This window comes from Cynocephalus volans, chromosome 3 (assembly GCF_027409185.1).
Source record: "Cynocephalus volans isolate mCynVol1 chromosome 3, mCynVol1.pri, whole genome shotgun sequence".
NCBI lineage: Eukaryota > Metazoa > Chordata > Mammalia > Dermoptera > Cynocephalidae > Cynocephalus > Cynocephalus volans.
Genome location: NC_084462.1, coordinates 100,575,422 through 100,647,510, shown reverse-complemented (window position 1 = coordinate 100,647,510; position 72,089 = coordinate 100,575,422).

The window sequence follows — 72,089 nt, the reverse complement described above, 5'->3', positions numbered from 1 at the left end:
ACATTATGGCTTTACATTAGATAAAATAGACACCTCTGTCTGGAGTCAATTTTCATGTCAGGTAAATCAGATAGTCATAGCTCCACAGTAAAGAACTAAATTTCATCTGTAAGTCAAATTTCTAGACAGTTCCTGAGGCTTTTAAACCTTCAAATACTCCAAAAAGGAGGTGGTCATGAAGGTGCTTATGAAAAGTCATATTTTTCTACAGAATTTTTATCTAGTATTGGCCAGGTGTTTCCACCTTCATGTTTGACCTTCCCTTAAACAAAGCAAGACTGCCACATTAATCTTCACAAGAATTCCTGTTCTTAAAGGGCGTGATCCTAAAACTCTGTCACTTCTTTGCTTCCACATCCAAACTTGGTTTGGGAAACAATACACAAGCTCATCCCTTCTCATTCCCCCACCCCCTCACCCAGCTACCCCCAACTCCACCTTCCCGCTCACTGGGACTCTGGCATCGGCTTTTCTTCATTTCTTGGTCCACACCAAATAGCTCTTATACAGTGGTCCCCCCCAATCCTTGGGAGATACCTTCTAAGACCCCCCCGTGGATGCTGGAAATCATGGATAGTATTGAACTATCTATACTATGTTTTTGTCCTATATGTTCATACTTATGAGAATGTTTAATTTATAAATTTGGCACAGTAAGAGATTAACAAAAATAATTAATAATAAAGTCGAACAATTATAACAATATACTGTAATAAAAGTTATGTAAATGTGGTCTCTCTCTCCCTCTCTCTCTCTCTTTCTCAAAATACTGTAATATTTTCAGACCACCATTGAATGTGGGTAGCTGAAACAACAGAAATTAAAACTGCAGATGAGTGAGGACTACTGTACTTTCTGTCATTCCTTCTTTCTGAAGTTTTGTCCCCATACATGCTAAGAGGGGTTTGCCATATTGTTCAGGTCTCAGGCCACACATCCCCCTCTCAGAGAGGCCTTCTCTGAAACACCCAAACAAAAGTGGCTTCGCCAGTGACTTCCTGTCTCATCCCTTTGTTTCATTGACTTCTAATTTGCCTATTTATTTCTTTCATTAATATCTGTCCTTCCCACTCCCCACTGGAATAGAAATTCTATGAGAATAGCCTTTTTTTACCTAGCCTCTGTTGTATTCTAGGACACTGTCAGTGCACAGTGTGTATTTAATAGACCGGAGACAGACACAGATTCCATTGTGAGTGGAGAGAAAAATATCATATCCTTAGGCTTGTAAGTCCCCATTCTCCCCAGACTCCTGGCTTCCTCCCCTGATCAGGAATTTTTGTCTCTAACTAGCTGAATTACTCAGACGTTGTCAAACCACCTGACTTTCATTTGGTTTCCACAAAATGAATGCTAGGTCCCAACTAAGCATTCTGTCGCTTTCCTACCAAAATGATATTCCCTGATTCTCGGAGGTATTTTCCTTCCTTTCAAGAAGCACATGGTGCCTGCAAGGTTACTAAACATCAATGCACCATTGCTGATGACTTCCAAATACAGCATCCAAACAGCCACGGTGACTCATCTAAATGATATCATATCTCCCAGCGGCTGGATTTTGGTTTGTTAACGTTAAAATGCGAGGCAGGTTTAAAGATTAACAATTTGCTTGGATAAAGGAAAAGGCAAAAATATAATTAATCATTTGCCTGTCCCCCAACACTAGTTTACAAAACCGTGGTGCAACTGTATTGAGCTCAAAATTGAAGGGTGGCAAGGTTAATATGTAGCTTTAGACCTCACGGTTTCATTAACAAACACATTACAGGCTGTAAAGCTGAACTGACATTAATGCTAGGCCCAAACAAAGTAAATAATTACTGGCTTGGCAAATGAGGAAGTACTTGCAGAGTTTGTTTACATTGGGTTTTTGGAAAATTCATGTTGGCAACAAGTCAAATACAGTTTGACTAGTAATTGTGACAATTGCTCACAGATGCTGTTGGAAGAACAACAAAAGAATGGATTTATGGCTTTTCTCTCTCCCTGCATTTTCCCCCTTTGTTGCCTTTTTTTTCTTTTCTTTTCTTTACCATTTTGGATCAATAAAGAACTTGCAGCCACAAAGATAAGTGGGTTACATGGCAGATGGGCCCTGGAATGTTTAAAAATCTCATGTTGCATTTTGTCTCTTGGCCTTAGATTGGAAAAGACACAGCTGCATTCAAGCTGCAGTCGTAAAATCCACGCTCCTTGAAAATGCCTAGGGTCCCTCCAATAGAGCAGAGTGAAGATGAAGCCTGCTAAGAAATTTTCCAGCAGAAACACTGGTTTGCTTTGTGCTAGTATGCTGTTAACACGCCACTGTGTTCACACGATTTAAGGAGAGAATTCTGGCTGAATAGGATCCATTTCATTTTCCCTAGCTGGATTGGAAAATATAAACAGGAATCAAGGAATAAGACAACTCACCAAACTGGAAAAGAGTTCTGCAGGGCAATTAGGGTCTGTGACATATAATTTGAAACAATTTTGATTTTCCTCATCAAACACCAGTATTTCGCCAACTAAAAGCTAATACTTCACACACCCATATCCTAGTCCTTGTACACACTTGAATCTAAATCTCATTATTATTGAAAGATAGCATTTCAATGATTTTGAGTATAAATGCAAGCCTGGATCTTTCTAATTCCATTTCTACTAAGTTTGGGTGGTAAGAATCAGAATATCCTGGGACTTTACAATGCTTTGCAGAATCATTCAACATGAGAAGCTAAAGTCTTCATTATTGTTTAAGTGCCTTACCTAGGATCTATAATCTTTGTGATATCAAATCCATATCCACTGTCAGGTCCAACACATTGTTCTACTATTCTCTAAATCATGTTTCTCTTAATACTCCTTTGGATGATCATTGCATAAAAATGAGATTTATGATTATCTGCTAAATAACTAAAGTAGAAAGGAATCTATGCCAAAAATAGGCCTTCTTTTAACCACTTGAATACTGTGTTCATCTGTCAAAAACATACCTGATTCACATCATCCAAGTTTTCAGATTTTTCTTACTCTTAACCTTGAAACCCTCTATATTTCTTAGAAGGAGAAACTCTTGCTGTGTAATTTATCAGCTTTTAGGTAAAATGACAATAGTTATAATATTTTAAACTCTAAAATTCCCTAACTCCTAACTTTCTCATTACCTGGACTTCTCTGACCATAAAATTTGGGAACCAGGCCTATGACACCAGGAGAGTTTGGATGGAAGCAAAATTTTTCAGAATTAGTATTGGAATCCTTGACTCATGTCTGAATTATCATTGGCCATTAGCACTGGCCATTAGCACCAGACAAAACGTGGCCAGTGATAAATCTCAATGTCCCTAAGTTCACTTGACCTAACAATTACCAGTGAAACTTTATGACATATTTTAATTCTAGGCTAATTATGAATTGTTAGAATTTGGGGTAATATTCTACTAGATAATGTGTCGTACGTGTCTGAGACCATTACGACAGCCTCCTCGTGGCTTGTTCGTCCCCATCTGTGCACTTTTTAGATCTTTCTCCCACACTGCAGTCAGCCACAGATGTGGTCATGCCCTACCACTGCTCAGAATTCTGTGAAGTTGTCTCACCTCCTACAGGATAAGGACCAAACACCTACACATTTCTTTAAATGCAGACACAATCTAAGCCCAACCCTACCCCCTGGCCCTCTCACTTCAAGTCTAGTTGCCATTTTCTCAAGAATCCCTGCACTTGACCTAAGTGAAGGTTCTGAGACAGGAGAGGGACTGATTTTCTAGATTTACTTTGAGCCTCTTTTATCACTGACCATCTTCTGCTACCACAAAAAGAATATGTTCTATTACGCAAGAACTAGCAGGCCTCGTTAAAAAATTTGAATATTATTCTGATAAAACTTCTGGATTTTAAGTTTGTACTTACATCAAAAAGCTGGATCTTAAATTTAAAACAAAAACCAAAACAAACAAAAAAAACCTTTTAAAAAATCTTTATTTTTTTTGAAAAAATATCATTTTATATGAATTTGGAAATTCTCTGACTTAATCTTATCTGCTGTCTGAGCAATACTTTAAGCAGTAATGGAATTAGAAAATAGAATTCAATATTTAGCTACAAGAGAACTTGAAAAAGCTCTTGGGAAAAATCAAATTAAAAGATAATGTGAATCTCTCTATGAACTTTTTGAAGACCCCTCCTATATAACTAACATAAAATCATAGAATGTTATCTGTCTTTCAGGGTAACATTTGTTGATTTACAGAACTGACTCATTGATTGCACTAAAGGTATACTGTTGAATAACTTACATGGAGGGAAACCAGAATTACAACCACAGGTAAAAATGGATACATTAGAGATGGATTTTGGAAAAAGGAAAAAAAGCAAAACGTAGAAAGCAGTTATAAGGCAAGCACTTAAATTAGGTATTTATGGTTTACACTATTGATTAAAGCTTTTAAAAGTCAGTAAAAGAACACTTTGCTCCAAGTAGCTTTCAGGAACCTTTAGGAAAGACCATTTGATTCAGTTCAAAGGTTGGAAGCCGTTGCTCCATCTCCTTTTTAAAAAGAAACCAAATAACTACAAATTCAGAGTGTAAAATCATGTCAATGATCTGCTCTAGTCAATTTTTTTTTAAAAGATGCACTGTGTGTTTAAAAAACATAATATCTAACTTCATGTGAAAATGTTATATCCTTTCATTATATGTATATTTTATGTATATGATATGTATATATTTTACTACATATCTCATATCTTCTATCAAATTATAAAATCCTTAGGAGAAGGATTTTTGCATTATATGAATTATAAAATGTAATATCATATCTTTTACACAAAGTAGGCTAAAAATGCATATTTTGAATCAGACTATATTTATTCAAGTACTCTTTTAGATCTTCTGAGACTTTCTTACTCTGTTATTCTACATTTCCCCCGTTCAACTAAAGAATGTGTTTTATAGGTGAGCTACAGGTGGCTGTACGTTTGTCTCCGTCAATCATGTTACTGGGGACCCATTTATTATAGCTTTGCAATGTCCATTTGACAATAACCAATTCGAGGTCAAGAGCTCTAACTGCTTTATTTTCATTTTCTCACAGAGCATGTTTAAAATACACTCTTCTGACTCATAAATTTAGCTTATAAAGGTCACAGCCAGGACTGGCCTTGAAATAAGAAGATGCTGATGGCTTAATGATAAAGAAGTATTATGGAAAGTGGTGGCCAAAGTCCTCTGCTCAAAATCTATTCTAGAACCTCAGGTAGACATATTGTGAAGAATAGTAAAATGAGAACTTGCCTGTTATCTAATTTTGGCTGAAACCTCAGAGTCAAGAAATCCGCATACCCCCAACACTTTAAAATGAGGTGCAGGGTACTTGCAGGCATTCACAGAAGGAGACCCCACACTACTTTCATGATTCTTAGGCATCACCCACCCCAGGAAAAACCTGTACCTCCAGAGTTTGGTGGAGCAGGACAATGGGTGCCACCTCGGAGAAGATGTGTGTTGTCCTGAACTCTGACTGAAAAAAATATCATCAGGACAATGTGAACCCAACGAATAAAATCTGTGGAAGTGGACTTCTAGAACCCAGGTACCAAGTTAAAAGTGGCCAGCCAAAGGAGGCATCACCTACACTGGGAAAAACCAGTGAGAAGTTTCAGGAAATGTGTGGAAGTGTGTGCACGTGCATATGAATCTTCAAAAAGATCCACCAAAGATTCATGGAAGAAGACAAGTATCTGACATTCAATGAAACCAAAAGGCACCGATGTCAGATTCCCAAGTGTACCAGTCAAGCAAGACACTTTCCATCTCTTTCCTCTCTGTCCCCATTTTCAAGCCTTGGAAAAGCCAGCAGCATAGGGTAATGGGAACAAGGTGTGGAAAAGTGAGTAGAGACATACGTAAAAGATAAACTATGTCTATCACAAGCTGAGGAGGCAGAGAGGTAGAAATCTTAATTTAAGTGAGAGTGTGGGTGTTTAATAATAGACTGGAATATACCACCCATTAGCTAAACTATGTGACTCTTTATTCATACCTAAGAGTGACTGGAAAAGCTAGAGAACCTACAAGAGATAACTCAGGGGTAGGAAAGAACGCATAAATATAACCAGGAATGATGTAGAAAGAGGAAATAATGTACTTTCATAATTTCATCTCTAATAAACAAGCTTGTACCATAAATTTGTTGTATTTATTTCTTAGCTTTGTCTAATGCTTGAAAGGCACTTTTTAAAAAAATCACATCTGTTATCTATGATGCATTATCGTACCCGAATATCACAGGACACCTTTAGTTGTAAAAGAAATACAACTCAAACTAGATTTAGAAGTAAGAGAATGGAGTGGTCCACATAAAGCTAAACTGGCTTTATGCTCAACTGAATTCATGGGCTCCAATAAATCATCGAGACTTTCTTGCTGTGTTTCTCATCTCTTGCCTCCTCTTCTCGTCTTCTACAGATGCTTTTCTTCTTGTGATATTGCTCCTGCTACTCTCTCAGCAACGAATATCAAGTATTATGGAACTCTCTTGGGCCACGTGCCTATCACTAATGCAATCACTAGGAACAGGGGAATGGAGGTCTCTGGTTGGCCACTTGATCCTGTGTGCACCTCTATAATGATGGTGGTGCTGGTAGCAGTATGGCTGATATTCCCAACAAGCCCACATGGAGTTGTGGAAAAGTGGTTACCCAGAAGAAAAGTAGATTGCTGTAACCAGGGAGGATGGCTGGCAAAAGCTACAGGTGCCCTTATGATAACCTAAGCTCACTGTTATGTATTAGAGTGGATAGCTAGTCAGCTGTGGGTCTAGTTTTAAACTTGGATTTCTGTAGAGTGGGAGAAAATATTTGCAAAATATATATCTGACAAAGGATTAATATCCAGAATATATAAGGAACTCAAACAACTTTACAAGAAGAAAACAAGCAACCCAATTAAAAAATGGGCAAAAGAGCTAAATAGGCATTTCTCTAAGGAAGATATCCAAATGGCCAACAGACATATGAAAAAATGCTCAACATCACTCAGCATCCGGGAAATGCAAATCAAAACCACATTGAGACACCATCTAACCCCAGTTAGGATGGCTAAAATCCAAAAGACTATGAACGATAAATGCTGGCGAGGCTGCGGAGAAAAAGGAACTCTCATACATTGTTGGTGGGACTGCAAAATGGTGCAGCCTCTATGGAAAATGGTATGGAGGTTCCTCAAACAATTGCAGATAGATCTACCATACGACCCAGCTATCCCACTGTTGGGAATATACCCAGAGGAATGGAAATCATCAAGTCGAAGGTATACCTATTTCCCAATGTTTATCGCAGCACTCTTTACAATAGCCAAGAGTTGGAACCAGCCCAAATGTCCATCATCAGATGAGTGGATACGGAAAATGTGGTACATCTACACAATGGAATACTACTCAGCTATAAAAACGAATGAAATACTGCCATTTGCAACAACATGGATGGACCTTGAGAGAATTATATTAAGTGAAACAAGTCAGGCACAGAAAGAGAAATACCACATGTTCTCACTTATTGGTGGGAGCTAAAAATTAATATATAAATTCACACACACACACACACAAACCGGGGGGGGGGGGAGAAGATATAACAACCACAACTACTTGAAGTTGATACGACAAGCAAACAGAAAGGACATTGTTGGGGGGGAGGGGGGGAGGGAGAAGGGATGGAGATTTTGGTGATGGGGAGCAATAATCAGCCATAATGTATATCGACAAAATAAAATTTAAAAAAAATAAAAAGTAAAAAATAAACTTGGATTTCTGTCCTCAATGAGTAAAACTATCTTGGTAGAAAACAGAGAAGAAAATATTGCAACAAAATTTCTCAGAGTATGTTTTGTGATGATTTTAAAAAATGATTCACCATTTCCTTAACACTCTTCATTTCAAAAAGTGGAGCATACCCCTTTGAGTGTGGGCTGGACCTCATGACTTGTTTTTAATGAACAGAATGTTAAGTAGATGATATTTGACTTCTGATGCTAAGCCATTTAAAAAGAAAAGATAGCTTATGCGTGGCTCTTTCCCTGGGATCCCTTGCTCTGAGAGAAGTCAGTTATCAGGTCACGAGGATTCAAGCATCCTGTGGAAAGATCCACATAAATCTTTCTGAACTGAAGCTTTCTACAAAAAGTCAGCATTGACTTGCCAACCACTTTGGAAGTCACCCTGGAAGCTGATCCTTTCTCCCCACACAAGCTTTTAAATGACAACAATCCTGGTGGACATTGTGACAGAACCTCGTGGGAGACCCTGTGCTGGACTCATCCAGCTAAACTTCTCCTAAGATCCTGACCCACAAAACTGTAAGAATAATACATATTTATTGTCATTTTAAACCCCGAGGTTTTAGGTCATTTGTTATGCAGCAATAGTTAAATATTGCATGTGTATTCCAAGATAATAATAGGTGCTCTGTGAAACAAAAATCAAAAAAAATGTGGTTAAGCATGTTTAACAGCCATCTTTACTATGGGACTTCTCAGAACTTTAATATGCTAATACAACTGTGAGTTTCCCAAGTGAGAGAGGGACAAACAGACAGATATAATATGTAATTTCTCAAACTTCTTTGACAGTAAAATGCCTTTATTTTTGTAGAATGCCTATGAATATCTCCAAAATTTTAACGTTTCTAGGACACTTGAAAAACACTAACTACATGTAATGGAGAAGACTACCAAGAATTTTTTTGCTTCTTAAAGAGCAATGTAACATATTGAGCAAAATCTGAAAAACAGATGAACAGGGCCAGGATTAGGGAGAAACAAGAGAAGTACTCACCTCAGGAGCAACATTTAAAAAAGAGACGAAAAGTCAGTAATCAAAGTAAATAATATTTTTATGTAATATTTTTTAAAATAAAAATTAATGCATAAAAATTCACTATAAACAAAATAATCAAAATTTTAAATAAAGACAAGTAGTTGCTATTTTGATTGTCTTATGATCCTGTGTTATTAAGCAACTTCCAATCAGTCCCAGGTTCCTGGTCCACATGGTGATCATGTTGCCCTCCAGGCAGGTTTATGAGGGTTAATAATGGTGTGCAAAGAGATTGGGCAATGCGTGGCTCTACACAGAGTCATTTCTTAATGTAGTTTTTATTAACTGTTCGACTGGTTTAGATCATGAGAAGATATCTTGATGTGTGTGTAGGAACATGTATTTTTCCTTTTGCATCAGGCTCCGACAGGGCATTGCAAATCAATAACCTCTAGTCAAGGGATGTCATATGATGTAGGTATATTGTACTCTGCAGGAGTAGGAGTTTTCAGGTTTTCTGCTAAAGTTGGGCATTAACTTCTGACGTCTCTTAGACAGAATCCATGACATCATCCTGAGGCCCTGAGAGAATGGAATACAGGACAGTGAGTGCTGATGAAAGGGAAATATCTAGAACCACTAAGGAGATCAGGCCTGAATCAGCAGAGCTGTAGACACTTGAAAATGTCCTGGGGAGCACAAGTGTCGTAAATCCCCAGGGAAGGGCAGAAGGGTGACACCAAGAATAGAGAGAGAAAGACGAGTACGGAAAACAATTTTGCCTATGTTGTGTGGTTTTTCTTTATGATCTTCCATGATAATTCCTTCCATTGCAAAAATGGTTTCTCATCTGTCTGTTTTTTGATTCACAAATTAAAAATTACTACAGACATGTTCAACACCAATTAACATTTTTGTCTTTTTTTTTTTTTTTTCCTTTCCCTTCTTTTTTATGTTTCCTTTGTGGAGGCTGGATGTGTTTCACAGAAAGGAATTAAGATTTGTTTGGTTTCTTATTTGTTTTCCAGACTGGGGTGGGGGGGGGGACTCATAATACAAAAGGATCTTCTTAAACCACCAGGCAGATATGAATTACATCTGCTGGATCAGCCTCCTGTTACTATGTAGCTGATAAAAGAGAAACTGATTCCGCTACAAGTGGTGGTACCTCTTCACCGTGCTATTTCTTGACCCCCAAAGCAGTATAGTATGTTAATTTGGTTTTTTTTTTTTTTTTTTTGGATCTCTTTAGTCAGCTTTTAAAAATATCCTCTTTGGTGAACACTGCATAGTGAAGCATAGGATTCTTTGACTTGCCTTCTTTTCAAATTGAAGGGGGCTCTGAACATTGCGACAAAAAGAACTTTAATGAAATTCATGTCGTAAATGACACATACTACTGCAAGACAGCCTGGCCTTCTCTGCAGCGATTCAGTGCTGTAGCATCTACTTTTTCAGCATTATCATATGGAACTAATTTTCTCGAGCAAATGTCAAATCTGTAATAATCAGGTCAGTGCTGTTCATTTTTTCTCACAACCAGAGCTGAACTCTTGCTGGGAAGATTGAGGACTAGCTCTTTGCTCTGATTTTAGGTGTTCGTGGAAGTTTCTACCACCTTTTTTAATTCTTCTCTTCAACTCCCTCTGATATGTTTCTTATCCCCAAACTCCATAGTAGGAATAATCCTGTAGCACAGGGATCAACAAAGTTTTTCTAAAAGGAGCGAGATAGTAAACATTTTAGCCTCTCTGGGTCGTATAGCCTCTTTAGCAAATACTCCACTTTACCACTGTTGTGCAAAAGCAAACAGACACAATGCAAAATGAATGGGTGTGGCTGTGTTTATTTACTAAAACAGGTGAGCAAGGTGGATTTGTCCTCTGGGCTATAGTGTGCTGACCCCTGCTTTAGTTTATGTCTCTAATTGGCTAAAATGAAGAGGTCTGTGGAAGAATTAACTCTTTAGCTACCAACCAATATTATTTTCTTTACTGACAAATGATTTTAACAAAGAGATGACCATCCAGGAGGTACTGGACACTGAGGTAAGGAACGCTCTATAATTTGCCTGAAGTGAATTGCCTACAAGTGAATTACTACCTGCCATTTCTTAGTATGCTACCTTCTAGTCTTCTGGGTAAGAACAGTAAGCCAAAGGCAGAAAAAATTTAAAATTCATTTGATCAAAAATTCAAAATTAATTGCAATCAACAAAATGGCTAATGAAATAGTAAAATGTACTAACAATGACATAGGACCTTGCGACTAGGAGTTGATAGTTCTTCTCTACTAGCTATTGTATCTGTTTATTCTCTAATTCAGTCCTGGGTGTCAAGAATTTGAATATTAATGACAAACTAAAACAGGTTTAGAAGAGAGTAAAAGAAGTTGAGTAACTTGCAATCATGTGCGAGGAAGTCAAAGAAAACAGGGATGTTTTGTCAAGAGAAGAGACACAAGTGGAAAATTGTACTTTTCTTTATAAATTAAAAGGGCTACAATGAGAATAGGAATTATACTTCCTTAGTATGATTTCAGAGGTAAAAACCAAAAAGAGAAATTTTCAGGAAAATCTCAGCTAACTTTTAAAAACGAGTTTTCTAGAAAACTATCTGAAGATGTAAGGGCTATGTTAAATAATGTTAGATTTTTTTTTTTTTTTTTTTTTACCACAGTGTGGTGGGCATACTGTGGAGGGAATTCAAGTGTCAGATGGATCATTAGATTAGGTCAGTAGTTCTCAGTCATAAATTTCATAGACCATGAATTTTTTTTAATAGAAAACAAAAAATTACTAACTTTTTACAATGCCAAGTAAGAGCTTTCAAACTAAAACATCCAGTATCAGTGCATAAAATAAACTATATTTTAAATAAAAACATAGAAAGATATAATATTGAAATTAAAGGCAGTCTTTGCAAAAGTTTTAAAAAAGTTTTGGATAGTTTCTAACTTTGCCAAATAAAAATCTACCTAACCAAATCAAGAGATGACACAGGTTATATTTTTCTCACTTTGCAAAATCTTGGCTGTGTATTAGCATGAATCCCTTGATCATCATTTGGAACTTACTGAAACTTTAAAATTCCTTCCAATTCTATATAACTGAACCTTTGAGTGAACATGACAAGACCAAAGTGTGAATTGGCTCCTTCTTCCAGATACATAGCAATGATTGAACAAAGGTAAAGGTTATCTTCAAAATGCTCTATCTTGTGAATTCTTTATTTTAAATGACTTCATTTACATCTAGGTGACAACATGCTCTATACCATGAACATAGTGTAGCTTTTACAATGTGTTTTGCTATACACGTGGTAATAAAACTAAAATTAAAAAACCCATAACTTGATAAATACTAGTTACATAGTAACTAGTTGTTATGGATTAAATTGTGTCCTACCTCACCCCCAAAATGCTTAGCAAACTAATACAGCAGTCTTGATAACTTCAGAGGCAAAAAGAAAAATCCAGTGGCAATATTAACAGAACAGTGGGCTTATCCAGGAAATTTTCTAATAATACATAGCATTTCAAAATAACTTGACCAAATTATGTTTTCAACTAAAATTTCAACTGAAGAGAAGTTAAAAAAAAATAATGTCCAGAAGGTCTGGCCCATTGTAAAACTCTGCCTCAAGGGACTTTTGCCCCTTTCCTCCAATCTTTCTTCGGATATACATTGTAAGACTATTTGTATAAATAATTTTGAGAAAGGTTTCTGTGAACTCAATGCATAGCTGAATTTTATTTCCCTAATGATCAAATGTGCACCCCCTCACCTGCTCCCCCTCCCCCGACACACACAACTACTAGTCCTGGTAAGAGTGAGGCATAGTGAATAGTGAGGGGGGCAAGCAATACACCAGCTTCTACCCACTGCTATGTCAATGCACATAAATTCTAATTTGTAATACCCCTGCAGTTCCATTGTATGACTCCATTAGTCTATGCATGAATTATTCACACATGATACATCAGAATGGCATCAACACCATTTACAATATCAATTCATCCTATTATAGAACAGGTGATCTTCAGCTGTCCAACACAACATGCGTTAATTAGATCTCCAAGAAACTTTGCTAGTCAATCACCTTCACAAAGCCCAGCTCCTGCCCCCCCACCCTGCTCTAACAAGCCTTCCAATCACTCTGTTCTGTATGTACATCTTTCATTTTTAGACTACCCTTGGAATACCTGACATAATTTAATAGTTTAAACTACATCTTTTGTGTGTGGCATTCTTTTATCGCTTCGCAGATTTAACTCTTGTATCCCTGAGTAAATCAATTCTTAAAGGATGCCAAGGTATATGGTTCTTTTGTATCTTCCACAGTTCTTAGCAATTTTAGGCACCTAGTAAATTTTCAATACATTCTAACCGACTTGTGTAATGACCCCCAAAACAGACGCAATTCACAAATTTTTAGGTGTTGGGCTACTTGATTAAGCGGATATTTCAACTTTTTGAATAATCACACAAGTTTCGGAATGTGTGGTTTATTATTTTATTATGAAATGTTTGTTTTATCTTGTCTTATTTTATTTCCATTAATTACCTGAAGAAACAAACTGCTTTTTGTGTAACATTATTAAAAGCAGGAGAGTTGCGAGATTAGGAGAAATATATTTAAAATCTCATAGTATGGTGACTGACATAATAAACAATCAGCATGTCATCACCATTATTATTTTGCAACTCAACAATTTTTCAGGGCAAGTAACAATGGGCAATTACTAGTAGAGTGCTTATGAGAAAAGCAATAGCTCAGCCTCATGTACTAGTAGGCACTTAATAATTTATAAACAAATTCTTTACTGAAAGATAACTTGCATACAGAAACATGTGGGTAACTGCAATGCACAGCCCAATGAAGGTCACTAAGTGACCACACCTGTGACCAGCAACCGGATGAGGTCACAGAACATTATCAGCGCTCCAAAGCTCCTCCTGTACACCCTTCAAGTCACTACACCTCACCCCTATCAAGTATAACCAGTTTTATAGCATTGGTTATTTTTACCAGTTTTTGAACTTCCTATAAATGGAGTCATACTATATGTCCTCTTTCATGGATGGCTTCTTTCAATCAAGTATTTGTGATATTAATGCAGTGTTGCATGTAGTTGTGGGTCTGTTTTGTTTTGCTTTGTTTTATTCATTGATAGTGTTTTGCTTTGTTTTGTTGATTTATAGTTCATTTATATAATGCATTGTTTTACTCTATGAATATACTGTGATTTATTTATCCGTCCTATAGATGTTTGGGTTGTCATGAATAAAGCTCTTTTGAATATTATTAAGCACGTCTTTGGGTGAACATATGTATACATTTCTACTAAGTATAAACATAGGAGAGGAATTGCTTAATTATTATATTTATATTTTTTAGAAAATGTATTTCAGTATGTTTAGTTTTATGAGAAATTGCAAACAGGTTTTCAAATTGCATTCACCAATTTACGCTCCCACCAGCAGTGAGTGAGAATTGCAGTATCTTCACACTGTCACCCATCCTTAATATTACCTGTCTTTTTCTAACATTAGTCATTTACATAGTATGAGTAATGTAGTTGTAATTTGTTTCCTTGATGACTAATGAAAATGAGAACTTCTCATGTTTCTTGATCATTCAATAATCCTCTTTTATGAATTACCTAGGGAAATATTTTGCCCATTTTTCTATAGGGTATCTTCTCTTTTCTTAGAAACTTATATATATTTTTTGTGTATAATATGATCATTGTTATATTTAGACTTACATCTACCATCCTGCTATTTGATTTCTACTTGATCTTCCTGTTCCATGTTTATTTTTTTTTTCCTCTTCTCTTTGGCTTAATCAAAATTTTTATTATTCATCCTGTCCTATTAATTTGTAGATTATGCATTCTTTTATTACCTTTTAGTTATGATGTTAGAGATTTGCAATACACATCCTTGACCTAGTACAAATGATTGCAAATTATTACTTTTACCCCTTCCCTAAGAATGCCAGAACTTTGTAGTATATTAACTTCATTTATCTCATTCCTTATTTTTGTGTTTTTATGTTTACTTCAGGAACATTTTTCTTCTTGTTGAGGAAATTTCTTTAGTACTTGTTTTCGTGAAAGTTTGTTGGAGACAAAAATCTCTCAACTTTCATTTTCCTGAGAAAACATAGTCATAAATAATCAGAAGTCTTTTAAAATTTATTTCCACTATTTTACCTTCACAATTGATAATGTATTTTATTTTACTTTATTTTATTTTCACTACTGATGAATAATTTGGCACTTTCTTCCTTCAATTCTATCCATTTTCCATCAGTATCTATAGTTCATTTGGAGAGTCAACTATAAGCTTGTTATTTACATGTAATGTCTTTTTTCTCTGGATTTTTTAGGATTTTTATCTTGGTTTTTGGCCTCAAATATTTTAATTACTATATTCCTGAATCTGGTTTTCTTTGTATTCATTTGCTTGTTTACTGGGTTTCTTGAATTTATGGGTCATCATCATTCATAAATTTTGTAATATTCTCAACTATTAGCTCTTCAAATATAGCTTCTACCTTGTTTTTCTCTCATTTCCTTAAGGGACTCTAATTACATGTATGCTGGAGCTTTGGAAATTGTCCTACATGTCTCTTATGTTCTCCTCCATGTTCTCAATTATTTTTCTCTTTATGCTTCAATTTAGATATTTTCTATTAAACTATCTTTCAGTTTACAAATCCTGTCTTCTGCTAAGTTAAATATGCAGCTAAATATAGCTATTCAGTTAATTTCAGATACTATGAATTCATATTTAGAATGTCCATTTATTTTACGTATTATAAATTCTCTTGTAAAATTCTCCTTCTTTTATGTATATTTATTCCTCTTTTCATCTATGTCCTTGAAACTATTAATCTTTAGTGACTTTAAAGTTCATGTTTGCTAACTCCAATATATGGATTACTCTTGGTTATGTTTCTTATATTCTGATTATTCTCTTGATTTCCAGTCTCTTGATTCTGTCTTTTGGCAGTAACTTTAAATTTAATGCCACTTATTTTGCATAAAGGCATTGTAGAGGCTCATTGGCTCACCTTCCAGAGTTGCTTAACCCTCTCCTAAGCTAGGCAGTATGGAGATTTCTCACATGGGAGTGAGCTGAATTCCATCTAGTTTTTGTTTACTATTTCTTTACATGGCATAGGTCTCCAGTGCTTTCAAATGACAGCCTGGTTACCAGAGTCCCCTTCCCTGGCAAAACATGAAGTCTCTGTCTCCTTACCACAAGATTGAAGAAAACTGGTCTGTGCTTCTATTTGTTGCTTATCTATTTATCCTCTCTCACCCAAAATTTTAGAATTCAGCAAATGTCATAAGGAGAATACTGACCATGAATTTGAGGTCTCTCAAGTTTCCAATTTTGTTAATATAGTCCTACAAGACTGACAAATGCTTTGTTGACTTTTCAGTCTGGCAGCAGCTGCTTTCTGCATAGGCAAAGCCCAGGAACTCTATTTCTTGCTCATACACAAAGTTTACAAATATAACCAGAGTAAAAGAAATAGCAAAATGCCAGCCCACTTCCCTATGGCACTCCCCTCACCATATTCTTAGCTCTCCTGTCCCTCACTGCTTCAGCAGTTCTCTGATGCTGTTAAATGTATGATCTTTTAATTAATCAATCTGTCCTAGTTGTGCCCAGTGGGAGCTTTGGTATGGCAATAACTATTCCATCTTAACTAAGGAAGTTCATACGATAATGTTTTTGAATAGATTAAAACACCTATTTATTAAAAATAAAATTTTATTTGAAAATTTGGCAGAAAATGCCTGCCCATATGACAATAAAACGATGTTGTGGAATGTATAACAAAAGTTTTTTTTTTTTTTAATTCAACAATTATGAGTTTCTTAAAAATTGAAGGAATATTAAACATGAATTTAATGAAGTCAATATCTTATTCTTTTTAATCCTATTTTTGTCACACAGTTATACAATGGCAGCAAAAGCATTTGCAGAGGTAAATGATTATTTCATGGGAAGATCATCTTATATTCTGAATATATGTTAGCAATTCAACTTTTCTAGGTGCTAAGCTGTGGACTCAGCATTCTTAAGTTATTATTGGGTGGCTGCACAGGCATTTTTCAGAATGGGACGTGTAATCAGAAGTCCACGTGGAACAAGACTAAATTAATTGATTATTATTTTAAAAATACATTAGCCATGGCTCAATGTAGTATAAGTGTATGTAGAGCTCTGGTTAAATTAAGTTTAAACAGATTACATACAACCTCAGTGGCAAAAATTTTGAGGCAAGAAACATCACGTGGCAAGAAACCTGGTGGCTTATATGATAGTGGTGACTGGCAATTGGTTAGACTTTGATAGAATACTATGTTAGGCCTTCTAAATAAGTAAATCTTATATATTTATTTTTCTAAAAATCTTAGCCAGACTGTGAAGGTTACAAGTTGAACATTCAAAATATAGTGAATCACTTAAATGTTAGTGTTGAATCCAATGGATTCTCAACTAGATCCCAAGTTTACTTGTTGATCAACTTTTCCTTGCATTCCATAAACTCAGTAAACTTCTCTTTCCACATAATTAAATTTGCTTTAATTTTCTGTTGTTTATAAAACAAACAGAACTAGAGGTTATACATAGAAAATCAAGATGAAATGATCAAGGGAGAAAGAAAACACATATCGAAACCCAAGGACCAGTGATTAATAATCAGGAAAAAGCGTCTGGTACCTTCCAGAAATAAGAAGAACTTGGTCAACAGGTAGATAAATTATGGTTGTCTGTGATTAAAGACGGGTTGTGGCCTTTTGAGGTATGGATTCTGGCACTGCTGGATCTATCACTTCTTTCCTCTACCAGAACTAAGAATTCCTCTGACCGTGATAAGAACTTATTCAGAGGGCATTTTGCCTAGCTATTAATTCAGTTTTCTTGGTAGCATTTGCTGCATCTGATAATTTTCCTAAGTTTAGCCAGCTTGATCACTAGCAGAGAATCCTAGATGGGCGGGAAATAGGAAGAGGGACAGACACAGTGAGAAACATTGTTTTGTTGAAAATCTTTTGGCACGCTCGGAGACTACCAAATCATTTGTTCTACTGTTTTCATTTTCTCTCTCAAAATATTAAAGTAGTTTGTGACTATTACATAGATGTAAGATACAAAGCAAGAAAGACAACGATATTAAAAGAGAGAAACGCCTTCACTGAATCATTAAGATTATTTTAACCCACTCTTAAAAAAACTAAAACAGTAAGATTTTTAAAAATAGTTACTTTCATTACAATGTCCTCAACTGAGCTTTTTCTGGAATTGGCAATGAAAATCTAGTCTTGGAAGACTCACTTCAAATGAGCCTTTAAAAACTATTTTGCATTAAGATATTTATTACCTCTCATTGCTTAATCACTTTTTGGGGGAGAAATGGTAAACATTTATTTTTGCTACAGATTGTCTAAGAACACACAGAATAAATAGAGGAGGAAATATACTATGGGGTACATATCACTGTTCTACTTTTGACCTGCCAGGTATTGGACCTGTGACCTGGAAAAAGTTATTTAATCTCTCTAAGTCAATATCCTCTTCTGAATAATACAGAATTTGCTCCAGTGTTATTGTTAAGATTACTTGAGTGAACAAGTCATAATACATGTTCAATTAAACTTGTCCTTTTTCCCTTTTCCCAAAACACACACTGATATCATTGTAGCATGATAATATCTACTAGAAAGTCCCTGCAAAAATGTGTTTTACTGCTCTTTAAACACCAGATTCATAAGTTTTAAATTTTTTCCTATATTATCTATTAAAAGTACAATTATATTGAAGATGAAAAGAGACATGGGAAATTTAAAAAAGCAGTTTAAAAAACTAATCTAGCTATCAGGAGACCTATAGGTGCCATATGAATGACATATGCCATTTATATCTATGACTTTTTAAATAACAACACTAATAGTTGATGCTTATAGTATGCCAAGCACTGTGCTATGTGTTTCAGTTACATTAGCTCATCTAATATTTAAATCAACGATGTGGAGAAGGTACTTTTGAGATAGGAGGCGATCATTTTCCCCAGGGTCAGTTTTCAGACCATGCCCCTGGGTCTCAAACCACTCCCCTAGGACTCAAGTCCCTCCTCTTAGTCCTGAGCTACTTTTGCTTATTGCATCTATTTTGGCACCAACACATAGAGACTGAGGCTGCAGGAGGCAGAATTATGTAATTTTAGTGGCTGAGCATGCTCAGTAGAAAGGTGATCCTATGAATGACCACCTACTGGAGGCACTAGAGAGCACATAACATATTTTAAAGTGTATTCAGCAGAACTTGACCAATGAGCATGCTCCAAAGAGACCAATGGAGCATGTGCAAGCCTATATTACATAACCTGTTACATAACTGAGTGTCACCCACATAGCTGAATATTCATTAGGTAACATGCATATGTATAGATAACCAAACTATAAAAGTAGAATCCAGGAAGAAGGCAGGGCTATTGCTCATTCTCTCTGGAGTGAACCCACACTTCACCTATGTGGTGTGTATACCATACCTTTTTGTTTTAAACCTGCCTTTAGCAAGCTGCTGCTTACTGTCTGCAGCCAGCCCACACTTTCTCTGTGTAGTGTATGTATTTCTTACTTTTGTATTAAACTTGCTGTGGCTGCCACTCACTCTCTAAAGCTAGTTCACACTTTCCCTGTGAAGTGTGTATTTCTTATTCTTTATATTGAGTATGTTTTCACTTTCTCCTCTGATTCTGCTCTTGAATTCTTTCCTGTGGCAGTGTCAAGAACCTGGTAGAGGATGGGATGGGCTGAGGTCAGCTATCCTACCTCCCCAGACCCTTTCCTCCAGTAACACTTTTACTATCCACGATTACAAAGTAAGAAACTGAGGCTTAGAATGCCCAAGATTACATAGTCATTAAGTGACAGAGTCTGCACTCAAATCTTGGCACTCTGCGTTCAGGGTCTAGTGCTCCTTGCATTACACTGCATATTGTAACACAGGTTTCTCTCATGATATCCTCAAAGTACTGGCTGGCGCCCACACATTTGCACCTCTTGTTAGCCACATGAACCATGTAGGAGCCTACACAGTCTCTCCTAAGAAAAGGTGTTAGGAGATATCAGCAGACAAAATTAGAGCTTTGGGTGACTCAAAGGATAAAAAGACAGTAAAAGCAAGAGTGAAAAGGGTAGAAAATGCAATCAGCTCCACAAAACACCATGGCAGTTTAAAGTAAAAGGGCTATCTTTCCATTTATTGGTATCTTCTTCAACTTCTTTCATTAATGTTTTGTCATTTTCAGTGTACAAAATTTTCTCCTCCTTGGTTAAATATATTCCTATTTGTTTTTGATGCTTGTAAATAATACTGTTTTCTTAATTTCTTTTTTAGATAGTTTGTTGATAGCGTATAGAAACACAACTGATTTTTTTATGTTTATTTTTTATTCTGCAACTTTACTGAACTAATTCTAACAGCTTTTTGTGGAGTCTATAGAGTTTTCTGTGTGTATAAAATCATGTCATCAGCAAACAGGAACAATTTAACTTCTTCCTTTTCAATTTGGATGCTTTTTATTTCTTTTTCTTGCCTAATTTTTCTGGCTAGGACTTCTAGTACTATACTGAATAGTAGTGGTGAGAGTGGGCCTTCTTGTCTTGTTCCTAATCTTAGAAGAAAAGCTTTTAGCTTTTCACCATTGAGTATGATGTTAGCTGTGGGCTTATATACAGCCTTTATTATGTTGAGGCACATTCCCTCTATACCTAATTTGTTGAGAGTTTTTACCATAAATGGGTGTTAATTTTGTCAAATGCTTTTTCTACATCTATTGAGATAATTACATTATTTTTATCCTTCATTCTATCAATGTGGTGTATCACATCTCTTAATTTGTGTATGTTGAACGATCCTTGCATCCCAAGGATAAATCCCAGTTAATCACAGTGTATGATCCTTTTAATGCATTGTTGAATTGGATTTGCTAGTATTTTATTGAGGGGTTTTGCATTTATGTTCATTAGATAATATTGGCCTGTAATTATCTTTTCTTGTAATGTCCTTGTCTGTCTTTGGTATCAGGGTAATCTGGCCTCATAAAATAAGTTTGAAAGTGTCCCTACTCTTCAATTTTTGGAAGAGTTTGAGAAAGATTGGCATTAATTCTTAAATGTTTGGTAGAATTAACCAGTGAAACCATCAGATCCTGGGATTTTCTTTGTTTGGAGTTTGTGATTACTAATTCAATCTTCTTACTTGCTAGTGGTCTGCTCAGATTTTTCTATTTTTTCATGACTCAGTCTTGGTAAGTTGTATGATTCTAAAAATGTATCCATTTAATATTGTGAAAAAGTTGATATTACCCATAGTGATCTACAGATTCAATGCGATCCCTATAAATATTACAATGCCATTTTTCAAAAAAATTGAAAAAACAATCTTAAAACTCACAGGAACCACAAAAGATCCAGAACAGCCAACAAAATCTTTAAGCAAGAAGAACAAAGCTGAAGGCATCACACTACTTGACTTCAAAATATACTACAAAGCTGTAGCAGTCAAAACAGCATGGCACTGGCATAAAAGCATACATATAGACTCATGGAGTAGAATAGAGAGCCTAGAAATAAATATATACATTTACAATCAATGGATCTTCAGCAAAAGTGCCAAGAACACACAATGGGGAAAGGACAGTCTCTTAAATAAATTGTACTGGGAAAATCAGATATCTGCATCTAGAAGAATGAAATTGGACACTTATCTCACACCATATAAAAAATTCAATTCAAAATGAATTATAGACTTAAATGTGAGACTTAAAAATGTAAAACTGCTGTAAAAAACATAGGAAAAAGGCTTTCTAACATTGTTCTGGGCAATGATTTCTTGGAAATCAAAAACAAAACAAAAAAAAAGAAACCAAAGCACCAGCAACAAAAGCAAAAATAGACAAATGAAAGTGCAATGCATCTAACAGAGTGAAGAGATAATGCACAGAATGAGAGAAAATATTTGCAAACCATATGTTTAGTAAGGGGCTAATATCCAAAATATATAAAGAATTCACACAACACAATAGCAAGAAAACAACTCAATTAAAAAATGCATGAGGGATCTGAATAGACTTTTCTCAAAAGAAGACACAAAATAGTCAACAGGTGTATGAAAAAATCATCATCATCACCAATCATTAGGCAAATGCAAATCAAAACCAGAATGACATATGACCTAATACCTGGTGGAATGGTTATTATAAAAAATTCAAAGAATAACATCATTGTCAAGAATATGGAGAAAAGCTCTTGTACACTATTAGCGGGAATGTTAAATTAGTACAGTTGTTATAGAAAAGAGAACTACCATATGATCTATCAGCCCCACTTCTGGATATACATCCAAAGGAAATAAAATCACTTTGTCAAGGAGATATCATCACTCCCACATTCATTGCAGCATTATTCACAATGGCCAAGATATGAAATCAATCCAAGTGTCCATCGACAGATGAATGAATAAGGAAAATTGTGTACACACACACACACACACACACACACGTACACATACACACACACAATGGAAATATTCAGCCTTAAAAAACATAGAAGGAAATACTGTCATTTTTGACAACACAGATGAACCTGGAGGACATTATGCTAGGTGAAATAAGACAGACACAGAAAGATAAACACTAAATGATTACACTTACATGTAGGATATAAAAACTTTGAACTCATAGAAGCAGAGAATAGAATGATGCTTGCCAGGGTCTGGGGGTGGTGAAATGGGTAGGTGTTGGTCAAAGGGTACAAAGTTTCTGTTATGAGGGATGAGTAAGTTTTGGAGATCTAATGTACAGCATGGTGACTATAGTTAATAATACTATATTGTATAGTTAAAATTTGCTAAAAGAGTATATCTTAGATATTCTTACCACAAAAAAACAAAAGGTAACATTGTGATGTGGTGAATGTGTTAATTATCTTGATAGTGGTAACAATTTCACAATGTATACATATGTGAAAGCATCACATTGTCCACCTTAAATATATATAACTTTATGTCAATTATACCTCAATAAAGCTGGAAAAAAATTAAGTGGAAAGGGCAACAGTATTTAGGCCCAGAGAGGTGAAAAACATCCCTCAAAGTTACACTGCTCAATTTGAATCAGAAATAACATCTCTGTATCTGGTACTTCATATTTGAAAATATTTAAGCAGACAGATCCATGCAGGAAAGAAGAATATGGGTCTTGAGACCAACAGAATACATAGCTTCCTAAGAAAGACCGTTTCAGTACATTAATGGACTGTGTTCAGTTGAATGAGAGAAGAAAAATACCTAACAAGTTCCCTAAAACTTTCAAGATAGATATGAGAGTACTGCAAAAAGTTCATGAGAAGATTCATATTATCTTTTAATTCTATTTTTCCATGAACTTTTTATGGACCCTTGTATGAGCCAGCTGAAAGAAAACAGAAGCAGATTTTAACTACAAGAAGTAAGATTTAAACACGGTTTTGGAACAACTGGGACCTAATGCAGGAAGGGCTGGTTGATAGTGCATTTGACAAGGTTCTTAGGCTCTCCTTGTGGTGAGCTGCGGAACTGGTGAAGATTTATGATAGAAAGTGATTAACTGAACATAGTAACAATGTACAAGGTCTATAGAATAAATAAGAATTTTTTTAAAAAACCCCAAACCCATAGTGTACAAGTAAACCTGGAGAAATCTGAATAAGATCATTGGAATGTATCAACGTCAATTTCCTAGTTGTGCTATTGTACTATCCACTGGGAGAAACTGGGAAAAGGGTACACAGGATTTCTCTGCATTGTTTCTTAAAGTCATATGAATTTACATTTCAAAATAAAATGTTTAATTTTAAAAAATGGGCTCCTTATTGAAGCACAAGATACCAATACTTTGCACGGTGATAAATATTAATGGAATGAAGGAATGAATTAATAGATAAATAAATAAATTATTGACATTGTCAGGTTTTGTGCTATGTTTTAAGATGCTGTAGACTGAATGTTTGTGTCCCCCTCAAATTTATATGTTAAATCCTAATGCCCAGTGTGGTGGCATTTGGAGGTAAATCCTTTGGGAGATGATTAATCCTAAAGGCAGAATGGGATTAGTGCCCTACTGAAGAAGCTCCAGAGAACTCCTTTGTTCCTTCCACTACATAAGGTTACAGCAAGAAGACAGATGACTATGAACTGGGAAGCCAGCCCTCACCAGACACCAAGTATGCTCGCATCTTGATCTTGGACTTTCCAGCCTCCAGAACTATGAGCAATAAATTTCCATTGTTTATAGGCCACCCAGTCTATGCTGTTTTGTTACAGCACCCTAAACAGACTAAGACATATGTAACACTCATAGATTATTTCTTCTCATCTTCCCACTAGTACTATTCCTGGGCTATCATAACAGCTCTCCACTTGGTCTTGTGGCTTACCATGTGTATTTTGCACATGACTCCAAGACTGCTTTTCCTAAAACACAACTTTGATGACCCTTCCTATCTCAAAAAGCACCAATGATTCCTCATTGTCTACAGAATAAAATTAAATAAATTTAACCTAACATTCAGAGCTCCTATCTTTCTAGGCCTCAACAATCCTTATGTATTCTCCAGTCTAGACAAGTACATCAACTTCTTGTTGCCAGTGTATGCCTTAAGCTCCCTTGCTTCTAAGAACTTTCTATTCGGACACATCTGGACTCATTTTTCATGTTGGCCCTTATCTGCTAAGTGACCTCAGGGTAGTCCCTTGTTCTCCTAGTCTTAGTTTATTCTCCTGAAAAGTGGGTATGAAAAATGAGATAACATGTTCAAAATTCCTACCACAATGCCTGGTACATAATAAAACTTTGATAAATAGTCACTTTCTTACTACCTTTCACCTTATAACCAAACTAATTAGTGCCCTTTTCTGCCCACTGCAGTCTTTCTTTCACATGTATTTTATGCCTTCCAGCCTCAATAAATTTTGTAAATCACTTTTACCTTTGATAACCATTTATTTATTTTAAAAAAAATTAAGTTATTGAAAAATGGAATAATTTTTCTTAACGCACTTCAGAACCATCATCTTCTGTAGTAAAACTTTGTATAATTCAACCTCACACTCACACAGTGTCAATCCATAGAGTAAAAAGTGGCAACACCTGATTGGATTGGAATCTGATGAGAACAGGAACCACATATTGGTGTGTTTTCTAAAGCAGGCTGTAATTGCTGAATGAATAGCATTGAACAAACACTGGTGAGCTACACATCCTTCTAATATTACCACCCTGCCTGCTTTAGGGCTATTTCAACAGATAATAAGGAGATATGACCTGCATAAATCTAAAGAACAGTTCAGACATAAATGGTGCCTGAATGAATGAAGGAATAGAAGTATCCAAATGTAGTACCTATAAATCTAGATAAGTAAAATAACATTCATCTGTCCTCTTACTAAAACAGGACTAAAAGACAGAAGTCCTCCTCTCTGTCCTCCTTTCCAGGCCATCAACTCACATACCTTCTCCTCTCCTGAGTGAAATGGAAGAAGGATACGAATCTTGCCAGCGTTTCTAAAATCTAGGCATCCTGCTTTTTCAGGAAGTGGGAGCAGTGATGAGAGGCAGAGGAACAAAGACAGCTTCAGAGAGGTTTATGCTAAAAAAAAAAAAAAAAAGAATCCCTTAAGATATTCTATATCCTATAGCCCAGGAGCAGAGAGATGGACTGTGCTTCTGGGAGGTGCACTTTGCAGGAAAAAGTCTTTGCTAGGGGTTCAAAGACTTGGGTTTTGCTCATGGCTTTGCCCTTTACTAACTCCATGACTCTACGTGTTTTACTTCTCTCTGGGTCTCAGTTTCTTCACCTGTAGAGTCAGGAAATTGAGCCAGGTCACTTCAAGACCTTCTAGCAATGACATTATCCGCCTCAAATTTTCGCCCCTTGATGTTACCTAAATTACATGAAGGGTCAATTCTATTTCAGGTGAGAGAAAATAAAGAATGTCTCATAATCTTAGTTACAAATTTATTACTTGAAAGTTGAACTGAGGATAAAAAGGTTAGGCTAAAAAGAGATAGATACTAAAGGTGGGGTAGGTGTCGAGCAGAAAAAAAAAGGAATAAAATCAGTGAGAAGTGTTAGACATCAGGAATCTATTCTCCTTTCTCAAAGAGGTGGAGACTTCTTTGACAGGAATGTAAGGAAAACAGAGATACCCTATTTTCTGGCTTGGAAGAGAAGACTGGCTTTCTTCCTGAATATTAGAATGTGACTAGGAAGAGAAATGGCCCTGAACCTGGGGAGCTGAATGAAGCAAGTTTCAGTAGTAATCAAAGAAGAGCGAGGTGATTTTTCTCTTCCTGTGACATTCAAGAAGAAGTTGACTCTCTAGACTGCTCATCTCCTTGATTACATTTGGAATGTGTTTGGAAAAAGAACATAAGTCATGATGTTTGATTCCTTTATGACTTTTGGTGTAGCACTTGCCCACAATTCACAAACTCCCCATCCTTTCAAAGGACTTAATTTTGTGGTCTGGTTTTTCTTCAAAACATCCTGGTAAGAACTGTGGGGAAAAGATTATTCAAAGGAACAGTGGATGGCAGTATTGGTTTGCAGCTCTAAAGCAGTAAGCAATAGAAAGTGCACTTTTTAAAAAAAATAAAAGTAGTGTGTACTTGATCTGAAAGAGCATCACATGGACGTGGGCCTAAACCCATGAAGAGTTCATGTCTTAAGTTTCAAAACCTGATACGGGAACTGTGTCAGATGATTCAAGAACATGGCATTAAGGCATATGGTAAGGGAGAATGATGACCCAGAAAAAACAATGGCCTCTTAAGTCAAAGTTTTTCATGTCCCCTTTACATAACTAAATGGAGGTTAACATACAGAACTAGCCAGTCAGTACACTATGACCAAGAAATGCAAGAGGCATTCCAAAGCACTACATCAATGCAAAAATCTTTTGTAGGTGTGGAAGATTTTAGATTAAAAGAAAGAGAGGCTTGGGTGGAAAAGGGAGTAAAATGGAGAACATATAAGCAGCTGGTTATGAATTTCATTTTTAGATACACATACACATGTTTCAGAACTTAAATAGCACCTGTTATGTTGTGAATGCAGATTATTATTTTTGCCTAATTCTTCCTATTTTGGTGTTCCTCTTGTCTCCTTCTGTGCACTGATTTCCACAGTGATTTGTTCATGCATGTATTCCTTCATTCATTCAACAGATATCTTTGAGCATGTGTGAAATGCAAGGTACAAGGGAGTCAGATGCCCTGGGAGGGGAAATAGACATGTAAGTGGAAAAATATCTTGCAATATGGTAAGTGATAGCTAAGTGGTTTATACAATTGTCTGAGATTGGTGGGGTGAAAACATGATATAATTTTTTTCTCAAATCATGCCCCTTGTGCTATGTCAAATCTTCCTTATTCTGTGGACATATACTAAATCACATCTTGGGAAGATTTCAAAATCTCTCAAGCATTTCCTATTATTAAAGTTCTAATTCTTCATTTTCAGTTATTATCCAGTTTAAAACTTCTTTTTTCTACCACATTTAAAGATATTCATTTGCCCTTTGCATTCCAGTTTTGTGGTTGTGGGCACCTAAAGAAAGAAAGGGCAAATTTCTCTCTCTTATTTTTCTCCCCCCTCTTTAACCTTGTCGTGGAGGCTGGGAGTGTTCATGATATGCTCTGGGACACACACTCCACCCCAAGACACATCCTCTATCCTCTACTCTAAAGGCCTAATTCTATAGGCATCTCTTGGGGTTGCCTATCTGCATTCTGGCTGTTGTGAATCTCTCTGAGTAAGCACCAACTAGCTCCACCACAATGTCTTACAAATCTTCTAGCTCCTACCCACATCACAATACCACACAGCCTCTTTCTGAGTCCTTTAACCCAGCCTCCATGTCTCTGTGATACTCATTTACCTACAGGGAACTCACGCACTTTTGTGATAGCAAATGGAGAGCCACGGGCTGCTACCATGCTCTGTGCTGTCATCTCTTCCTTTCTAATTGTTTTTGCCCTGCCCAGGTAGATACAGGGCAAACGAACAAGTCAGCTGCCTAGCCAAACAGCCAACTGAAAAAAAGAGATGCCAATTTCCCTTCTTGCAAGCATCCTCAATCTTTTGAAACTCCCTCTCATAGCTTGACATTATAAAAATTGTATCTCCAGAAGTGATGGTAGGATATAAATGGGAATGGGAATGTACAAGCCAAGGCTGTGGCAGTGAGGATGGGACCCACTGGGTGAGAGACAAGAAAGAAGCAGAGGCTGAGGGTGCTGCCAAAGTTGCTAGCAGTAGAGACTTTGTGGATAATGACATCATTTTGCAAGAAAGGAAAGAGGGCACAGGAACATGCTGGGGTGGGAAGGGAATGTATATAGTTTTAAATATAAGGTGATAGATATCCAGACAGAAGTGGACTAAATAGAATGTTAACTTGACCTAAAACAAAAAATAATAATTACAGTATAATTTGGATGAAATTCAAATCCGAATGTGGAATCTAAGCTGTGATGAATACGTAATAAAGAAAATGCAAAAAAAATAAAAGAATAAAAAATGGGGTGGGCAGAATGCTGATTTCTGACAAATCTCAGGATGTCCATTATGAGAACAGGCAAACAAGATCAAATTCTAAAGAAAGGCATTCCACACAGGGAGAGACCGAGAAACAGGAGAATTTTTTGAAATGTATTTTCAATTTTTCAGTTTAAAAATAATAGAAGAAAAAGGTGGGCCAAACACTAAAAGAAATGAGAAGAAACTAATCATTCCAAAATAACTCATATTCAGACTTTTAAAAAATCCGCTTAAAAAAGGCAACAAACACAAGAACTGGTGATCAAAAAACAGTAAAGACCTCATAAAAATAGCTTTAAATAATCATGAGCAAGAGAGGGCTTTGGAAAATACACAATTCACAGATCACTGGCAGTTAAGAAAACTTGAGATTTGAAGATATTTTTACAATCTAATTCAATCTCTTTATTGAGCAGACGAGGAACTCAAACTCTGGGCAGTGTGAATGAATTGCATAACTAGTGAGGAGCAGAGACACAGGAGAATCCAAGTGTCTCGAGTCCAGGACCACCACTCTTCCAATAGCCATCAATATCACTTTTAATAACCAATTGAAAACAGCCCTAAAGGCCACTGTTAGAAAGCCGTGAGGCATCACTGAGAATGGGCACAACAGCTTCCCTTTTTAAAGAAAGTGTAGAACAATCTAGGTAGTCTTCCCAACTATACCTGCCCTGGATTCCACATGTCATCAGTAATCCCTAAACAATGTCACCAGTCTGCTGATTTTATTGTATGGAAACCCTCTTTCAAGACTACAGTCCTTTGACGATACATACAATCACTTTTTGGGAGATGGGAGTTTTAATAATACATAAATAACCAATAGAAGGAGTAATGATTCTCCTTGTCTGTATCAGTATTATTTAATAAAGAGCTCTCTGTTATTCTTAGTGAGATTGTGCCATAAAAGGGAAAGTAGCGGCCATGACCTGAGACCTTAAGTTTACCACATATTCTGTCCACAATTTGATATATCTAAATATCAAACAAAAGAGCAAAATATTTAAGAATGCCTCAAGTGGCTGCCTCTATGATTTTTATTATTTTTTTTATGTCTGTTTGGTAATTCAATAGTACAATGTAAATAGCTGGCAGCAGCAGTTGTGTGCTAAATATCTCATTACAAAATGCTAGAAAACTAGAGAATTACTGACAATTAAGGGTTGGTACACACAAGTGGCCAAAATTGCAGTTTACAAAAGAATGATAATTGCCCAAGAAGATAGAATTGATGCATATAATTGGATTTGGTCATTTTATTTTTATCATGCATTTGCATTACCTCAAATGGATGAATGCAGTTTCTATATGAATTAACATGCATCACTTTGTATCCCAGACTCCTTTTCTGCACCATTGCCCCCTAACCCTCAGCCTCAACTACACTCAGAGTTTTATTTTCTATTTTGACTCTTAGTGCTTTTCTTTTTTGGACTCTGGGATAGCTTTGGCAATATTGTTAGACAGCAAATCTCAAAATGCAATACAGTAGAAATATTTGAATTAATACACATACAGTGAAATAATGATTGATTGTATAATTACTGACCAGTTGCAAAAACAAATTAAGTGTGATGTGAGAACCACAGGTTATATAAACATTTGTAGTATTTGCAATGTTTTCTCCTTCATGATAGTCATCAATTAATCATTGCTTTATTCATTTGAATCAAATGCACCACTGTTTTTAACATTCATTCTGGTTAGCAGACCCATGATTTTTGAGAAGGAATATAAATAAATGACTGCCCGTGTGGCAAATTTAAGGGGTGTCGTAGTGTACCATAGAGATGCAACAAAACAAAAGTTATTGGAGAACGCACAGGATATCAGGACAAAGTAATGATTGATTTTTTTAAAAAGTTGATTCTCAAAGTTTTTTCTTGCTACTATTTCCTACCAAGATAAAAAAGTTTCAATGCTAACACTACTGGGAAAATAAAGAATACTTATTTATACCTGCCAGTTTGTATAACTGGTTTCATGTACTTAGGTCAGTTCTATCACATTTCTGACAATTACAAAATATTTTTCCCTTTATGGCTAGATGATTTTGGACATTTGGAAGGCAACTGAAACTTTGGTAGATTAGGTGGATTAACCACAAGTGACAGTTAAATTTATGTGTCAACTTGACTGGGCTAATGAATGCCCAGAGAACTGGTAAAACATTATTTTGGGATGTGGCCATGAGGGTGTTTTTCAGAAAAGATTCTCTTTTGAATTGATGGACTGAATAAAATAGATTGCCTCACCAATGCAAATGGGCATCACCCAATCTATTGAGGCCCTGAACAAAAAGGTGGAGTAGGGGCAAATTTGCTCTCTGCTTGAGCTGGGGCATTTATATTCTCCTGCCCTTGGACACCTGCATTTCTGGTTCTTGTATCGTTAGGTTTAGACTGGAACTACACCACCAGCTTTCCTGGGTCTCCAACTTGCAGATGGCGGATCATGGGACTTCTCAGCCTCCATAATCACATGAACCAATCCCTCAATCGTATTATATATGTCTGTGTGTGTACGTGTTTGTATGTTTGTGAACAGTCACATGCTGCATCACAACATTTCAGTCATTGTATGATGGTGGTCTTATTACATTACAATGGAGCCGAAAATTTTCTATTACCTAGTCACATCATAGTCATCATAACGTCATAGTGCAATGCATTACTCACATAGGAGCAATAGGCTGTACCATATAGCCTGAGTATGTAGTAGGCTATTACCACTGAGGTTTGTGTAAGTATATTTTATGATGTTGGCAAAACAACAAAATCACCTAACAACAGATTTCTCAGAATGTATCCCTATTTTTAAAAAGTATATCCCCATAGTTAAGCAACATATTACTGAATATATATGTATAGACAGTCTCCAACTTGCAATGGTTCAACTTAATGATTTTTTGACTTTATAATGGTGTGAATGTGATACACATTCAGTGGAAACCATACTTCTCTACAGTATCCAATAAATTATACAAGGTATAAATAGGCTTTATGTTAGATGATCATGCCCCACTGTAGGCTAATGTAAGATTTCTGAGCATGTTTAAGATAGTCTAAGCTGTAATGTTTGGTAGGTTAGGTATGTTAAATAAATTTTGACTTAACAATATTTTCAACTTACAATGATTTTATTGGGACATAACCCCACCATAAGTCAAGAAACATCTGTGTGTATATCTATATATTGGTTCTGTTTCTCTGGAGAACTCTGACTGATACAATCTACCCCCAAGAATCCTAGAATTATCTATACAATTATCTATGCAAATAACATCATGTTTAAAGGTATTTTCTGTACACTTGAAATCTTGAAGTCTTTTTATCTGCAAAATCTTTTATAACTTTAACTTTCCTAGAAAGGATAAAATCTTTTAAAAGCCAAATCCAAGGACAGGTATGGGGAAGGACCTGCTGAGAAGGAGGAAAGAGTGCTGAAAGATATCAAGAGGGTTGCAGATTGCTGATTTGAGATTTGGGATATTGTAAGTGGACCACAGGGTCCCTTGACATCTGCAAACACTGGTTTCAGCATACTAATCCCTAGCTCTTAGGTGAAGGGCATACTCTCCTCCAAATTGCTATTTAAAAACTTCATCCTCACTGCCTCCTCACAAACTTTATCTGTCTCCAATCACTCCCTTTATTCCAGCAGCACCACCATTCTTCTTACCTAGAAATAAAAGAAAATGACCTTTGAAGTCAAATACTACCTTTGCAATTTCATTCCAAGATTCTATTAACACAAAATAATGACAATTTAAGTCACTGGTTATTTTCATTGTAAGAATGTGCACCAAAAGATGGTGTTAGTGCTTCCATTTTCTATTTTATTTTTGTTGTGCAACTTTGGAAATTTAATGATAGTTGAAATAGTTACAAAGGTTGTGAAAAATAGCAGCCCAGGGAAACAAGACAAGTATTATATAATTCTCATTCTATTTGGCAAACCTAGCATCATCATCAAAATTGTCATATTTAGAGTTAACAAACATCACTTGAAATTTACCCTGAAAATTCAAAGTACATGGATACTGAAAAAGAAGAGATACAACGAATTGTTAATACTGAAGAGCTCTCAGTATATGATTTTCATGGATATCTTGAATTGTGCTATATTATTAGAGATTTTGTGTTCGCAGGCTAGAAAAACCTTTCTTTATACCACTTACAAGAGCATAATTAAAACACTATCACTTCACAGCTTTAACAACAACAACAAAATCAGATCAAAATGAGAAGAATAAATACCTTTGATTAGAGGAATGGAATCCTAATGAAATCATAAAGAACGAAATGTAGTTTGAATGGGTGGAAACTGAGGGAGGGTATGACTAGTCAATTAATTGTTGAAAGAAATAAACACAGAAGAAATGGAACAGAGGGTGAGTAACTAAGAATAATTAGAATAATTGGATGAAATCTAAGCAAAAGAATATTTAAGCTGTATATTAAGAAGTATTATCTAACACTGATGGTTGTTGGACTCTAAAAATAATCTCCTTTTCCAAGGAAATGCTAAAAAAATTATATCTTACCTCCACTTAAAATGGGTTGGATTAAGCTTGCCTTCTGAGGCCATAGGTCTATTTGGACACACTGTCAGTGGATGATTCTACTAAATTGTTTTTACTTCTGATTTCTGTGAAACAAAAATTTTATGTCATCTGGCCATTATTTCTGAAAATAAATTCTTTCCCTTCCAATACTTTATCTCCTTTTTCTCCTACCATTCTTGTGATCTACTTTTGAAAGAAACATCAAGAAAATGTAGTACTATTTCATTGTTTTGCCAGAGGAAAATGAATCAAATAAATAAGAGTATTTGAAAGCAGTCCATTTTTGGTTTGGAATATTCTTAGAATGGAAATCTATATACTTTAAATGAGAACTAACCATTTGATACGTGTTAGAAAAATGTTTACCATGAATATTCATCCTCTAAACTCAGAATTCAGAATTCAGTTCCTATTACAAAATTTATCTGTTTGAACAACCAGTGAGAATGCCCTCAATTCAAATGCTGCTTGTTATTCCATAAAAGTTGGGGTGAAATCTCAAATTTTATTTTGTGTACTTAGTAAAACAGTGTATTTATATATAATTATACTTATAAATAATATAGACAAATACATAAAATGCATTTATATTTTATATAAGTACTGTATATTATTTTATAATAATAAAAATTTCCACATTTAATAAGCTAAAATGCTGTCAATATGTTAATTACAACAAAGTATGTTATTTCCTTGGACTTGAAAAAATTACACAGCTTTTCTACATAAACAAGAAGTTTCCAGAGTTACAAAATGAATTTTTTTTTTTTTTTTTTTGCTTTGGAATAGATTACAAAATTTGTATGTTGAAATAAAAATAGCAAGTTAGAATTTTCGCATTTGTCCTTCAAACTAAATGCCTGTGCTATGGTGTACGAGAAAAGCAGATTTCTCAAATATGGGTGAGAAGGGGTTACCTTATCTCTTTGCATGTAAGACTAGTGTTTTTGATGGGGTCAGCATTACCAAAAATGATTTAGGAGCCGGGATGGAGGATCGTGTCTTGTAACCAAACACTTAACTGATGTTTACCATCTATTCATGTTGCTGTTGGGGAAATTGTCTGAGAGACCACGTTCTATACCTTCTTGCCCAGTCTGAACCAAGAACATTTGATCGTTCTAGGCTAAGAGCATGCTTGCCGGCATAAATGTTTTTTATAGAGCTGAGCATGATGACGCTATTTGTCTCCTCCTTAAAATGAAATGCTCAGTAATCTTGGGGGCTTCTAATCTGTTTACCAACTGTACTGATGAGCTGGATTTATTTAACTGTTATCATCTATGTTATAATGACAGATAATGTTCCAATGAACAAAAGTATCATCTTTCTCAGGCTTTTCTTTTCTACGAAATGAGAAATTTATGCTCAAAGATTCCACTTTTACCTACTTTTTAAATGTAAATGTCAGAGATATATTAAAATGGCATTCAATATAGACTACTATTTTTAAAACAAAGTTGTCATTTGACTCTTGGTGAATTGCTCATAAATTCAGGACTGAATAAAGAGATCAGATTACATTAAATGCATTTTGGTATCTATAACTTTCTGCAATGAATTAAAACTGGCTGATCGTGTCTCCAGTGCATTTCATTTTCCGTTGATTCATGTACTGTAATATAACCTTCAAAATTCCCTTATGCCAACAAACTCACTCAGATATGCTGAGTGCAGGAGGAGATTAAAGTGGATATAAGATTGAAAACTGTATGAAGGCATCAGATAATGAAGTAGAGGTATAATGAAAGTATAAACAAAGCTGGTAAATGTTGAAATCACTGTTCATATAACCTACGGTTGAATTCAATGGAGAGTACAGCTCCCTGTCAAATATATATTAATACTGAACAAATTGGCAAGATCAATACACCAATCCTGTTTCATTCTTATTAAAGTATTTTTATCTTTGAGGCTAAGCATAAGTAAGGCATGCCGTTTTCCTTTGGAAAAAGTAATATTTCCCCAATAGGAATTTAGCATTCAGGTATGCTCAGACTCCCAGCTCAGAGATACTCACATCAGATGATTTTCCTCTACTCTTTAAAACTAAAGTTATTTGCAGAAATAACCTTTCATATTTTCCTGAGCAGTGGCTTTTTGTTTCTGCATTACAAGAGCCAATCCATCCTTTAAAGGCTCTTTAAGCTGGCAAAAAAAAAAAAAAAAAAAAAAGCATTATTACTGTGTTAGGAGCCTCTATTGTTTCAGTGGTAGCTAGAGCTATGGATGAATGCTTTCAACAGAAGTTAAAAGAGATAATGAGTCTTTAATGATACAAAATCAGAGCCTTGTGTGCCTAGCGAAGCCTGACACAAGCTCCAGCTTGCAGCTAGCAAGGAAAGCTCATCCACTATCTGTTTTATAGGCCAAAAATACCCACAAAGTGCCTTCTTGGAAAACTGTGTATCCCTTAAGATAGGATCAGTGGTATTTGCTTGTTATTTTGAGAAGCAAAACAAAATAGGAAAGTAATTCTATATTCTTTCCTTCTCCATACATGTCTTTGAAAGTTTAAGGTGAATATATTTCCACCTTCAAATCAGCAGTTTTTATTTTATTCCAGACTTTTTCAATAGCAATTTTTTTATGTGTATATTTGTTTCTTTTTCTGCACCAAAAATGCAAACAAGAAACTGGTACTCCCTGCCTCAGAACACCTTCTGCTTTCCTGACCAGATAATAGATTACTTGGCTCAATTGAAAGAGATTTTTGTATCGGAAAGTATTAGGAAAACCAAGTATTAGGAAACTGGTTTGAATCTCAGCTGTGTAAATGTGTTAAGTACCAGCCAAAACTTCTGGAGAGCAGTGGAAGAAAAGCTCCTCCTCCATGAACACAAGCCAGGCTCCTTGATGTTAAATCAGATCTGCTTCTGAAAGGATTGGCATGTCTGATATGATTAGGAAGCTTCAGTTGTGCTGATTATAAGTTAAAATTAAGAAAAACAGTGATCTGGAAAATAAGAAACATAAGGCCACATTGCTGCACTCTACTCTTTGCAATGATGCTAGAAAAGTGATGGAAATGGGAATTATTTATTCTAGGTTATTGTATAAAGATTTGCATGTTATCCCCATTGTATTAAGGTGCCAAGATCAGTTACAGAAGTGAAGGGTGGAAAACATCAACATAACTTGACTTGGTGTGTATTTACCACGCATTTTTCTTTCATTTTGTCCAAAATGTTTCGAAATGTTCATGAGTGTGAGTGAATTTGGGGGCTGAGGGAAGATGAAATTAGGTAGGTAAAGAGCCCGTAATTTGTTGAAAGGAACTAAATTACTCTGTTGTTTTTTAAGGAAATGTGCTTTATTTTTCCCTCCCTTCTCATCCATTTTCCCTCGTTCCCATTTCCAGCCATTTACCTTCTCTTTTTTGGACACTTTGGTGCAAGGGAGGAATAATCATTCAGGTGGCAAGTAGAGAAAGGAATGTGGGGGGTATTTAGATGAGTTAGAAGGTAAGGAGAGCAGGGGTAGAAAAGAATACATTTTTAACCCCAAATATCCCAATTCCCCTTCTCCCACAGACATTTACCATTTCAAATCATGTATTATTAAGATACAAAGAAACAATAACTTTTGATAATGTGGACATATTTTAAGAACTAATTAATTTTAACTTTGTGATTGGGAAGTTTCTAATCTATTTCCTGGCATTAACACAAAATATGGCACTAAATAGGTGAATGTATTCTTAGCAAATCTCCTATCATCAGTAAATACTTGGGGTTTCTCTTCTTCCTAGAAAACTCTAATTGTTAAATAGGAGAATTGTCATAATTCTGTCTGCCACTACAGCTCTTAATTTTCCTGGTAATATAGAAAATATGAAGTGACTACAATAGAATCTCCAGGTCTGGAATGTGCCACGACTCATTTTTCCGTATCTTTTCCGTCTCTAGGATGTTGAAAGATAAGTAGATAAAAATCTCATGAACTGTTTCCTTTTTTCAGTAAGTACAGAATATTGGATATAGTTAGTTTTCTTAACCTCAATTAATGAATTAAGGGCCACAGACCCCCTCCACTACCCCCAAATAAGGCAACTCTGTTTTTCTTCTGGAAAATCTTCTACCTCTATAGAGCACAATTTAAGGTGTCTAAAACAAATAGGGAATTTCTGAATTCTGAATGCCATACTTTGCAAAAGCACCTAAGCCTAAAGATGGGCAAAGAGGCAGCACTGCTTTGCAAAGCTAGCATATTGCTATGATCTAAGTACAACCCAAATCAGGATGGATATGTACCTAGAAACACTGTTTAGAAATAAAATCTTGATTCATGGGGATGATTTGATACATTCTTTTAAGAAATATTTACCAAGTGTCTACTATATTCAGCATTCCAACAAATATTTTTTTTTTATTATGCTACTTATTAGTCTATATGCTGGGGACATAGTAGGGAGCAAAGCAGACAAAAATCGTTGCCTTACATTCTAGTTTCTGGAAGAGATGCTGGGAACACAGCAGTGAGCAAGATGCAAAGAGATTCATTTTTGTGTGTTGATTTTGTATCCTGCAACTTTGCTGAAATCGTTTATCAACTCCAAGAGTTTTTTTGTAGAGGCCTTAGGCTGTTCGATATATAGGATCATGTCATCTGCAAACAGGGACAGTTTGACTTCATCTTTTCCAATCTGGATGCCCTTTATTTCCTTCTCTTCTCTGATTGCTCTGGCTAGTACTTCCAACACTATGTTGAATAGGAGTGGTGAGAGTGGGCATCCTTGTCTAGTTCCTGTTCTTAAAGGAAAAGCTTTCAGCTTTTCCCCATTCAGGATGATATTGGCAGTGGGTTTGGCATATATGGCTTTAATTATGTTGAGATACTTTCCCTCTATACCTAACTTATAGAGGGTCTTTGTCATGAATGAGTGCTGAACTTTATCAAATGCTTTTTCAGCATCTATAGAGATGATCATATGGTCCTTGTGTTTGACTTTATTAATATGGTGTATCACATTTATTGATTTGCGTATGTTGAACCAACCTTGCATCCCTGGGATGAATCCCACTTGATCGTGGTGAATAATTTTACATATGTGTTGCTGTATTCTGTTTGCTAGTATTTTAGTGAGGATTTTTGGTAGCATTTCTATTCTCTAATAGTGAACATGCAAAAGAGAAATCAAGAAAGCTTGCCCATTTATAATAGCCACCAAAAAAATAAAATACTTAGGAATAGAGTTAACCAAGGATGTGAAAAATCTCTGTAATGAGAACTACAAACCACTGCTGAGAGAAATTAAAGAGGACACAAGAAGATGGAAAGATAACCCATGCTCTTGGATTGGAAGATTCAACATTGTGAAAATGTCCATACTACCCAAAGTGATATACAAATTCAATGCGATCCCCATCAAAATTCCAATGACATTTTTCTCAGAAATGTAAAAAAACTATACAGACATTTATATGGAATAACAAAAGACCATGCATAGCCAAATCAATTATGAGCAAAAAAAAAAAAAGCTGGAGGCATAACACTACCTGACTTTAAACTATACTACAAAGCTATAATAACCAAAACAGCATGGTACTGTCATAAAAACAGACACACTGATCAATGGAAGAGAATAGAGAATCCAAAAATCAACCTATCTACCTACAGCCATCTGATCTTTGACAAAGGCACCATACCTATACACTGGGGAAGAGACTGCCTCTTCAGCAAATGGTGCTAGGATAACTGGATATCCATATGCAGGGGAATGAAACTAGACCCATACCTCTCACCATATACTAAAATCAACTCAAAATGGATTAAATAATTAAATATACAACCCAAAATGATAAAACTTCTTAAAGAAAACATAGGAGAAACACTTCAGGAAATAGGACTGGGCACAGACTTCCTGAATACAACCCCAAAAGCATGGGCAACCAAAGAAAAAATAAACAAATGGGATTATATCAAACTAAAAAGCTTCTGCACAGCAAAAGAAACAATTTACAGAGTTAAAAGACAACCAACAGAGTGGGAGAAAATATTTGCAAAATATACATCTGATAAAGGATTAATTACCAGAATATACAAGGAACTGAAACAACTTTACAACAAAAAACAGGTAACTCAATTTAAAAATGGGCAAAAGAGCTAAACAGGCATTTCTCAAAGGAAGATATACAAATGGCCAACAGACACATGAAAAAATGCTCAACATCACTCAGCATTCAGGAAATGCAAATCAAAACCACACTGAGATACCATCTCACCCCAGTTAGGATGGCTAATATCCAAAAGACTGTGAAGGATAAATGCTGGAGAGGTTGTGGAGAAAAAGGAACTCTCATACACTGTTGGTGGGACTGCAAAATGGTGCAGCCTCTATGGAAAAATGGTATGGAGGTTCCTCAAACAATTGCAGATAGACTACCATAAGACCCAGCTATCCCACTGCTGGGAATATACCCAGAGGAATGGAAATCATCATGTCAAAGGTATACCTGTTCTCCAATGTTCATTGCAGCACTATTTACAATAGCTAAGAGTTGGAACCAGCACAAATGTCCATCATCAGATGAGCGGATATGGAGAATGTGGTATATCTACACAATGCAATAGTACTCTGCTATAAAAAAGAATGAAACACTGCCATTTGCAACAACATGGATGGATCTAGAGAGAATTACATTAAGTGGAACAAGTCAGGCACAGAAAGAGAAATATCACATGCTCTCACTTATCTGTGGAAACTAAAAATAAATAAATAAATACACAAATAAACTGGGAGGGAGGGAAGAAGTCACAACAATTACAATTCCTTGAGGTTGATACGACAAGCAAACATAAAGGACATTGTTGGGAGGGAAGGGAGAGTGGAAGGAGGGAGGGAGGTTTCGGTAATTGGCCACAATAATCAACCACATTGTATATTGACAAAATTAAATTAAATTTAAAAAAAAAAGAGATCCATGTTCTTACGAAGCTTAAAATCAAATGAAGATAATGGCCAATAAGGAAGTAAATACGTATATATGTACATAAGTACATACAGCAGATAATTAAAGATTGTGAACGTGTGACACAAGGACGGTGTGATAAAGCCATAGAGGAAGCTGACATGGATAACCTAGATTGCATGTAAAGATAAGTCTTTTTTGAAAAACTAAGGGTGAGATTTCTGGAATCTTTTTGGGACTTTTCTCCCACACCTATGACCAACTTTTCAAAAGAAATACATTCAAATGTAATTCTGTCTTATTGTTTTGCCAGGAATAAATGAAACAAATAAACGAAAGTATTTGAAAGAAATGGATAAATTTTCTAAGGATATTTGTAAGGTGTGTTTTTTTTCCTGATAAACAATAAGAACAACAGAGGTGGATATATTAAGATAGCATTTATTCAATTAAAGAAGAAGGTTAAGGTAATTATTTAAGTGATTCTAGAAATAAATACTGTTTGAAGAGAAAAAAATATGATTAAAATCTTGAAACTGAAAGAATTAGATTATTGGTCTATATTAGTCACATGCTTTGGATAGATTTTCAACTATTTCATGTTATTGATGTATATGCAATGTTATATGAAATATTTTTACAAAATCAGGAGCCTTGCAAAAGGTGCTGTTTCCAAGTGTTCTGGTTATATTGTCATCTATAATGTTAATTCTTAATAGTAGCTTTAAACTACCTGAAAACTATTGCAAATAAGATACAGTAAACCATTTGAAAGATACCATAAATTTTAAAGCTGGACAGACAGTTGGGTTAATCATTTTGCCATTCTATTTAGATACTTAATTTTTTTATAACATTAATTTCTTAAGGCTATTTTCTAGCATAATTTTGCATAATCCAAACAGTAGTTTCCAACATATCTCTTGAAAAAGTAGTCACCAAATATATCTCTTTTATGATTTTTTTGAATTATCACATTTTTAATAATGCAAATAATATGGAGGATTTATTGATCCATATCATTTCCAACTGTTAATAGCAAATAGTTATGATAAAATATTATGAATAATTGTATATTACCCTTAATAACAGCAATAAGATCAATACAATTAATCAGCAAAACAGTGACATACATAATTACATAATGAGACTTAAAGTGTTCTTTGTTCAAGAATTAGGCCATAACATGCAGCTTATTTTCAAGAATTTCAAATTTGTTTCATTACCTGAATGTCTGTGCAACACACAGTGAAGAGATGGTTGGTTTAATTGGATTAAATAGAGAGGTAAACAAGATGGTGAAAGATAAAAGAGAATAGTACCTTCCATCAAAGCAAATAATTTAAAACTGAATATTTTTGCCTTGCTTTCAGATCACCAGATTTGATAATTCTAACTGTTTTATTAGTTTTGAATTGTATAGCTCCTATAGTCCTATTTTTCTTCCTGTTCAACTGCCATTTTTAAAAGCTCAGATGTGGACTTTTACTAGGAATATTATGTTTTCCATCTTTCACAATCAGTTACCAAATAGACATTTTCTCTAGCATTCAATGCCTTCATTTTATAGTATAAGAAATTTCTAGGTAGATATAATGAATACATATTCGTGTGTGTATTCAATACTTTGATTATTAATCAACATTGAAAAGTTTTAATAAAGTATACATTTAAAAAAAGAACAGACAATATCATTCTTTTACATAAAATATAGATATATATTGTTTCCTACTATATTTCAGGTGCTTTGTTCTGCTCTATGAACAAGATAGAAATGAACACAAAATTCTTAATTTTAAAAATAATGTTGTAATGTATTGTTGTATTAAGAAAGAAAATGACAGTAGTAAGAGCCTTTACTAAGAGCTTGATACCAAGAGCAATGATATTTAGTCCTCGTTTTGACATCTATTATTTATGTAACTTTTCTTTTGCTCCTTTGTATATCAATTTTAAAACTTTACCCTTGGGATCCAGGCTGGGTGGACCAGCAAATGAAGTCAAGAGAATTGTCATGGTCAGGAAAACAGAAAAGAGCTGGGACGCTTGTGATTCCCATAATGATAAAGAGCAATTTCAATAAAATGAACAGGTGTAAATGGAAATTAACCAAAAAGGAAACATATATTAGCCATTATTTTTTACTTTGCAATTAATATTTACATGTTTTTGAATATCAGATATTTTATAAAACATAAACAGAATATTATATGAATTTATTCATTAAAGTTTTCTTACATGATTCTCCCCTAAAATCTTAATTTTCATGTCCTTCATCTCTAACTATAGTTGATTATCAAAGAGCACAAATGCTTCATACTCTATGAAGAAAGAGCACAAGACATAAGTAGTGGTATTTAACAGTCTTTCACATTTCATTATTTTGAATTGGTATTTCATTACCTTAGACATACTAGCCCACACTTTACAGCTGATCTCTATGTAACTAAACATTCAATTGTAATGGAAATCTCTTCTTTTGCACACTTGCCAAAAAACAACCATGTCAAAGTTGAAGCAAAGACAAAATTTTGATAGACACTGGTATTCTGAAAACATCTATTATCTAATAAGGTAGCCAATTCCAATGAAAACTTTTGCCTTGCCAGAGAGCACTTAATAACACCTAGCAAGGATTATGTGAGAAGAAATGTTCTAGCTTTCCATTTCAAGAAAGGAATTTACATGGAACAGATTTAATATTTTAGTTATGCTTGGACACATTTTCTTCCTTAATATTTAAAATTAGCATGCATTTTCTGTTTCCAGTCTAATCTATTTTTATTTTTAAAATGCATGTACAAAGTTTCAATTTCACCCAGTAAGTGCTCTTGAGAGTTTATTTTTGTAGTATAATCCATCATAACCTTAAATAAACTTTCTATTTGCTGTAATTCTCATTCTTTTTGGCTTTCTTGAATATCTCCCTTATTCAGCTCCTTTCAGCATACTATAAATGATACCTGATAATACCTGATGAGAAATAATAATGTGTCAGTAAGTAACTATGTTATTTTAGGGTTCCTTTAATAGGAAGCAACAGAAACCCAATAGAAACTAGCTTAAGCAAAAGGGAGAATGTAACCAAGTCAAGGGGAGAGCAGGGAGACACCAGTGCAGTCTGGCTCTATCTGTGTGTCAGTTTTAATCTCTCTTGCTGCAGACTAACCATGTCAATGTACCCAAGGATATGCCCACTGACCGCTTCCACAGTCACTTCACAGCTTGGACAGTCCCTGTTTGAAAATCCCTGGGGAAGGACTGTAATTGACCTACTTTTGTAATTGGCCACCTCTAAAGCAGCCGTTCTCAGCAGGAATAATACAGACCCTGAAGGGGCATTCTGGAAATTTGTGAGGGTATTTTTGGTTGCCACCATAATTGGGAGATGCTATTGGCATTTAAATAGGCAGATGCCAGATACAATGGATGCTCTTCAATACACAGAACAATCCCACAAAATAAATTTATCCTTTCCAAACAATATTCTAAAATCCTACTAGACATGGGTGTGATTATCTGAGTCCAGAATAGAACTGTTTTATATATAAACAAGGTTTTTTGGAATATTTTAATATCTTTCAGGAATCAACATGCTTTATTTTGTTCAGAATTTTACTCATGATTGTTCACTATTTCAGAAATATTGCATTGGCAAAACCATTTGTGGTATTTGAGTCACAAATATAACTTAGATATATCAGTCTGAATTGGTAACTGCCATAGCCATAGTGAGAAAAAAAAAAACAGTAAATGAAAAATATAACTTCAGATAGTAGACATAAATCTTAACAGTAATTACAACAAAACAGTAATTACAATAAATTTGAATGGATTAAACTACTCACCAATTAATACAGATTCTCAGGTTGCATTAAAAAAACAACCAAACTCTAGCAATAATTTTCTACAGAGGGGCTACTTCAAGTACGGTGCTGAATAATACTAGTTTGTAACCTATTTACTACTTGCCTGTGGCAAAATAAGTACAAAAACTGAGTTAGAATTTTTACATTTTATAGAAATTTGACAGAGAAATTTCATATCCCTTGAATTTAATAATAAAAATGTAGTCTTGTGCTGTGTGTAGCTTTGTTCGTTTTATTTTCTTTTTTAGAAAACTATGTTTATTCTATTTTACAAAAGTGAAATACAGAAGAAATAGAATAGAAAATTTAGAAAAACTGTTCGTTCCCCACAGCTGGTTTGAGAAGCACTGGTCAACAAGGTATATGCTGAAAGAATACTAAAAGTTGACAATTTAAGGATAGAAATACAAACGAACAGAGAATTTACAGGCTGAATCTTTATTTCTGAAAAAAAAGAATTCAAGGCAAAAAAAAGTGTCATAAAATACAAAATATGCTACTTACTGGTAAAAGGAACATATCTGCACCTCACAATATTGTCTGAGAATATGTAAGGCAAAAACTAGCAAATACACAGGTTAATCAGAAGTGTTATTATTTACTTTAACACACCCCTCTCAGAAAGGGTTAGATAAAATCAACAAAACAATAGGTGGGATATAGACAATCTAAATAATTCAACTAATAACCTCAAACTATTCTTTATTAAAAAGTATTCATTTAAAATAAACAGAGAACACACATTTTCTTTTTAAACATACATTAAACATTTACAAAAATTAGTCCTGTACTTGGTCACAAAGGAAACATAGATAAAATCCAGGGGATGAAATCATATAATTTATGTTCTCTGAAGACAATACAGTAAATTAATAACAAAAGCCTAACTAAAAGTCCCATATACATGATATGTAGATAGTACACTCTGCATTTAAAAGGAAATTCAACATGAATAATAGGATAGTTAGAATTAACAATAATGAAAACCCTGCTGTCAAAATGTGTGGCACATAAATACAGTAGAAAAATTGGAAAGTCAGAATAAAATGGCACTAAGCACTCAACTCAAAAAGTTTAAATTATAGCTAGGAGGTGAAACTAAAAACAAACAAAAAGAAATAATAAAGAAGAAAGCAAAAATCAACTTTAAAAGACAATTTAAAAAGTAGTAGAGAATATTAAGAAAACAGAAAGGTGGTACTGGGATGAAATAATGAAGATGAACCTCTGGCAAGGCAGATTCAACAAAAAAGAGATGTAAATAAAAGAAATTCCAAGTATATAAAGAAAAATATTCCAGACCACAAAAGGACTTTTAAAATAATAAAAAGAATATTATCAAAATTTCAAAGGAAAATAAGTTTGAAAACTTACAGAAATAAATACACTTCTAAAAAAAATGGCCCAGGGGGAGAAAGAAACTAGGACCAATAACCTCAAAACTCAGATTCAATTGGTTTTTAGGTGAATTCAATAAACCTTTCAAGGAAGACAATTCATAATTTCTATCTTATGCAATGACGAAAATATCTATTGATACAATTCACAATACTAATATGTTAAGAAAAAAATTAATTATGGTTATCTCAATATGTGCGTAACAGTAGGAAAAAAACTTTTAAACAAACTAATAGAGGTAAATTCCTCAATGTGAAAATGGTTACGTACCAAGTAGATTGTAATATATTCATTGCTCTAGGGAATGAACTTTGCATTTGCTCTGGTAATGGTTTGTCGTGAGTCACCTAGATTCTCACTTGGTTTTCCTTACAACAAAAACAAACGGTGTGTGAGTGTGGATGTGTGTGAGTCTGCGGGTATCTGTGTCACAAGTGTATGCAACAACACACATACATATCATATGTATGAATATCAACACATAACATATTCATCAAAATTGTGTGTTCTAGTTAGATAAAATTGCTTTCTTATTCATACTATGCAAGTTGCAAAATTGGCTGGATGCCCTTAGATGCAATTTAAAGTGTCATATAAGTTATCATGCACTGTTTCATCCTTATTTACCAAAAAATCCCTCCAAATAAAATTTACAAAATAGGCTCTGCTCTTTCTTTTGAAGCTGTCTTCTTGTCAATAAAGTTTACACATTTAAACGAATATTACTCTGTATAATTTTCAGATTATATTACACATTTGCAGCTGGAACAGATACTAAAAACTGCCATAAAGTATGTTCACTTTCTATGCAAAACAGCTGCTTTGAGAACTTGGATATCCTACACATTTCTATTTTTTTTTTTTTTTTCTTGTTTATGTGCGTGGTTTTGGAGGGTTTTGGTTTTAAGGTTAGGGGGTTATTTCTTTGGATTGGGTTTCGGATAATTGGGAACAAAAAGCCAATATTAATCTGTGTCGCTGCACAGTGAGTGAACAGGTTTAATATTATCAATGTTTAAAGTGATTAAATCAGTGATTAAGTGTGAAAGGCAGTATCAAACAACAAAATAATTGAAAAAATGCCTCTGATACTGATGATAACTAGAAAGCTTTTCACAAAATGAGGCTTAGAACCTCAAGGGTGTCAGAAAACTAAGGTTGATATACTCTCCATGGCACCAAATTGACTATAGGATCATGGCTAGGTTACATAATCATCTTAAACCTCAGTTTTGTTAGTTGTAAAAAAATGGGAATAACGATGCCTACCTCATGGAGTTCTTAATGATAATTAAATGTGATAATGTATGAGAATGTACCTAGTACAATGTAGTCATTTGATCAGTTTGATGCATTAAGTCTCTATCTAATAAACCCTTTATGTTATGCATTATTAAGAACACAGTTGTGTGGCCACAAGCTTACCACACAAGTGACTGAAGTATGAATTCATCAGAAACAGCTATTGAAGGCCGTCTTAAAACTTGAAATCCTGAGAGGACTTCAGGAGGTTCAAGATCACTATAAGACTTGCCCAAGGAATCATTCTGTCATCAGTGGTTTTGAGTCATTTTCTGTTTCATTCCAATCATTCAGAAACTTGAAAAGATTAGTTAGTCGCTATTAATGATAATCATATTTCTACTGTTGCTGTAATTATATGGCTCTGAGTTCTTCATTATTCTTAGTTCACCCTTTCCTTTGGTATCCAAAGAAATCGTCATGCTTACATCTGTAAAATTGCAAGAAATCTGGTCTTCTTACAAATTTCTGAGTTCCCTTAGGTGAGAAATTTCTTATTATCACTGAAACTAAATTTCTGCTACTAGTTTTCTCTTTGGGAACCTCTGGTCATATCATTACCACTTCTCTATGCTTCTGTGACTCCTAATCCCAAATCAAGAATTTAGTTTTTCATACAATGGTAATGAAGGTTGAATTTTTATTTGTTTTCCAGGAAGTCTGCTGGTGCAAGGGATATGACAATGAATAAGACAGGCAGTCCCTGACCTCCTGGAGTTTATAGTTAATTGGGAGAGAAAGATTAAACAAAGAATTACATTGTAATTTTAATAATTAATTACAGTTGTGATACTTGGCAGAAAATATGCAAAGTTCTGTGAAAGTATATATTAGGGAAACTTAAAACTAGCAAACTGAAAGTTTAAGTATGAGCTGAAGTTACCCAGGAAAAGGAGCCTTATAGTCTTAGGTGACTGCATATGTGACAGTCATAAAGTGGGAAAGAATGTTCAAGGACTTAAGGAGGTCGGTATGGCTGAAGTTATTGAATAAGAGGAACAGGAGCATAAAATGAGGCTGAAGCAGAGGCAGGACCAGATCATGTCATAGTTCATTTGCCCTATTAAGGGTTTTGGTCTGTGTCCTAAAAAAATGAGAAGCCACTTATGATTGCTTAGGTTGGAGTGTGACATTCTCTAAAATATTATAAAAGATTACTCAGTATTTGTGAGACATCCAGCATTCTGAGTAGATGGATTTAATGGTGCATATAGTCAATTGGGAAAAATATCCTTGAAATTTTGCCATCAAGCATTTGGTAGGTAGTCTTCTGTTTGGATGCACAGAATATAAACACCTTTGCTCTTTCAGAGGAATCTTACATATGAGAGGCAGAACTCCATCTCCTGTTGTGAGAGAAACCTGCTGAAAAGAGGACTATGAATATTGAGCAAGTGACAGTAGTCCACTATATAATAGTTAGAAATTATTTCAGTGTATCCAAGAGTTCAGTGAGAGACTTATTTTAGTTCTGACGTGGAAAGAGCTTGGCAATCTTAATTCTGTCCTTATAACAAGAAAGAGCTGGACAAATGAAAATCGATGATATTTCTTGGATCTATCAGAGAACTGAGGTCTTGGAGCAAAGAGCCACACCAAAATCTGGAGGCATATACAGACAAGCACAGCTGAGATCTGCTTACCTGGAGAAGCAGCTGCTTGTGCCATAAACTGGTAGGTATGCTTAAATGGTAATTTTGGCAAATTGCTGGAGGCTACTGTGAGAGTGAGAGACTTCTGGGGGCCAGTTTTAGGGGATTTCCCACAATTTTATTAACATTACCTCCACGAATTCTAAAAGGTTTTCATGCTAAAGATCTGAGAAAGATGTCCTCTTGGCTCTAGCAAGGAATGAGGAAAAGTAATCATTGTGAAATATACCCACAGCATTTTCAATAAGCCTTTTCCATAACCAAGACCACTTTTCCAGAGGAAAAGACTTTGCTGGACCCTTCTCTCAGCTAGAAAAATGGAATTCCTACTGCTTTCACTCCCTCCAGCCTTCCTGTTTCCCCTAAGCAATTGGGGGGAAACCATAAACAACAATGGTCAGGTCGTGAAGGAAATAGATTGGATATACTGCCACCAGGGAAGAGACATAAGGAAGGGGATAAAAGCAATACCACTAGAGAAACACTTGTGAAGGTTGCAGCTGTAATACACAAGCCTGCTAAAAGACTGAGTTAATTAGGAGACTATAGAATGCCATGCCCCCAAAATTCATAATCACAGCAATAGGGCTCCAGTAAGATAACAGTGGTTTACAGCTAAAAAAAAAAAATGGCAAGATACATAATATCTCTGAAGAGGATTAATTAGGGAAGCCTTAAGTCAAGAGGAAGACAAAAAAAAAAAAAAAAAAAAGGACATGAGAAAGTCAAAGCCCCTGACATCTTTTGCTACAGCAAACATTAACACAACCCAAGTCCTAGTCAGATTAACATAAGTCCTTCATTAATGGCCTATTTGCTTCAGTTCCAATTACCTAATTCATCATGTCTTGCTTCCAACAAAAAATTACAAAAGTTGTTAAAAGGCAGGAGAAAACATAGTCCAAAGATACAAAGCAGTATCAAGATCAGAATCAGATATGGTACAGATATTAGAATATCAGACAAGGAATTTAAAATAACTATAGTTAATATATTAACAGTTCTAAAGGAAAATGTAGGGAACATGCAAAAACAGATGAGTAATGTAAGCAGAAAAATAGAATCAAAAGGAAATTCCAGAAAAACACTGTAATAGAAATAAAGAAGGTTTCACTGGGCTCATCAATAAACTTGACACAGCTGAGAAAGAATCAGAGAACTTAAATATAGATTAATAGAAATTTCCAAAGCTGAAATACAAAGAGAAAAAAAATTTTTTTAAGTGCAGATATCCAAGAATTGTGGAACAACTTCAAAAGGTATACTATATGCATAATTGGCTACAAAAAAAAAAAAAAAAAAAAGAGGGAGAGAGAGAGAGTGGAGTAGAAGAAATATATGAAGTAATTGTGGCTGAGAACTTTCTAAAATTAATGGCAGACATAAAACTACAGATCCAGGGAGCTCAGAGGACACCAAACTGGAAACATACCAAATAGAGAGATGCACACACACATGCATGCACACCTGGTCATATAATATTCTAATTCCAGGAAACCAAAGACATAGAGAAAACATTAAAATAAGTTGGGAGCCAGGGGGAAAAAACACTCTACCTAACAGAACAAAGAAAACAATTATAGCAGACTTGTACAATATATAAAATCAATTTCTGTTCTATAAAATAGCAATAACCTATTAAGATTTGAATATTTTTAAAAATTGTCATTTACAATAGCACCAAAAAATTGAAGAATTTCAGGTATAAATCTAATAAAATATGGATATGTATACGGACTGCTACAGAACACTAAAGAATGAAATCAAAGAATACCTAAATAAATGGAAAGATATTCCATGTTCAGAGACTGGAAGTTTCTAAATTGTTAAGATATCAATTCTTTCCAACTTGATCTATAGATTTAATGCAATCCAAAACAAATATCAACAAGCTGTTCTGAAGTTTATATGGAAAGGCAAAAGACTGAGAATAGCCAACATAACATTGAAGAGGAAGAGCAAAGTTACCAGGACTTCAAGATTTACTTTAAAGCTACAGTAATCAAGAGAGTGTGGTATTGATGAAAGAACAGACATATAGATCCATGGAACAGAACAGAGAGCCTGTAGATAAGCCCACACAAAAACAGTCAACTGATCTTTGACAAAGGATCAAAGGCAGTTCAATAAAGAAAGGATAGTCTTTACAAGAACTGGTGCTGAAACAACTGTATGTCATATGCAAAAAAACTCTTGAATTTAGACACAAACTTTACACCGTTGACAAAAATTAACTCAAAATGGATTACAGACCTAAATGAAAAATACAAAAGTATACAACTTATAATAGAAAACATAGGGGAAAATCTAGGTGACCCTGGGTTTGGCAATGAATTTTTGGATACAACTCCAAAAGCATGATCCGTGAGAGAAAAATTGGCAAGTTGGACTTCATTACAATTAAAAACCTCTGTTCTGTGAAAGATACTGCTAAGAGAATTAAAACACAAGCCAAAGACTGGAGAAAATATTTGCAAAACACATGTCTGATAAAGGATTTATATTTAAAATATGCAAAAAACTCTTAAAACTATAAGAAAATAAACAACTCTATTTTTAAATGAGCAAAAGGTCTGAACAGACCACATCAGATAAGATATACAGATGGCAACTAAGTCTATGCAGATATGCTCATCATCATTTGTCATAAGGGAATTACAGCTTAAAACAATAGTGAGATACCATTGCACACCTATAGAATGGCTAAATTCCAAAAAATTGACAATAACAAATGCTAACAAGGATGTGGAACAACAGAAACTCTTATTCACTGCTGGTGGGAATGTAAAATGGTACAGCTACTTTGAAAGACAGTTTGGCAGCTTCTTAAAAAGCTAAATATAGTCTTATCACATGATCCAACAACTGCACTCCTAGTTGTTTACCCAAACAAGATGAAAACTTAACTCCACACAAAACCCTACACGTGAATATTCATAGTGGCTTTATTCATAATCATCAAAGACTGGAAGCAACCAAAGTAGTGGACAGACAAACTGTGATACATCCATGTAATAAAATATTATTCAGTTACAAAAAGAAATGAGCCATGAAGCCACAAAAAGACATGGCGTATTCCTAAGTCAAAGAAGCCAGTCTGAAAAGGCTACACAGTGTATGATTCTGAATACATGTATATGACATTCTGGAAAAGGAAAACTATACAGAAAGTAAAAAAGATTAGTGGTTGCTGGGGGAGAGGAGGAGGAATAGGTAAAGCACAGGGGGTTCCTAGGGTGGCAACACTATTCTGTACTTACTGTAATAATGAATACATGATATTATGCACTTGTCAAAAAACCCATAAAACTTTAAAATCATTTTGAAGATCGAGCATTTCAGGGAAAAAATGCTGATTGTAACAAGAGAATCCAAATGTATTACCAATGCATAAAGAACCCCATTGAAGGATATGGGTGGAAAACGTATTGAAGTGAACAATCTTAGAAACAAATGGAGTCTGTAAGACTAAAGGCAAAAAGAACTACAGATAAGCACTGTCCTTGATAAAGTTGCTTCCTACAGTGGGATGGATTAACAATTCTGATACTGTTATACATGTGGACTAGAATTAAACAATTACACAAATAGATAGTGGCAGCCTCCGTTCTCACTTTTGCAGTCAGAATTTACAGATAAGCAAAGGGAGGAGACTAAAAAGATCCATGTGGTAATTGATTAGAGTTGTTGATATCAGAAAACTCATGTTTACTTTACAGATTGGTTACAGATGGTTACAAATGTTTACACATGGAAATATGTATATATAATATATATATATATATATGTGCAAAGGTTAGTATATCCAGATATATTTCTTTGCTCTGTCAGCTGAGATGTCCTAAAAGAAATGACACACATAGCAACAAGCATTATGTAGACACCAAATCTCAGCTTCTAATACCATTTTCCAATAAAAGGAACTAGGGCTCATTGGAGAAATGACTGAGTCTAGGAGTGGGGCAGAAAATATGCAAGATGACCTAGTGCATCTTGTAGTGCCAGAAAGTAATGAGGTGCTAATAAAAAAAGAAAAAGAAAAAGAAACAGAAAAAAAAGAAAGCCTTACATCTTGGGAAGATGTCTAATGGGCACAAGAGCCAACTGAAAGAGTTCCCAAAGCTAAAATAATTTGAACAACGAAGTAAAGAAAATAGTATTGGATTATAAGCCAATGAATAAAATAAATATCCATGAGTCCATACTGCTGCAAATGAATGATTGAATAAATTAATAAATGGAAAATGAGAAACAAATCTATGCAGAAGACTTCCGAACAATGTATGTAGATATTCCATTGTAAAGGAGAGCAGCATTATTTCCTATTCCTTATGAGTGCCCTGAGCATGGCGACTTCTTTCCCAAGAGTACAGATTGGAAAGGGGGAATAATATAACTTTACAATGGAGAAAGCTGACAAACACTGGTTCAGCCAGGTTATCAAGATTAACATCAACAGTCTTAAATCATTTTGATAGTATAAGTCCTTGATACGATGTGATAAAAAAAAATGGCAATTTACATCTGCACTCTTCCTCTCAAAAACTGATAATTTTATGAGAAAAACCTCAGACGACTTCCAATAGAGAAGTACCCTATAATATACCTAACCTGTACTCCTCAAAACTGTCAAGGTCATCAAAAACGAGGACCATCTGAGAAACTGTCACAGCCAAGAGGAACGTAAGAAGACATGATGACTAAATGTAACATGGTATTCTGGATAAGACCCTGGAACAGAAAAAGGTCATAGATGGAGACTAAGGAAATCTGAATAAACTATGAACTTTAGTTAATAACATATCAATATTGCATCATTAATTATAACAAATGTACCACATTAATGTAAGAAGTCTTTCCTTAATTACTCCTAAATCTAAAACCATTAGAAAATAAAAAGGAATTCAGTGGCACGGCCTTGAGTGGGCAGTGGCTCGACGGCTGCAGTGATAGCACTAGCAACTGGACATGGGATCGCGGCTGTATTTTCCTTGACTATTTCTCCAGCCTTTCTGTGGATGCTGCGAGTTACCTATCTACATAGTCTTCTCCTGCCTAACTTAATCAGTTTTTGTTGTTTGCAAATAAAAATCTTGACTACTAATGAAATTGGTAACAGAAGATGAGATGCAGACAAGAGAACCTCAAGGACATTAGGAGAACCTTGGATTGGTTATTGGGCTCAGTTGAAGTTAAACACAATTATAGTCCAGTATTCCCTGGAAGCTCTATCACCCCTGCTGAGGAAGTTATCTTTTAGGAGGAAATCCGTTCTCCTCATGCTCCATTCCCTTACCTCCCACACATATAATCCTCCTTTACCATCTCTCAAACTATTAATTCAGAACCCAGAAATCCTCAAAAAGAAATTACAGAATCTAACCCAGAAAAAGAAGGCCTAAATGCGAAGTGAATTTGGGGTCTTTGCAACTTTATTTGGATGTATTTTATATTTGAGAGTCTTGTGGAAATGGATTCAGAGTGTGATAGAAGGAGGAAAAAATGGATTTTTAATTGATGTTATTTATGGAATTTGCTTATTTGAGCAAATGGAGATGGTATTATTGGTTTTTGTGTAGTGTTGCTAAATTATGAAACAATAAAGACACTTTAAATTAAGACAAAATGCCATAAATCTCTTGATTTAAAAAAGAAGACAAAATCCAAAGAATCAGGGAGATAGAAATACTGGAGTAGTTTTGTCATGTGTCATGTACCTTCCAACCAGCTAATTATGTCCCCCAAGAGTATCTAGATGACTCTCAAAGAAACCTTGGTACGATCACCTCAATGGAAATGTCAGGATCCAACAGACAAGTAAAAGCATTTAAGCACATGATTACTGTAATAAGCAGAAAGGCTAAGATGATAATCACAATGTTCCACCTTGGAGATACCTTTATGATTAATTACCACGAGGTCCCTACAAATGAAATATATGGGTGATTCACTTAGGTCCTACTTTCTTTGTTTTACCAAAACCCCAGATCTAATGAATAAAGGCTTATGTCCAACTACCAATGTGCAAAGCAGGGTTCCCTCAATCAGTTCCCAGACTTGTCAATTCCCAGATCCAGATAAGCTTTAGTAAAGGAGAAGCCAGATATTATTAAGAAAAGATCTTGTAATAATAATATTATGAGTGGGTATTGTGACAGGTCCTAAGGAAAAGAACATGAACATCCTGGGGAATTACTAATGTGCTATCAGTAGTTCCCGGGGATCCATAATACCACTGGTCAGAGAAGGGATATTTAAGACATCACTCGTGTCCTTTCTTCTCCTTTTTCTCCAGTCGCTGTTGCAGCAGGTGTCATCTGACACCAAAACTGCACCATGTATATTTCTCATTTTCTGACCTAGCTTTAGTGTAGCATCATGGAGGGGCACTTGAGTGAACTATCCCAGCCTTTACAAATGCATGACCTGAAAACATAAGGAAGTTAACATGCCCTAGGGAAACCCAGACCATTTGCAGAAAGGAACCAGTGCATGAATACTTTCTTAAAAACATTCGGGTGGACATTTGTGAGGTGCATTCTAAACAGCCACGTAGAAGGCCCTGGCAGAAATGAGTCCCAGTGCCCTCAGCCCTCATAGTGACCAACTAAATATATTAAATATTGCACACACTCTTCTCTGGTTCCCAACTCCTATTCTCAGAGAGTCATTTCCCGAAATAAATTACCTTTATACAAGCCTTTTGTCTCAGGCTCTGATTTCTAGGGGAAACCCAGCCTACAACGACAGATTTATAGTAATCAAGCAACAAGTGGAATTTTGAACGCAGTCCATCTCAGAGGAAATGCAGTAGGAACATAGATTCATTGAATGCTATAGGTGTTTCCCCATTTTCTGGAGTGCACAGTTGAAATTGATGTACACAGCCACCAGCATAATCCTCATATCAGTTGACTCATAGAATAAGGATGATACATTTAAAATGGCCAAATAAAAAACTATATCTACACCTCCTGAAAAGTAGTAAATTTAAGGCAAAGTTACATCTATATTCCAAGGATCAGTGTCATCATCAAAGACTTGAAAGATGAAGGAGTGGTGTCTGCTATCACAACCCTCATTTAATATTTAGTGCAAAGTAGATTACTAAAGCTAATGTATATAGTCTATTCCATCTGGCATCAACAAACCATAGGATCTCATGCTGGTCTACTACATTGAGAACATAACGCAGACAGAACCTGAAGAGCTATAAGCAGTAGGTACTCTAGACACACTGGAGTGAGGTAGATAAATCCTATGAAAATCATAAGCCTGCCACGTGGAGTAAAGTTCAGGGGATAAATAATGTTGGAATGACCCTTCCAAAATGAAAAACATGTTGATGGATGTCAATATACATTCCCTATCACTAAGAAAGAGACAGTGAACAGTGTGGCAACTTGTGCAACATTTGGGTGTGTTGCCCTGTTCTATTTACTTCGGTGTCCTCTGTATGGGGTCCAGGAGAAGAAAAGTCTGTCCAGCTACTCTAGGTTGTATTGCCATTCATCCCTTATGATATAAAGAATTAAATTATGCTCAAAGCATGTGTGGTAAAGTGGAATCCTATATGGAACCTGATAAGAGAAGGCAAAGGCTTTTGGAGTTTTGTAAGCAAATCCATGCCTTCATTAGCAGGGAATTATAACTCTTCTTGGAAAATGATTTTTGGCTAGGTACTGAATACTGAATTAAGATGGAACTCCTGAAGATGGTACTTGAGATAACCATGTGATACAAACCACCTATTCTGAACTAGGTAACATTGAATATAAATTAGCCATAAAGTCAGACATGCCCTGCAGAACTCCATCATCAGGTAGGAGTGATAAATACTTGATCAAATCTGAGCAATTCCTGAAGACTAAAGTAAATTTCATGAGTAGTTGACTCACACTCCCATGTGCTGACACTTACAGCACTTCCAGTCATTCCTTGATTCCTATCTGTGACCTTGTGGAGAATTCCTTATATCCCATTAATTCAGGAAAAATATATTTTGTCCTGGATCATAAATGATTCTGTATTACTTGAGGGCATAAGCTAGAAGCAGACTGAGGTAGCAAATTCAGGGGCTCCAGAAGGACAATTGAGGACAATCTTTCCTGTATATAAAACTACGTATATTAAAGGTCACTTTATCTTGAAGGATACTTAGCCCTACATCAAATTATGATAGGTACTAGTTTGGCTGGCTGAATGGAGGCACGAGATTGGAGGACTGGTGCCAGTAATGTTTGAGGAAGAAGTATGTGGATGGATATCTCAGAATAAACCCAGAATATGGAAATATTTTTGTCCCCTATGAATATCTAAAGGTCCCAATTTAAAGGGGTCTCTTAACAATTAAATGGACAATATAATCTCACCATAAATAAAGCTCCTTCTCAAGTGGTCCAATGCTTGGTCAATCAACTCTTAACAAAGGAGACAAGGATGGATGCCCAAAATCATGAACTTCCCATACCAAGGCTAATTACCTATGACTTGATTTCCATTATTGCTAGTAACCAATTTGCCTGAACCCTTAATATATTGACATATTTAACGGAAAACTAGTCAGCTACCCAGAAGGTGGCGAGCTGATTACCTATATAGAACTCTTTTTCCATCTCACTAAAATAGGTAACTATTTTGAGTTTGGGATTACTTTCTCTGCCTAATATACTTCTGAAATAACACCATTCATTAACCTATTGGATGCTTTATATCTATCACAGTACCGTACAAATATTACCTTTCATCAAAAGCTCACTTAATGTTGATGAGGTACGATGATGGATCAGTGCCCAAGGGATTTCCTGGTCCTATCTTGTTGCCTATCACCTAGAAGCAGCTGATCTTACAGCAGGCCAAATTAGATTTAAAGGATCTGCACCTCCTGATCAGTGTGTTCACAGGGACAGGTGGACATTTGTGCTTCATCTTACCACATGCTTAGATCAAAATTTTACAAGGGAGGAAACGGACGAAGGTATATGCCTGTAAAGCAAAATTTTACAAGAAGTTAGATTTCATTATCACGGTGTTGTCAGGTGAGACACATAAGATACCAGAGATACAAAAGATTTGAAATCTAGATTAGGCCACTGATGATGACCAATGGCAAAGCTCACATCCTTTTTCATCTGAGAAAAAAATACTAATTGGTGAAGATGAAAAGTGTTGTCTAAACATGCAGTGAAGAGTTTTTGTCCTTAAACAGTGAAGTAATAAGACGAGCAAGAGTGAAATATTTCAGGGTACGTGACTAGTTGCAAACTCACACTGAAAGTAAATATCACATTAAGATTAGAAAGAGAAATCACACTTCCATTACCCTCAAGCAAAAAGCCTATGATCTAATATCAGAGAAAGTTGAGGGGAGAGATATCTATTTCTCCGTGGAGATTTCTTCTGGCTCCTTTTTTTTCGTTTGTTGGTTGGTTGGTCTTCAAAAGGAGCTTATTTTTTGAAATCTAATTCACAAATTATTATATGTTTCAAGAAAAATATTTAGGCATCATAAAAGAATACATTGACACAAAAAATCTCAACATGTAAAATTTAAATTTATAGCAAGATAAACATGGAAATTTATTTTTTGACTATGTGGATATTGTTATGCTACCTTTATAGCAACATAAAATTTCTCATCTGGAGTCCAAAATTATAGGTAAACCCAAAATATACAGCAGAAGAAAAAAGAAAGAAATGATGAATTGTCTTTGGGTTCCTCTTTAGATCCTCTGCAACATTGTGTCTCTATTGTTGGTTGCTTGTTTTAAGCCTTTGAGGTTCTGGATTTCTTTTGCAATCAATTATAATAACTGATTTTCAAAGGAAACATACAGCAAAAGACGAAGCTTCACTCACTGCAAAGGTCATGAGAACCACCTAATAAATAAGTTTTTTCTTTTCCATAAGGAGTACGTAATGACCTCAGGGCAGAATGTCAAATCCAGTGGGCCCAAGTAAGAGGCAAAATGCTAACACTCAGAACTTTGGTGCTCTGTTCTCAAACAGAAAATGTTCTGAATTAAGAATCCTGGTAAATGTCAGTCAGGTTTCCATCTTATAAATTCTATGATGTCTTCAGATTTGATGTTTTTAACAAATGTTGAAGCACATTTCACCAGAATCTAGAAAATAAGGAACAATAGTGTAATACAATGCCTAGTATGTTATGTTTAAGAAAAGATTTACACTTCATTCTGCTTATTTTTATTTCGTTTTCGTACTCCAAGGGGCAAGAGTATTGATCATCTGAGCTGAAATAAACTTTTCAGAAATGAGGTATACAACACTGACCAACAATCTTCAGAGACTAGTCTTTCATCTTAGAATGATTCATCGCTAGAAGTGTTGATAATAAAAGCCTGGTTTGTACTCATGAGTGAAGCATCCACTGGTGTCTATTCTCACTTTCAAAATCACCCACTAGGGTTTATGGATGGTAAAGACATAAATGAGAAACTTGCTCTCCAAGGCCTGGTGGGTTTGTCAGGAAGCTTTTCTATATAAATAAAAGAGACACCGAGAATGGAAATTACATTATTTTTAGTGCTGTGTTAAAGGGAAAGGTCAAGTTAACCCCTTAAGAATTCAACGAGCAACATGATGTACTATGTGTCCAGCAAAGCAATCCCCGAACGGCCCTTATGGACATCTGGTGTAAATCATCCATCTTTTTTGCCCCATTAAAATCAGTGGCACCTCATTAAAACAGTTCAGCAGCTGAGCACACGCATTATTTGGTCTTCAAGGAGTTAACGGAAATAGCTGTAGGGATCAGGAAGGTTTTTGTCTTCAAATGTTCATAGTCACCCAGACAAAGAAGCTAGTTGAAGCATATCAAGAAGATCTACTTTCCCTGTCAAGGTGAGAAAGGCATAGCCATATTTGAAATGGGATTTAAAAGAATCATCTCTTTCCTGCCACCCCTCATATTGCTAGCAATTACATCTTTTGGAGTCTGATAATTCTCTGGTCAGTAGCAGAGCTGTCATAGAACTTTAACCCTGACCTGAAAGAATCAGTGAGTGGCCTAGAGGATATTTCAGCCAAACCAGATGAGTATTTTGAAGTGTTACATTGTGGTGACCCCAATCACTCAGCCTCGAGGACAGGGAAGTTTGGTGGCTTGGAAGCCAGGACCTGCACACTTTCTTTGACAAAATAGAGTGACTTAAGGGCACAACTGGGTCAAATCATTCAAAGCTACTCTGAACCTGCCTCTCCTGCCGTTCCCTATCTTTTTCCATATTTCTTTTCATTCTCTTGCTAAGAAGTTTTAAAACCATGTCTACTCTGGCCTTAGAAAGTGAAATAGTCCAGGTAACTAGATCAGCATTTTGAAAATCACCTTTAAAACATCTTTAGTTAATAGTAACAATAATAATGGAAAATAGCTGCAGATGAACTACACAAGGTTGCCTGCTGCACAGAATCACCCATTCATAAAAGTTTCTGCTCACCTTACACAGTATTTCAGCAAGGTAAACCATATTGAATTCAGTTATAAACAATCAGTTGCTATGGTACAGACTATCTTAAATATTGTCTTCAACTCTACTACATTTTCTCAATGGGTTTAGTGTTCTGCCTTTAAAAATAGGCAATACAGATCAACAATAAATCAGTAAAAATACATAAAACTATTTGTTAACTAAAATGGATCACAAACTTAGTTAAACTGTAGCTCAATGTAAACATGATCATAATTCTTGCAGCTTTAAGAAAAAAAAAATCTCTTTTTCACATTATTAGCTGCAAAAGCTCTACCCCATGACTACACATCTACACGTGGAATGTACCATACAGCTAGAATTCTGTATCTATGTATGGCAAAGTTCTAACAGTAATAATGATGTTTTTGTGAGTGCACTCAGTCACTATTAGTAGCACTATAAATTGGCATATATATATTCTGGAAGGCATATATGTATATATATCAATGTCTTAAAAACATGCAAACCCACTGATTATCAAGTTCACTTTTCTGAATTTTTCCTTTGAAAATATTTATGCATATGTGACAAGCCTTATCTAGAAGTACGTTCATCACAACATTGTTCATGATAGTGAAAATACAGTTACAATTTAATTGTCTATTATAAAAAATTACTTAAATAAATTATGGTATATTCATACAATAGATTATTTTGAAACCATTAAAAATGAGATTATAGTATAACAATAGTATACAAAAAAATTATGCCTATAATTTTAGCAAAAAAAATCACAAAAAATGTAATACTGAATAATTCCTTTTTAAAAAATATTTCAATGTCTGCATGAGTATACACACACATAGAAGTAGATGACTGAATATGCATATTCCAAAATACACGGTGGTTTATAGATGTAAGGATTATAAATAGAAAATATTTTTTTCTCTTTGCTTATTTCTACATTTTCTATTACTAACAGGTATGTCTTTAGAGTTTCAGAAAACAGAAAACCCAATCAAAACTATTTTATGCAAAGAAAGGGCTCTAGTAAGGCAAGTTTCCATCTTATATGGAGGACTTTTGTACTTCAGCAGTGAAACAATATGGTAAGCAAGAGTTAAATTTTTCTGCATACTCAACTAACTAGCTAATCCACACTGAAAGTAGTGTACCTGTCTTACCATCTCCTTTCTATGCTCTGCTTTTGTACTGTTGACTCTTTTTTTTCCTTTAGGCATTTTCTACTATGGCAATCCTAAAATGGCTCTGGCAATTCCCATGGTTCTACACTTCTTTCTTCTAGTCCAGAGGAGAAAGACAGTCCATGCCCCAGTACTGCAAGCCAAAGTCTTGAGATTCCAACAAGACCTACAGGTGTTCAAGTGCCCACTCCAAATCATTTCCTGTTAAAATATGTAACTTAATGTTCTTATTGGCTTAAACTATTCAGGGTACGTCCCTAGGAGCTGAGTGCAGAATCAATCTCATGCGAACCAATTGTCCAAGACTAGGAAAGGGGATAGTTTTTTTTCCCTAAAGGACATTATGAGCTGCTCCCAAAAAAGGGAGAAAATGGTCTTGGTAGAAAACAACATAAATATCCACTATAAACACATAGGATAATTATAATATTAGAAAAATAATAAGGTTGCTACATTAAAAAATATATTTTCTCTCACAATATCATCTGGCTCCGAAGGATATAAGGTAATTTCCCACTTTGATCAAGGCAGGCAGCCTCTTGGAGCCAGCCATCAATAAAAAAGTGGAGTCATTGCAATTAATCTGTTATTTACACTTAGTGCATCTCTTTACGTTTCACAGTTTAAGCTTTCCCCGAAGCTTACTGCTCTAATATGCCCCTCAGCCATGCCCAACACAGATAGTGCCTCATGTTTCTGACCTCCCTGTTTATGCTACCCTGATTAACAATCTCCAGAGATTTTCAATTTACCCCTCAAAGGACACATGCAGTCCAACTAATAATGCAACTAACATCTCTTGCTTATTGAGCACATGATTTGAATTGGGTGAAGATTACGTCCGGTTCTAACCATGACCCTAGCAGGTAGGTATTCTTACCCCCATTTATGTCTGAACATGGAAAAAGAGGCTCAGAAAGTTTAAATTTTCCATGATTAAATTTTTAGCAAATGGCACAGCCACAATTCAATCACAGTTCATTTGGAATCAGTGCCTGCTACAACGCCAATGATGCGTTGTGCCACGGGGCACAAAGTGAGCCCTGTACCCTGACCAAAAAGGCTCCCAAAGCAGGACAGAAGTCTTTGTTAGGGTAAAGGATAAGTGGACCTCTTCCAAATTTGTATTACTATTCTGCCATGCTGAAAAAATTAAGACATTTAAATATTTTTAAGATGTCTTTTCCTTTCAGAATCACTTAATTCTTTGTCCCTATTACTCTGTTCTAAAGTGTGCCTTTGGGTTTGGCTGTCTCTATAATTATAATTTGCTGCAAATTCATAATGAATACCTACACAAACCACATCTGGTTTCTGAGCTTTCAGTGCTCTTGAAGAGAATTTCTTTCTTTTTTGGGGGGGTGGGAGGGGGGGTTGGTGGTGGAATGGGAGTAAATTATTCTTGGTGTTAAAATATGTAGTCCAGGCCTCAGATTTAAGGAGGGAAAAAATAGGAATTGGGATTATAATAGCAGTTTAAACCAGGTCAATGAGACTTTTAGTGAAAATATATGATCAAAAAATATGTATTTACAGAATTATAGAACACTGGAGCCTGAAGTGACATATTACAGACAAGAACATTGGAACTCATAGAAGTTCAGTGCCTAATCCAAGATCACAATTTATGGCAATTCCACTACCGCAGCCCAGTCTCAAAGACTCAAATGATTTTTTCTATTAAACCACAGAGACTGCTTTTTAAAAAACCTATGTTCTCTTAAATATTGTCCTAATTGTTCCTTTCCAGAGAAATATATTAAAAATTAAAATGCTGCACAAGAAATTTTCAGTAAAAAAATAAGGAATATGAATTTTACTTCTGTCTTATTACATATGAAATCATTAAAAACTAATAAAAATCTCATGTAGCTCTATATCCCATAATATGACAATACCTTATTACTTATTTTAGCCAAAATATTTGAGTTTGTCCAAGCCCAGCATATTTTTGAAAAGTCACATAATTTCATAAATAGATTTTTAAAAAGCCAACTTACTTCAAGATTTAAAAATCTTTCTTCATTTCTTTATCCATAATTTCATTTCATTGCTGAGATCTTAGAATATAATTTTCTCCTGATTATTTTTTTTAAAACAAAAGTGGTGGTCAGGCTTTCATATTGCATGTTCTGTTTCTGGAAGCATCTACATGTTACAAAGTTCTTGTCCAAAATTGGCACATTGTGAAGTTGCCTCATCTCCTAGTTTCCAGATGGAGTACATTTCTAGGGAGGTTAAACACATAGTTGACTATTTAGGTGATTTTTAAAAAAAAAAAAAAATGTTAGAACCACTTTATTTGGCTTATTTATGATCAAAAAAGTTGAACGAAGGTGCATGATCTAAGCATCCAAAAGAGAGGCAACATTCTAAACAGAAGTTTGTAGCTTCATCTTCCCTAGATCTGAAAACAAATAAATGTAAATTATGATCCTTGCTGTGCATTTCAGATTAAAGACACATGACACAAGAGTTGGCTTTAAATCCAAAGTGTCAGAATAGAAAGTGTAACTTTTAAGTAATTCATCTTTAGGACTGGTATGAGACTACTGTTATACCAGAAGAGACACATGCAGAAAACCTGTGGTCTCTCTCATAAGGGCTTTGATGTGGATTCTTCTTCTTTTTTTTTTTTTTCCTTTTCATAAAAATGTAACTTGAAAGAAAAGAATAGCTCTACCTCTGAAAAATGATCCTGCTCTATTAAGTAGCAGACAAGGCAATAAGTTTAAAACAAAATTTAGGGGGGAGGGGGAGAAACAGCTGTAGGAGTTAACCTAAAAGTTCAGCAAACCCTGCCAAGACATGTGACAGTGCTTAACTTGCCCAGAGTAGGGACTCTCCTTAGAGACCTCTCAAACATTATCAAAAGCATTCCCTGTGAAAGAGCCCAACTCCTGATAATAATACAAGGGAATCAAACTCAGGCATCTCCCCTTAATGGGATTCAGATTCCTCACAAACTCGGGAGTGTTGAAGGTTTAATTACCCAGTAAAACAAGAAAAATGCATTATACAGTAGAGATAAATGAATAGGAACACCGGGGAAACATGTTTCTCCATAAGTCATTTGGTCACATGGTTTCTTCCCCATTTCCTTTCCCTATTATTATAGCTATTTTATTACATTGCCCCTAAAGACAGAGGGCAAAAAGCGAAATACTCGTAGCTTCCTCAAAGTACTTCACAGATTGAATGTCATACAGCACAAATTCCTCAAATGGCTTAAAGCTTTACAAAGGTTTCTTTTTAGTGTTTCGCAAGAGATAGGAAAAAGCTGGCCACCATCAAGGACCATAAAACCAAGTAGACGCCAAAAACGTCAAGAAAAGAGAAAGAGTGGATTGCATGTGTTCGAACAGCACCCCCCACCCCCCCACCAGTCATCTTTTGCTAAGATACTTTTCTTGTGATTTAATTGTTACTCTTTCAAGGCGACGTTAATCATCGGAAAAGTCCCTAAATTAGTTAGATTATAGGACTCAGTAACAACAGCCAAAAGCTAAATTTCTCTTTTCACATGCGTCACTCAGAAGTTAATCAATTTAACGTGAATACGAGAATATCCGCTCGTCATTTTTTTACCATGGACCCAGTCCTAGCCCCTCCTCCACAGCTTCTGTTTCCCTTATACTCCACTTTTCCGGGAAACTTTAAGGTTTAATTTTATTTATTAATGTTAAAAACAAGCTTTGAAATAAAGATTCAACATGATGTGATCCAGATATAATAATAATGGAGAACTGCAACGTTTTCTTCCAAACTATTGTGGAGCCCTGGAATATGTTACCAAGGCAAAATCAGGATAATGTTCCCGGAATTTTGGTTATTCCTCGGTCCTTTTCGCCAACGCAGTAAAGAATCACAGATCAGCGAAAAGAAAGTAAAGCAAAGCAAAGTTTACGTTCCCAGGGAGAAACGGGCCAAGTCAAGGGCGCCGAACAATGTTGGGCTTAGGTATTTAGTGATTAAAGTTTGGGGCAGTTCTAAGACGTGTCATCCCGAAGGGCCTGTTTACATCACTTGATTGGCACTTGCGGGCTGTGGGACTGTTTTCCTTCTGTGCATGTTCTTACCCATCATGCATGCAGAAAAAAACACGGGGCAGGGGGTGGCGGGAACTCAAAAGCTGCAATGCTAATTTTATTGTAATGAGATTATGATAAGGCAAAGGTCGTTGCAAGGGCGGACTACTACAGACTGCGCAGGCGCTAGAAACCAGATTAGTTTGGCTTCAGTTCCTGGTTATCAGGGTATGTTGGTTGTAAGCTTAAGGGCAAAATGGGTAGGTTAGAAAATCCTAGGGTGGTCTTTGGGTGGAGTTAGCATATCTGCAGAGCCATCACCCAGCCTTCTGTCACTGACTTCTGACCTAACAATAACACAAATTTCCACAGTTACACAGTACACCACCAATAACAAGTTTTGGACACAGATAACCATTAAGTAAGAGAAAAGCAAAGGAAGAAAGAAAATCCTGTTGCATTGCTTCATTTATAATTTTTCCTCAAACTATGAAAGAATAAAATAGAACACCAAATAGTACTAGGAATAAACAACATTGCAACTGCAAGAGTTGATAACAATGTGGAAACATACTCCCTCACCCTAAAATTATTTATGATTTCTTTGGAAGGCAATATGTACAATAAATATTGAGGACCAAAATGTAAGAAAGAGAAAATGCTGGTTATTTCTGTTACGAAGCAGAAAAAGGTAAAGAAAGAAATACACGAAGCTTGGTAAATACACATAAATATTTTAATATAAATACCATTTGTAATTTTAAAAATAATCTGAGAACATATTTTAAATAGAGATTTTCATTTGTTTTGTCTGAAGTGATGATTCAAACTAAAGAATAAAATTCTTATAGAACAACTAAGCATCTTCTGTTTTCTATAACTAGACAGAATTCTTATCAGAATCTTCCAGTTAACATCAAAGAAAAAGACATCATACACAGTTGAACTTAACTTCAGATATGCCCATAATTATTTTCACTCTGAGTCAGTAAATATAATTGCTCAGTAACTATGAAGCTGTGAAACATTTCCATTCAGATTTGTTTTCTCTTTATTTATTTTATTATTATTATTTTATTTATACATATGTATGTATTGGATACAGAGTTGACTATCAGTATTTGTGTACAGTATGTGATGATCAAATCAATATTATAGTTACTAGAGGTGGAAAAGAGGGAAGGGAAGGGGACAGGGAGTAACTGGGTAAGGGACACAAAAAGTAATTACGATTTGTAATGTTTTCTCTTATGTAACCTCTTTTCTGTCTTTCTAAGGTGGCCTTCATCAACAGACCAACAATGCAGAATGATCTAGCCAAAATGCTCCAACAAAAGAGTCTTTTTCCCCTGGTAGCTGCCAAATCATAGCCACTCGACTGTAATTTCAGAAGCAATGACAGGCCTGAGGACTATCATTACAATGCTTTAGGCAAGAAAGTCTAAACTGGGATTTTTGCTTGTGCATGCGTAGGACTGAGCTAATTAACAGTTAGTGCAGTCAGGAACCCTGAACAAGCTGTCTAACATGCCCACTCCTTTTCTGGTTGACTACAAAGTGCAAAGATTAGTACTTGTGCCATGTCAGCAAGAGCGACAAGAGTTTGACCTTTCTTCATAACAAGAGAGAAACTGCGCTTCCACAGCCTTTTCCTGTGCGAGCTCTTTGCAGGGTATTGTAACATATTATTACCATGACATCACTGCCAAGGTTTGCCATTTTAGAGAAAACATACAAATGGCCCAATAATGGGATCTTCCTGAGTCAGTGGAAGCTGTTAAAAGAAGCTTTGTTTGTGTCCTTATTGTCTGATATACTGGAACTAGAGTGCCTTTTTGACCTCTGTATTGTCATTCATATCTCTCCAGCACAATACAGTCAAAGTAAGAGTTGAAGAAAAAAGTGTAGAAATCAGAGGTAATGGTGCTGCCTCATTTGACCAGTCTGGGAACAAATGTGTAGTCTCCTTTCTACATTAATCTGAATGGGAATAAGAATTCAGAATTTATTCATTCCTTCTGCATGTAGACCTGGTCTAGCTGGCTAAGAGTCTGGGGCTTTAGTCTCAGTAAAGCCACTGATTTATTATGTCGTTTGTCAAAACCTATCAGCTTGGACTTCAGTATAAGCAGGGTTAATGATAACACCTCTGCCTCAGGGCTGTTTGCACAGACAGGTAGACAAGGAGATGGTGGTGTTAGTTCATGAATATACTTACAGATAAAAAATTTGAAAGTAGAGTATTTCAACCTAGAAAAGACTTGCATCCTTTGTCACTTTAACACATGCACATTAAAGAACAGGGAAGGCTGATCCATCTATAGAACTGCTTCAAGCATTTTTCTTTGATTCTCTGATATCCACTCCCTCTTTTCCTGGCAATAGCCTGGATTTGATTCCTGCTTCTCAGGTCTCTGGTCTTTCACTCTTAGTCTGAGTGCTTGGGTAGGGATCTACCGCTATCTCGGCAGTGATGTTTGTGCCAAAGGCCTCAGCCAATCTGTGGGTGGCATTTCCCTGGTTACAAGGACCTGAAGGGGAAAAAAAAGGAATACTTACACAAGCATTTATAAATCTGGGGTTTGAACCCACTTCATTGATTTTTGTACACTTTTTACCTGTTTGACTACTCTTATCAGAAAGGGGGGCCAGGATTTATAATTAATACCTGCTGAAATTAATAGTTTAATGTCAGAAACCATCTAATAACATTTTGTTCAACAGAACATAGGCCTATATTATTGCTAACAATATTGAATAACAACCTAGGTTGAGATGCCTTCATAAAACTCAGTTGCTAAGTAATAGGTCTATGCAAGATATTCAGTTTTATTATCCTGGAAGAATCCCAAGCACAGTTCTGGGGAGTTGCTTTAAAATCATATATGAATGCAATGAATAATATTTACAGTGATACCCCTCTTATTTTTCTCTAAACATGCCTACTATTAGATATTCTGCCAAAGATGCTGTTTTTGTGACTGAACATATCACTTCTTTAATGCTAGTAAGACAATCAAGGCAACTTTTCCACTTGAGCAGAACTGTGAGAATATGTTATTAATTCATGTTCCAATAAATTAAAAGATCCTATCATTTCATTCAAACTGGGCTGAAGTTTGCTTTTTTTCTAACTTTTTAAGCTTTTTTTATTGTTAAATAGAACATACTTACAGAAAAAGCCATACAAAGCAAAGATGTACAGCTCAATGATTTTTCATAAACTGAACACCTGTGTACCGCATCGAGAATTAATAAGTTGCCTGTGCCCCACATGTACCCCTCATTTCCTTTCCCAATCACTACCCCTTCTTTTTCCTCAAAGACAATCATTGTCTTGATTTTTATGGTAATTGCTTGTACTTTTATGCCTAAGCACGTGTCCCTAAACCAGACAGTTTACTTTTGCCTGTTTTGTTTTTTTTAACTTTGTATAAATAAAATTATACAGTATATCTTCTTTTGTACCTGGATTCTTTCACTCAACATTGTCTTTGTGATATTCATTCATGTTTTTGTATATAACTCTGCTTATTTTCATCAACATATGTCTATTAAAATTAAGTGACATTTTAATTATTTCTAGTTTTTTGTCTGTTGCAAATTAAGTTGCCATGAATATTTCTTATGCATGTCTTTTGAAACACAGAGACACGCATTTCTTTTGGTTATATACCTACATGTGGAAGAGTCGGTCTTTAGCAGATGAAGTGGCAAACAAGGGTCTTAAGCCCATGTCTTTTTAACTCCAAAACTAATACAGCGCACTAAATTTCTAGGATCTACCATATTAAAATAATAGAAATAGAGATCACTAAGTTATATTTTGGTAGTGTTGTGTTTTGCAGTTGGTGTATCAGGGTACTCATTTTAAATAATAAATAATGATGAATAATGTCAGTAACTTTTTTCAATATTATTGAGGGCAAAAGATTTAAACATTGAGCAAAACCAGGGAGGTAATTTTTCGTGGTACTGTTATCAACCATATTAGAGAAATTTCTGCAGTTTCCATCTCTCTTATTTTTAAGACAGGTAGATAACAGTGAGCCAATGAGTGTTCAGAACTTTACATTTCAAGAGATCAATACAACCAAAGTCTTGTAGTTCCATGTTTACCGTAACTATGTCCCTTGGTCTCAGGGGTCATGGACATTTGTACTGAACTAGGCCAAATAAAGAGTTCTAGTTTAGGAATTATATAAAGTTTGCTTGGCTCATGTGATAACTAGTTAGCAAAGACAACTACTACACTGGACCCTCTTCTCACAGGACTGTCATCAGCAAGTCTTTGAATCCACCACTTTGACTGAGGATGTTCTGTATTCTTTTAAAAGAATTCACTCTGTTAGCATTTAACGTATTGCCTGGATGGTCACTTCATCCTTATAAGAAATCCAGTGTTAGGATTGCCAGATAAAATAGAGGACATTCAGTTAATTTGAATTTCAGACAAATAACAAGTTTTTTTTTTTTTTTTTTTGGTGTAAGTATAGAATACTTTTATTTGCTAAGTCTGGCAATGTGTATTAGTCCATTTCTGTTGCTTATAAAAGAAACACCTGACCCTGGGTAATTTATAAAGAAACAATATTTATTGCTTACAGTTTCAGAGGCTGGGAAGTCCAAAGTCCATGGAACATATCTGGTGAGAGACTTTGTGGACAACGACTCTTCATAGCAAAGCAGGGTGTCACATGGCTGATGGCAGAAGCAGAGAAAAAGAGAGCGTCTAAAGTGCTCTCCTTTTAAAGCCACCAGAACCACACCCACTCACCATTAAACCATCAGTAGATTAATCCACTCACTAGGACATGGTCCTCACAATCAAATCACCTCTTCAAGGACCCACCTTTCAATTAACTTAATAGGATTTCCTACCCTTTTAACACTGTCACAATGGGAATCGAGCCTCTTTGGGCTTTGGGGGGACACCCAATCCATAGCACAACCCTACCAAGGCTTAAGCTTTTTTGTGCTGATCTGCCTTTTCTGTAACTATATGCTTTTATCTGTCTCACTGAGACCAATTAGAAACATGATTTAAGAGGTTCTGTTCTCCTTAGTGTTATTAATCTAATGGCAACTATAATAAAATGGGCATTGAATATTGCCTCCTATAACAACTTTCATATTCATGTTAGAAGATCTTCAAAAATGATATCTAGAGTTTACTAATACATAAGCCAGATGTCATCCAGGGACCTCCATATTTCGAGGAAGTGAAAGAACTTGACTCAACCTTCACCATCACTCTCCTCTTTCAATGAAATGAGAAATACAAGCTCTTTGCCCAGATTTCAGTGCAGGCCTGAGAACTTGACTTTCATGACTCCCTGTTCCCTTGGGTTCCTGTCTCCATTTCCCCAACTCAACAGATGCCCACCAGACCCCCAAAATAATATTTAACCACCCTTCAACTTCTACTGAAAAATCTACACACAGAAGCTTCACAAATAGAATAAACTTGACTTTACAAAAGATGAGTTTCTACAATAGCAATGTAAATGACTTAAGCAGCTGTATTTTGTTTTGTTTTGTTTTAAATTATGATATTCACGTACCAATGAAACTCTCAAACTCCATGGGGTTTTTCTCACCATTTAACTAGACAAAGACTCTCGCCATCTTATCCAATTCAGGATGGAAATGTATTTTTTTTCACTTGCCTCATACAAAACAGCTATTCTTCCTCCCCTAAAACATTGGCCTTGGTTACTTTGAAGCCTTCAGGGAACTTACTTTTTACCACAAAAATGTATTAAAGTAATTTTCTAAACAAACGCAATTTTGTTCTGAAATAAACTTTGATCCTAGCTGTCAAAATATCAACATTTTATCCTTCTCATTATATAAAACTAATATACTTATATTCGTGTACACTGGTGTTGGAAGAGTAATTTTCTATAATCTCTGGAGAATAACTTGGAAGTAAATATAAAGTAAATGAAAAAATATACTTCCTGTGACCTAGAACTTCCATTTAAGAAATTCATTCTAACATATAAAGATGTGCCCTATGGATGTGCTTTGCAACATGGTTTGTAAATGTGAAAAATCATAAACAACATCCCCTGTGTCCAACAATAGGGGAAGATTAAGTTAGTAATTTTCATCCGTAAAGTGAAATACTATGAAGCTATTAAAATGTTTTATACAGTAACATTTAATAGTATGGGAAGATATTTTTGATACATTGTTAAATACAAAAAAAGAGGCTGGTTTCAATCTCATATAATGTAGTATCAATGTTTTTAAATCTCACCTAAAACACTTATATAAGGTATATATCAAATTAACATGTCACCTCTAATGATGAGATAAAATGTGATTTACATTTTCTCCTTAATGTTTTTCAATATTCTCTAAAATTTCTATGATATATATGGTTTCCTTTAAAAACAAAATAATGATTACAGTCTGGAAAAGACACATCATTTTTTAACAGTATTCAACTTTCAGACATGTTTTCAGTGTATTTACCTTCAACTAATAACATTAATGTTGTGATTCTCCTTTTTTTTCAGAAAAAAAAAAATGCCTAACTTTACTAATGAGAATACTAGCTTAATGCAAACAAAAATCTCAAGTTATTGTTAACACACTTTATTTTGCATTAAATTGTTATTCTTGAAGACTGAGTGTTAAGCCATCAACGAAACATAAGAGTGGACAGGAACTTCACCAACTGTGAATGCATTGTAATGTATACATGTTTCCCTAAACAGCAAGATTTTATTTAAGAATCCTTCATTGTCATCTGTTCATAACTTCATTCATTCAATAATATGTTTTGAACACCGGCTACGCACTAAAGCAGTCTTGTACACCAAAAAGGTAACAAAAAAGAAATCAAAGTCCTTTTTCTCACACAACTTTCATCTTAGTGAGAGGAGACAGATATAACAGAAATATATACCTGTATACTTAACAGGTAAATGTTATGCAGGGAAATACGTCAGGAAGCAAGGTGAAAGCACGCAGGGCAGGAAGGTGTTCTTGCTATTTTACATGGGACGTTCAGGAAAGGCCTTTCTTATTAGATGGCATTTGAGCTGAGACCTAAATGGAAGCGTCAGTGTGGAGAGCGGGCTAGTTACAAAGGCAGAAGCATGCTTGCAGGTTCAGGAAACAGCAAGGAGTCCTGTTGAAGTAGAATTAGCAAAGGTGAGATCAGTGTATGAACTCACTGTTTATAGACTCTGATTAAGCTACTTTTTTTTTTTCTTTGAATACCTCATGGCAAGCACTGT